Source organism: Clarias gariepinus, chromosome 21 (genome assembly GCF_024256425.1).
Source record: "Clarias gariepinus isolate MV-2021 ecotype Netherlands chromosome 21, CGAR_prim_01v2, whole genome shotgun sequence".
Classification (NCBI taxonomy): Eukaryota; Metazoa; Chordata; class Actinopteri; order Siluriformes; family Clariidae; genus Clarias; species Clarias gariepinus.
The window spans coordinates 107,646-179,734 of record NC_071120.1 but is presented as its reverse complement, the minus strand read 5'-3'; the positions used below and the strand labels follow the sequence as shown (position 1 = coordinate 179,734).

General features: G+C 40.5%; 1 protein-coding gene across 1 annotated transcript; it reads left to right on the top strand.

The window, feature by feature from the left end:
• Positions 1-28,623: 28,623 nt before the first annotated feature.
• stpg2 (sperm-tail PG-rich repeat containing 2) lies at positions 28,624-62,248 on the top strand. Its single transcript, XM_053481347.1, has 13 exons — positions 28,624-28,732; positions 30,846-30,955; positions 31,192-31,341; positions 31,871-32,020; positions 32,128-32,231; positions 32,325-32,436; positions 37,543-37,638; positions 37,956-38,115; positions 38,243-38,400; positions 61,374-61,466; positions 61,542-61,707; positions 61,842-61,957; positions 62,108-62,248. Exons 1-13 carry the CDS (start codon positions 28,624-28,626, stop codon positions 62,240-62,242), a joined length of 1,659 nt encoding a protein of 552 aa, XP_053337322.1. The 3' UTR covers positions 62,243-62,248.
• Positions 62,249-72,089: the final 9,841 nt, after the last annotated feature.

The window sequence follows — 72,089 nt, the reverse complement described above, 5'->3', positions numbered from 1 at the left end:
CCTTAGATAATGTAGCTCCAGCTAAAAGAAAAATATAGAGAAACAAAAAAGCTCCCTAGTATAGGAATCACAGACACACCTTAAAACTAACCACTTGAAAACTAGAATGGGACAAATCTAAATTGTTAATATTTCAAACAGCATGGAAGGAGAGTGTCCTGAACTATAAAAATGCTCTTGGTTCTGCTAGATCAGCGTATCTCTCCACTTTTATAAAAGATTCTTATTTAAAAACTGTAGTAAAATTAACTAGGAATAAGTCTAACACAGAAACATATATAATATATTATACAGATTAATCCTGGTGCCCCTCTTCTCATCACATTCTGAGGATGGCCCCATGTGGCCTGCTTAGCCCCAGTGAAAAAAAATACACTTTAGTGTAGTACAAATATATTGAAATCCTCGATAGTACACTGCAAATATACTAACAAAAATTTTTACCATCAGTTAATATATAAAAAGTATACTAACATCATGCTTTTACCAAATTTGGAATTAAATTTTTAATATACTTAAAAATAATTGTATTATAGTACACTTTTCAAAAATATATTATTGGAAAATATACTTTAAGTGAAAGGTTGGTCTAATTTCCAAAGTATACTTATTTAAACTTGTTTTTCAATGTATTTTTGGTATATATTTAAAAAAATATGCTCGAAATAATCATTGTACAAATGTACAAAAAGTATACATTAGAAAACAATTTTTAATATTCGGTAGTCTCAGTTAAATTTAAATGTACTTATATTTAGTGCACTACTCTCTCGTGCTTTTAGACTCGTTTCTGCACGCTAAATCTCTATCTCGCGCGCGCGCGCGATGTTAAACTCGTTTTTGTGCGCTAAAAATCATTTTTTCCTGTTCAAGATAATTTATGTTTGCACTCTCTCACTCTTCTGTGCGCTCACAGAATAAAGTGACACACTGCAGCGGTGTGATATCTTTGTATCTATTCCACCAACCCATAGACTAGTATTCGGCGCCCCACCAGTCAATCAGAGATTGTAGGCGGGCAGATTCGGAAAGTCCGCTCTCTGATTGGCTCCCCAGTCCTCCACTTCTAGTTTGAATTAACGGCTGGAAGCTGCATCATCGCGTGCGTTAGTTCGTATAGTTATTATTTTATTTTCATCGGCATACGGTAATTTGTAATTAAGTACATACTTTAAACTATAGAATGTATTGTCTAATGTGTTGTTGCTAAATCTCATGTACTTTGCTTGTGGTTTAGTGGCTCCGTAGCTCTCGGCCTGTTTTCAGTCTCCGTGTAACAGAATCAACACACCAGGTTTAAACTCATACTGTACCTGTATACTCTAATACTGATGTCTGTCTGTGTCCACACACCAGGTTTAAACTTATACTGTACCTGTATACTCTAATACTGATGTCTGTCTGTGTCCACACACCAGGTTTAAACTTATACTGTACCTGTATACTCTAATACTGATGTCTGTCTGTGTCACACACCAGGTTTAAACTTATACTGTACCTGTATACTCTAATACTAATGTCTGTCTGTGTTTATATTTTAGTTTGTGTGTTTGTTAAATACAAATAAACTATAGGACAGTTTTTTGTAACCTTGTGCAAATTAAATCTGTTGAACTCATGAATAAAATCTCCCTCATAATTACTGTAATGTAATGTGTTTCAAAAACATGTTATAGTGTAGAAAATACATTTAGCATTTGTAAATTATCCTAAGCACCTTTCGTGTACTGGTAAAACATTTGCAATACTGTAATATAGAAGGTTTTATGTACTGTATGATACAATAAAGTATATTTGTATTAACCGCAAAGTGTACTTTTTTTAGTATTTGTAATTGATAAGAAGTATAACAGCTACTGCTGTAATAAAAATATATACTCATAGTATATTAATCATGTATTTGTAACACAGTAAAAATAGCTGTAATGTAATTGTATTAATTACTGTCAGGTATGTACGTTAGTACACACACAGGCATATACTTTAAGTGTACTAAGTATACTTAAAGTTGTTCCACTTTAGCACACAAAAGTATACTTAATACACTTAAAATTGTACTTTTGTACAATTTAATAACAACTTAAATACACTTAGTACAAAATTAGTTGTTCCAAAATAGCAAACTTCAAGTATACTAGTCATTAGTCTGGCTGCAGGTACATTTAAGTATGCTTTGGCATGCTAGGATTTAATATACTTAGTATACTTTTTTTTTTACTAGGGAGGATGTGTCATTTTTTCTGATATGTTTTGTGAGTGCATTAGCTCAATAATTTCAGTTCTAAAACTATCATAAACAGTTTTATAGAGTTTCCAACAACAAGAGAGGACTTTATATTAAATTAAACAACCTTACAGTTACATTGAACTTTTAGCCTCACAGCACACAGATATAGCAAACAAAATATATAATATATCAGAATCAGAATATTGTTCAGACATTGCCTGTTTCCTTAAAGTTTCACAGAATTATTTCTTTTGATATAATTAAAATCACAATTAAAAACCACAACAAAACCACCTCAAATGCTGCCAATAATATGCATTTATTTTGTACAATAAATTAATAAAAAATAATAATCACATGTTTGCAGTCATGGAAAAGAATGGCTGCCTCAGTTTAAACCAAAGCATAGAATACACACCCTGGACAAAAAAAAAATCTTTGATTTCCACCTGCATTTGCTGTGGCATTGTTTTGCGCACTGTTACAACATTTATTTTCAATACTTCCAAAACCATTGCTGCATTAATGTTTGGCTGAAATCTTGTACAGGGGAGACTAACCAGTTTGTTAAATCTTTTCCAGCCCAATTTGCATCGTCATTGTGGAACTACATTAATCACTAAAGTCATTATACAATAAAAAGCTCTTTTTTTGCAAGCAAATACAAGGAAAATGTATTTATTTATTTCAAACATAGTTAGCCTGTCAGAATAACATGATTTCTTTTTAGTTGAGGATGTCTGGCATTACATTAAAATGAATAACTGATTATTTAATTAAAATATATGATTATTTTTTTTTCTAAAAATATAAATATTGCAAGCAACATTTATTTATTCCTTAACTTCATTGTTCTGGGATAATTAAAGTAGATTTATGGTATAGAGCCTTAAACCTTACAGTGTATTAGATTTGCCTCAGCACTGACATTGTTGTTGTAAATAAAACTCTAAGCATTGTTGCAGATTCCCAAACCTGTCTTGATAAGGTTGGATCCCAGTTCAGTATGGTGAACCTTTTATTTCTGTTGTTTAAGTTTTTAAAAAACTGAACTGACTCACGCCCTATCTCGGAATTTCGTCCAATCTGTTTTCAGAACAAGAAGTAAAAAAGAGAGGCGGAGGTGATTTGAATTTAGTCAAGAAGTCAACAAGTCTAAAACTTGAGCTACAACACAAAGTTTACCTTCTACAAATTTAAGGCATGTTGTTGTTTCAGGTAAGTTATTTTCTAATACTTCATATGGAATATACTGTATATTGTTATTGTTCTTATAAAGCAGGACAAAGATCTTAAGACTGTCAGATGATAGTTATAAAGTGACTCATTGACTTAAGTTTTACAAGCACAATCTGCAGCACAGGAAATTAAAATAAAATTAAAAGGTCTAATCTTGTGTGATTATCTTTATTTATATAGCACATTTTAATTTGAGTTTAAAAGGTAAACACATTAAATCACCATTGAAGTGTAGTGATGTGGAGGGACAGCGCATTGTGTTATAGGGCTGGGTGGTTTTATACCCGGCCCCGATGCAGAGCATCGGAGAGGAGGCTGTGTGTGGATGTGAGCTGCAGCAGTGATTGTGCACACTATTAGGAAGCTTTCTCGTTCGGAGATAACGTGGGCTTATTAATCAAACACAAAACTTCCTTGTCTCCGTCGAGACAGACTCATAATTTGCTCCCTCATTTTCTTTGTCTTTTTACTTTTATTTATTTTCAGATTTCTGTTTTCTTCTTCATTTACCATTTCTTTTTTCAGTTTTCTCTTTTCTTTTTGTCTTTTTACTTTTCTTTTATATTACTTTCTGTCCTTCTCTCTTATGCTGGAGCAACACACTGTTATAAATTATCAGCTGTGAACAATTACATTAGATTAGATTTAACTTTGTCATTGTGCAAAGTACATGTAGAGATCAGAGGAGATGAAATGCAGCATAATTGGTTTCGGAAATTTGCTAGTATATCAAAACACCCATAAGAAATAATGAAAACTCAGATTATTTGTTCCACAACGCACGCATTTTGTGTGTGTGTGTGTGTGTGTGTGTTTGTATGTGCATGCGCTGTGTATGTGTGCGTGTGTGTGAAGCAAAAGTAAGACGAGAGGCGGAATGAATTCCTCTCCCCTCCCCTCCTGTCTTACATTGTGTGGGACGACTTTCACGCACACACAATGGAAACACTGTTTTATCGAAAAACTTCTTTAACAAGGAACACCTCTAATGACATTCGAGTGCGCACAAACACTAACGGAATCACTGCTGTAAAGTAAAAATGAAACAAATTAACCCGCAGTTTACCTTTTGAAAAGAATCATGACAGAGCAGTGTTTCCGTTTGTGTGTGTGTGTGTGTGTGAAGGCAAGCGGAGGAGGGAGGAGGCACACGCTCTCAAATCAAACAGAATCAGTGCTTTCAATCTGAGAAACAGGATCTTTAACATGGAAGATATCTACAAAACACACACACACACAAAATAAAAGATGCTTTAAGCGCACATATGGTCAGTGTTATAGTAAAAACTATACAGTAAACACTATAGTAAGCGCGCACACACACACACACACACATATATATATATATATATGAAGTGGAACCTTGGATTACGAGCATAATTCGTTCTGGAAGTGGGCTCATATTCAAAAACACTCGTAAAACAAATTTAGTTTTCCCATAAAAAATAATGGAAACTCATTAAAAATAATTAATATAAAATATTAACAAAAAATAAAACAAATTAACCTGCACTTTACCTTTAAAAAAAGTAGAAATAAATCCCGACAGATAGGTGTTTCCGTTTATGCGCACAGGCGCTGTGTGTGTGTGTGTGTGTGTGTGTGTTTGTCTATGTGTATGAAGCTAAAGTAAAAAAAAAACGTTGGCTTAGTTGTGATCATGGCGTCAAAACAAGAAGCACATGCGTGATATATATATATATATATATATATATATACACACACACACATTTTATATATATATATATATATATATATATATATACACATTATATATATATATATATATATATATATATATATATATATATATATAAAATGATGGCGCCGGTGAGGTCGGCTGCCGTCACGACTGCTCCGACCATCTTTTCTTTGTTTTTGTCTTTTAAGTTAGTTTACAGCATTTTAAAACCGGCAAAATTACCACCATGGAGTACATTAGTTATGATAGAGACACTCTTGTTTCTATTGGTATACAATGTACTCACAATTTGACGTTTTTAACTCCGGATCCGAGCTGGCCGAGTGAGATCCTGAGAGAAAACAAAGAACGCGACGCGAAGCGGCGGCCCCGAGGGAAACGAGTCGGCGTCAGGAACAGGCTGAGAGCCCGTGCACACCGCACACCTCTGCCTAGCATCCTGCTCGCCAACGTCCAGTCACTGGAAAACAAGCTCGATGACCTCAGGGCCAGGATAAAGTTCCAGAGAGACATTCGGGACTGCAATCTCCTCTGCTTCACCGAGACATGGCTGAACCCAGCGGTGCCGGACCACGCCATCCAGCCGGCCGAGTTCTTCTTGGTTCACCGCATGGACAGGACACGGGACTCGGGGAAGTCAAGTTCTTGACTTTTTAAAGTTCAACTTTAATACTGCCAACCTCAAACGCGCAGCGCCAAACTTTTATCAGCATATCACCTGCCCCACCAGGGGCGAAAGGACACTGGACCACTGTTACACTACAGTCAAAGATGGCTACAAGGCACAATATCGCCCTCCGTTTGGTAAATCCGACCACGCCGCCATCTTCCTCATGCCAAAATACAAACAAAGGCTGAAACAGGAAGTTCCGGTTCAGAGGGAGGTCGCGTGCTGGACGGACCAATCGGTGCCCGCGTTACAGGAAGCACTCGATGGCGCAGACTGGGACATGTTCAGGAACAGCTCCGATGATGACGTCAGCGTGTTTACGGAAGCGGTTGTGAGATTTATCGGGAAACTAGCAGATGATACCGTGGAGAAAAAGACTTTTAATATGTTTCCCAATCAGAAGCCGTGGGTGGATAAAACCATCCGCGACGCTCTGAGAACTCGCACCGCTGCCTACAACACGGGACTGGCGTTGGGGGACATGGAACCATACAAAGCTGCGTCATACAACGTCCAGAAGGCGGTAAAAGAGGCGAAGCAGCGCTACGGGAGGAAACTAGAGTCACAACTCCAACAGGGTGACTCTAGGAGCCTGTGGCAGGGACTAAGGACAATAACGGATTATAAAACACCAACAACCGGTATGACGAACGCGAACGTGACTCTGGCAGACGAGCTGAACACTTTCTATGCTCGCTTCGAGGCTGCAGCTAAAGACACTAGCGATGCTAATGCTAGCGGCGCTAACGGCTGCAGACAGGAAGACACTGCCAGCACCGGAAACGCGTTTATCATCACGAGCATGATGTAAGGAGAGCCTTCAAAAGAGTGAACACCAGGAAAGCAGCAGGACCAGACGGCATCTCGGGTCGTATCCTCAGATCCTGCGCAGACCAGCTAGCACCTGTGTTCACTGAGATATTCAACATCTCTTTATCTCAGTCGGTGACCCCCACATGCTTCAAAGAGTCCATCATTGTTCCTGTTCCAAAGAAACCTCATCCTGCTTCCCTCAATGACTATCGCCCTGTAGCCCTCACCTCAGTAGTGATGAAATGCTTTGAACGCCTGGTCAGAGACTTTATCATTTCATCACTACCCGACACACTGGACCCACTACAGTTTGCATACCGCCAGAACCGTTCCACAGACGATGCAATCTCACATCTCCTCCACACATCACTTACTCACTTGGACACCAGAAAGGGGAATTATGTAAAAATGCTTTTCATCAACTACAGTTCTGCATTTAATACCATAATTCCCTCCACACTCACCACCAAGCTGGAGCACCTGGGACTCAGCTCATCTATGTGTCAGTGGATCTCCAACTTCCTTACTGGCAGACCACAGGCAGTAAGGATGGGCGGACACGTCTCAGCCTCCATCACTCTCAGCACTGGAGCCCTCCAGGGTTGTGTTCTGAGGCCCCTGCTGTACTCTTTGTACACATATGACTGTGTGGCCACTACCAGCTCCACCACCATCATTAAGTTTGCTGACGACACCGTTGTTGTGGGCCTCATCTCTGATAACAACGAGACGGCCTACCTGAAGGAGATTAGGAATCTGGAGAACTGGTGCCAGAGGAACAACCTCCTTCTAAATGTCAGTAAAACAAAGGAGTTGGTAGTGGACTTCAGCACCAAGCGGGAGAGGAACTACCAGACCCCCGTCATCAACGAGAGCCCAGTGGAGAGAGTGGACAGCTTCAAATACCTCGGTGTTCACATCACACAGGACCTGTCATGGTCCTGTCACATCAACTCCGTGGTGAAAAAGGCCAGACAGCGTCTTTACCACCTTAGACGCTTGAGAGACTTCCGACTGCCCTCTACGGTGCTCAGGAATTTCTACTCCTGTACCATAGAGAGCATCCTGACGGAAAACATTACGACCTGGTTTGGAAACAGCACCATGCAGGACAGACGAGCTCTACAGAGGGTGGTGCGATCAGCTGAGCGCATCATCCGCAGCGAGCTCCCTGACCTGCACTTGATCTACAGCAAGCGGTGCTGGATCAAGGCCAGGAAGATTGTGAAGGACCTCAGCCATCCCAACAATGGACTGTTCTCTCTGTTGAGGTCAGGAAAGCGATTTCGCTCCCTGAAGGCCAACACAGAGAGACTGAGGAGGAGCTTCTTCCCGCAGGCAATACAGTCTCTCAATCACAATCACACCACCACACAGTACTGACCCACACATATGGTTTTTACACACACACTGGACATTCTGGACATTTGTTTACACTATTGGCCACTGCACAACTACACTTCGTGGTCATCAAATCAAATCACATCAAATTACCCTCAGCACAAATCACTTTAAGCATATTTGCACTGCACAAGTCACTTTTAATATGTGGATTGCATAACCATGGACCTAACCATTCTTTTATTACCATTTATTCGGCTGCTCTTATTGTTTTACATTTTTTCATATATTTTCCATATATTTTCTATATTGTGTATTTTGTGTACAGATATTTTATTTTTAATTTTTATTTGTATATTTTTATTTTATTCTTCTCTCGGTAAACTTACCCTTTATTTTAATTTTCATATTTATTTCCTATTCATATTCTTAGGTCACGAGCAGTTGTCTAAGCATTTCACTGCATATCGTACTGTGTATGACTGTGTATGTGACAAATAAAATTTGAATTTGATTTATATATATATATATATATATATATATATATATATATATATATATATAAAATGTGTGTGTGTGTGTGTGTGTGTGTGTGTATTGACAATATGTAAACAATTGACTACGAAACACAGGATACAGTGTAGTGTTAAGTGTTAACATTTTTATTAATTTTTATTAAGTTTTTACTTGTTGCTCTGCCTTTCTTTTGGTCTGTCCAACCCCTGTGTACATGGAGCCCCCATCCCACATCTATCTATACAAAAAATTTTATTTTACTGATCATCAGTGTAAGCTAAATTGTTTCTAGTGAATCATTTATTCTTTTTCCTGAGTCTCTATTCTATCTCAGTTAATAATGTCATGCTGCTGCTGTTGCCTGCTACTGCCCCTGACAGTAAATTCTGTCCACAGGGCACTTCTTTGGAATAATAATCTTTTATCATTTTCAATGTTTCTTTACATTTCTCATTTCTTAGTAAATGTCAACAAATCAGTAGTGATGGAGCAGCATCTTCAGCAGTTTATACTCCTGTTTTTCACAGGTGAGAAAAGTGTGTGTTTGCATATGTTTGTTACTTGTTTGGTAGCTCGCATTCTCCATGGTAGCCCTAATGTCTGATATAGGATGCCTCTACCAACAGGAATTTAAATATTGTTAAGAGATACAGCAGGAGAGTACTTTAGATAGTTGGAGATATTTAAGTTTATGATTTTATAAATTTAAAATCCGTTTCTTGTTTTACACTCAAAAAAAGAAAATTATTGTCTTGAAAAATGTTAAATACTTTTTATGTTGAAACTTTTTGACACAAAGCTAACAAACCATAATATGTTTAAAACTTTCCATCTTAGGAATTCCCGTCGTCCACTCTGTCTATTTTAAGTACCACCTGGTCCTGCCGGGAAAAAATTGGAGTGATGCCCAGGCTTACTGCCAAGCCAGATACACTGACCTGGCTATCGTCAAAAGCAATGACGAGTTGGCCCGACTTCAGAATGAAGCACAGATACAAAACTTCAGTTCCAGTGCTTGGATTGGACTGTACAATGACATCAACAGCTGGCGCTGGTCTATGGGAAATGTGTCTTTGGGTTTCACATCATGGTATCCAGGAGAGCCTAACAATGGTGGTGGAGGTAGACAGTGTGTTGTGGTTCTGAATCCATATGGCTGGTATGACAACCAATGTACAAAATTAGGCCCCTTTGTTTGCTTTGGTAAGGAACAGCATTTTTATTATTAGAGAAGGTTGTGCTTATACAAACACTGCTGACATCTCAAAGAAATAAACTTTTACATTTAAAACATTTAGAAGAGAGCGCTTCATAATTTTAGAGCTGCTAATCGGTATAATTTCTGGTTCTGTTGTTGCACAGGAATTTGTGGGGAGAAAAGAAAAATAAATCTCTCTGTAATTTAGAAATTGTACATGCTTAAATATTTATTTGTTTTTTTATTTATTAATTTTGTGAGTGTGTGTATATATATATATATATATATATATATATATATATATATAATTTTTTCTTTTTTTGGTGAAACAAGTATCTTTCATTCATCTTAATTTCAGTAAGATCTTTTTTCTTAATGAAATTAAGATTTATTGTAAAGTCCAGATCAGTTGGTGAAAAAATAGCTGGCTGTCTATGACTAATTGTTTTACCTCTCATAATTTTTTTTCTCTCTGAATATTTGCCCCTCTTAATCAGTAGAATACTTCTGCTGCAATCTCTCTATTCCTGATTTATTCTGTCATGCTCTTATCTCTAGACCTTTCTGGCATCCCTGCCATACTATCTGTTAATGTTGCCTGGTGTGCCAGAATATTTGTAAGAGCAATCTTGTAAAACTGGTTCAAGCTCAGGTTAAGCAAAAACTCACTCACTCAAACTCTGCTGTTGGGTCAAGTTTGGAGCGTTTGCACAAGAGTATTGTTAATATGCTTAGCTTGATTACAAGCCACCTCACACCTTCTTTTTAAATTATAGTTAAACAAGTGGTAATTATCTTTTTCATAGACAATACAACTGGAAACCCTGGATATGTTCGTGGACCTTCTAGCGTTACATGGCTTGCAGCTCAGGCATACTGCAGAAAATATTATACGGACCTGGTGAGTATTAATGATGCAAAAGAAAACTCAGTCGTTATCGGGATGACTTCTGGCTGGACCTGGATTGGTCTGTTCAGAGATGGCTGGAAGTGGATAGACAAAACCACCATATCTACCATCAGTTGGGCGTCTGGAAAACCTGATAATGCCCTGTGGCATGAAAATTGTGGTTATTTAAATAATGGTCAGGCTGTTGATGCATTGTGCTCAGACATAATGCCTTTCTTCTGTTATTCAGGTAAGTTAACGTTTTAGTCAATCTCATTCATGTAAATATTATCAGCTTTTAAATAACAATTGGTGTGTTCACATTTCTATTTATTTGTGGATTTGTCATTTCAACATTCAGGAGTCACAGGACAACAACAAATCCTCAGGATGAAAGTTCAGTCCAATCAAGATGTAAACGATCCTGCAATATTGACGGCCATCTTGGCAAAGGTGAGGCTCATCTTCCACTTATAATGTACTTTATCCTGCTCATTACTGCAGCCAGTATCTGGGATTTCAGCAAATGTTGGAACTTACTTTCTGCATTTTTACATCTTTTACATAGTGTCTCTATCATTTATTACCATTGAGTAATGAAAATCATGTTTTACAGATCAAGGAACTCAGTGATAATAGGATGGCACAGAACATTACAGTGTCATGGAGAGCGCATTCAGATGAAAAGGTGTTTCACAAGGAGAAAAAAAACTCTTAGAACAAAGAACGCTTATTCTATGCCTCAAATGGAAAATAAGTATTTTATTAGTTTTAAATGTGTAACTTAAGTCAAATTTATTTCTCTGGGAAAACTAATAAGATATACTTCACCATTTCAGAATAGTCAAAGGAAAAAAACTAATTCATGTAGTTTTTATGTTAGTTCATCACTAAGGAAATTTTGGTGTTTTCATTTATCTGGCTACATTGTTACATACTACATATTCGCAATAATCTTGGATAATTCACATGTAGACATCTTGCTTTTTAATAAGCATTAACTAACATTGTATGTCTAATGAAGTAGAGTTAATAGTGTGGGAATTAAAATGTAAGTGCAAAATGTTAAGGATTTTTCCCGCTACAGAGTCTCTCCAGCTTCCTCCTCAGCTCCATCTGCTGGAGTTCCAATGTTTTTCATTTCATTCACTTGGTTCTAAAGCTGATGAGGACTTTAAAGCTGCACTAAAACAATGCTGTATAAGTTCTATAATTATATTAATGATTTAAAATCTTTCGTGTGCACCAAGGCGCACCCTGTCCTTACAATAATGTAACACCTTATTACCACCTTAATAACATTTGTAACACCTTAATGTTTCCCTGTTAAATTTACTGTTTTCAAGATTGGAGAGATCTTCAATATATAAAGAAAATATTAACTTCAATAACTGATCGTATAATGTATTTATATGAAATCAATTTAGGACTTGTGACTGCAGTTGCTTGATAGTTCAGGACTGGAGTTTCCTACAGTCTACCTGAGCCTCCGATAACAAACTGGACTCCATATTAACATAAACATATCTCCTGTTATACTGAACTTCCAGCCTCCTAACACAGTGTGCCTGCAGATCAATCCCTGCTATCCGTTTTCACCCAAATCAGGGTGGGTTACCTGTTGAGTCTGGTTCCTCTCAAGGTTTCTTCCTACTGCCAATCTAATCTCGTTTTTCCTTGCCACTGTCGCCATCATCCTTGGCTTGCTCATCAGGGACAATTTTATCATTTTGATTCATACACATTCACATTCCATACAAACTTAAATAATTCTTTTGATTGTGTAAATCTGCTTTGCAACAATGACAATTGTTAAAAGCGCAATATAAATAAAATGTAATTGAATTGAATTGAATTAAATGGTAAACATTAGAACAATATTGACTACATTTATTTAAAAAAATTACATTTTTTGTGTAGCGTGAAAATAATTTCTTTTAGCATATAGTATTTTAAGTGATGATAGTATGGTGCCACATCTAATATTAATTTGCAGTTCAAATGAAAAAAAAGAAAAAGAAAAAGCTACAGCCATTTACAGATGACTCTGACTGCACTTAAAGCCCTGAATAAATCTGAAATTGTGCAACATTCCGCTGCTACTTCTTGAAGTGCTTTCTTACTGTGTGCACTTTTCCTTTCTGTTCCAACTTGCCACTTTCTCTCCATCCTAAAATATCTGTATAAACGCTTTGCCATTCTGGGGAGACGCGGAGTGAACATAATGTAACGGAGCCACTGAAGCCTAACAGAATCAGATTAATGAACAGTTAATATTCTTATTGTAATTTAAATAATTAATTGAATGCCAATTTCAAATTACTTTAGTACACAGGATGGTTATACAGTGGTTACCTAATCGGAATGTAGGTTCTACTGTCGCCGCGCTCGGCGGTACCGTTTGGCTTTGTGCGTTTGCTGGCTTTTACCGCTGAGTGGCGCTATATAACTACAGACTGACGCCGCATGCCTTAGTTCATTCTCTGCTGGATTAATGAGACACGGAGTTTTAGAACTGCACATAGTAGCGGATAAAATCAAGTAAAACATTGTAGTTAAACAAATTTATAATCACAGAACTAAAATGACAGTACAAATGTAGAATTTAAATTAAATTAAATCTTATTAGGATCAAATTTAAACAAAATAAATGTTAACACAGTGAGCCTTTAGATTTTATCACATGTAATTAGAAAAGACGCATGTAGGGTTTTGTGTCGTCTTATATCTTGTGTTCTTTAAATTTATAGTAGATTTATTAACTAAAATAAATGACCATAAAACTATAACAATATCAGGACGCTACAACAAGATGGCGCCGAGTATGGCTGCCTCGTCGCGAGCTCCCTTAAGCAATAGTGGTTTTTGGTATCTAATTCTATTTTTATTTTATTTTATTACTGGTAACACGTTATGTCTTTTTGTTTACGATCGCCAAACATTACTGGATATAAGAGCAGGACTTTCTTACCGTTTTCCAGAGTTCAAGTTTTGGAACACAGATCCTCCATTCACAAATCCCCCATTCATCTCGTCCGAGACGCCTTTGTCCTGGATCCCTGGAAGCTGCAAACGCCGGCGTAGAGGTAGAAGATCCAGCGTTTTGGTTCGACTGAGACGGCGCAGTAACAGACCACCGCTCCCCAGCTTACTACTAGCAAACAAGCTGTGTGAACTTCGGGCACGAATCTCCTTCCAGCGGGAGACGCGGGACTGCTGCGTGATCTGCCTTACAGAAACCTGGTTGTCGGACAAGATACCGGACTCCGCGATTCAACTACCAGGATTCTCCGTGCACCGCGCAGACAGGTCGCGGGAGCTAACTGGGAAAAGCAAAGGCGGCGGCGTGTGCTTCATGATCAACAACTCCTGGTGTGATTACGCAAACGTGCACCCGATAAAGTTCTTTTGCTCACCGAACCTGGAGTTTCTGATGCTTATGTGCCGTCCATTCTGGCTACCGAGGGAATTTTCAGCAGTCATTACTACGGCTGTTAGATTTCCCCACAAGCCGACACTAACCAAACACACGGGGAACTGTACAGCGCGATCAGCAGTCAGGAAACCGCGCACCCAGAGGCAGTGTTTATTATGACTGGAGACTTTAACAAAGCCAACTTAAGGAAAGTTTTACCAAAACTCCATCAACACATTTAGTTCAACACACGAGGAGAGCAGCTGCTCGACCACTGTTACACTTTCTTCCGGAATGCGTACAAAGCCCTCCCCCGCGCCCCTTTCGGCCAATCAGATCAGCGCTCCATTCTGCTTCTGCCTGCCTATAGGCAGAAGCTGAAACAGGAAGCTCCAACCCTAAGGGCGGTGCACTGTTGGTCAGACCAATCAGATTCCATGTTACAGGACTGTTTTGATCACGTGGACTGGGAAATGTTTCGAATGGCTGCAGACAGCATTGATGAATACGCAGACTCAGGCTGTGGATTTAGCAGGAAATGTGTAGATGACGTTGTTCCATCCAAAACAGTAAAAATGTATCCAAACCAGAAACCATGGATAAACAGTGATGTTCGCATGGCACTGGCAGCACGGAACTCTGCCTTTGCCTCTGCTAACACATTGGAATATAAACACGCCACCTATCAACTTCGGAAGACTATTAAGTCTGCGAAACGTGAGTACAGGGACAAAGTGGAACAACATTTTAATGATCCTAGAAGAATGTGGCAGGGACTGAATACAATTATGGACTTCAGAGAGAAAACCAGCACACAGCAGACCACGGCCTCTATGTGTGAGGATCTAAACGTATTTTACGCTAGATTCGACACAGGAAACAACACGAGACTGCAAAGCGAACGCATCATGGATGACGTCAGTGCGCACACGGTGTCTGAAGAGGATGTAAGGAAGTGCTTCAGACAGGTGAACGCACGCAAAGCCGCTGGTCCTGACGAAATCCCCAGCCGTGTCCTTAAATCATGCGCGGCTCAGCTGGCTGGAGTGTTCATGAACATCTTCAACCTCACCCTCTCTCTGTCTGTAGTCCCAGCCTGCTTCAAGATGGCCACCATCGTCCCTGTACCCAAATCCTCCACCATCACATCCCTGAACGACTGGCGACCAGTAGCCCTGACCCCCATCGTGAGCAAATGCTTTGAAAGGCTGGTCAGGAACTTCATCTGCTCTGCGCTGCCGGACTCACTGGACCCTCTACAATTTGCATACCGCCACAACAGGTCCACTGATGACGCCATAGCCCTGACTCTACATACTGCCCTCACCCACCTGGAGAAGAAAGATACGTATGTGAGAATGCTGCTAGTAGATTATAGCTCTGCATTCAACACCATCGTTCCCTCAAAGCTGGACAGGAAACTACAAGATCTAGGATTGAGCAGCTCTCTCTGCAGCTGGATTCTCAACTTTCTGTCCGACAGACGCCAGATGGTCAGACTGGGCAGTATCACCTCATCCCCCTTCACAATGAACACGGGTGCTCCACAAGGGTGTGTACTGAGCCCTCTACTGTACTCACTCTACACATACGACTGCACGGCCACTAGCAGCTCCAACATCGTTGTGAAGTTTGCGGATGACACAACAGTGGTGGGTCTTATCACCAACGGTGATGAGACAGCATACAGGGATAAGGTCAGTGCCCTGATACATTGGTGCCAGGAGAATCATCTCTCCCTCAATGTCGGAAAGACCAAAGAGTTGATAGTGGACTTCCGGAGGTGTAGGGGTGCACATTCCCCCATCATCATCAACGGCGCTGCTGTGGAGAGAGTGAGCAGCTTCCGCTTCCTGGGTGTCCAAATAGCAGAGGATCTCACATGGTCAGTTCATACTGACAAAACAGTGAAGAAGGCGCAGCAGCGACTCTTCTTTCTCAGGAGACTAAAGGGATTTGGCATGAGCCCCTGCATACTTAGGTCCTTCTACCGCTGTGCCATCGAGAGCATCCTCACTGGATCCATCACAACCTGGTACGGCAACAGCACCGCCTACAACCGCAAAGCTCTGCAGAGAGTGGTGCGGTGTTCCGAAAGGATAATTGGAGGTGAGCTTCTCTCCCTCCAGGACATCTACAGGAAGCGGTGCCTGAGGAAAGTGAGGAGGATCATCAAAGACTCCAGTCACCCTAGTAACCACCTATTTAAACTGCTCCCGTCAGGCAGGAGGTATGGAAGCATCCGGTCCCGAACCAGCAGACTGAGGGACAGCTTCTATTATCAGGCCATCAGACTACTGAACACTGACCAATAGGTCTCCACTGACACTACACTGTCACTTTCACAATGTCACTTTATAGTCACTAAGCCACTTTATGCACTCCATACTGCACATGATTGCCTTTTTGCACAACATTCATTGCGGACATTCCTTATACATTATACACAAACAGACACACTCCCACAATCGTGTGTGTATGGGTATATACATGTATGCATATGTGTGTATGTGCATATGTAGACATATGTATATATATGTATGTATGTGTATATATATATATAGATGTGTATATGTGTGTATATTTTGTATGTGTATATGTGTATACTTATGCTCACTTTTTTTTATTATAATTTTTTTTTAATAACACTTGCACAATACTTTACCACTGTATTATCAATATGTATATTTATTCTTATAATTGTACACCACCAGTACACTACCAGTGTACCAGTAACGTGATGTGACAATAAAAGCGACTTGACTCGACTTGACGTTCTACTGCGTCAGCTGATGTTAGTCATTCAGCCGCGCTTGTGTTTGTGCGTTAGTATAAGAATAAAATGCAGTAGACTGTTATGATCTGTAAACGGGTTCGACCCATGTTGCACGGGTGGCACCATAAGGCACGGACACAAGGCGAGGTCTTACGGGGAAAAGGCTTACCTATTTAGGTAAAATGGGGAAGGAAAGTGTTGAAGGAGGGAGAATGGAAAGAAAGGGATAAAGGTTGTGCATGTGTAGTTCCGGGGGCTGTGCCACACTGGCATGCGGGCACACAGCTGACGCCAAGTGTTGGTGCGTGGAGTGGCAGAACTGAGCATGCGGAAGCAGCGCTCCTGCACACTCCCTCGTGACGGCGCTTCCCTCGATGGCCGGCGCGAGTTCTCGCTGACGCAAAAACCTAACCAAATTTTTTTCTCTTCGGCAGCGGGGCTGTGAAGGCGGGCACGGTGCGGGAGTGAAGATGCCGCGGGACCTCAGACAAAACTCCGCGCCTTGCTTTTATAATGCGGAGCAAGCCCGAAATCATATTAACGTTAATTATCGCCAGCCGGCACGAATAGGCGGCTCCGTCCCTTTGCCGACTATTCAGGGAGCCTACGGAGTGAGGGAGTAGTTATAGTAGATTTGGGCGCACACCCATCACACGCGCACGCCGTGGCAGATCATCATAATTGTCCTAAACTTGTTTTCCCAGCGGAGGTACAGCGCAACGGGGGTCATTATTTACTATTAAACATTAGACGAATTTACAAAACTTTATGCGTGCGATTAAGCGCTGATTCTACGTAGGAAAGTAAAGAAGAGGATCATGATGCTCAACATTCCGGAGACCAAACCCCATTTAAATTAAATTAACAAATTTTGCAAGTAAATAACAATAGCCCACATTTAAAAAAGCATTTTTATTTAGATTATAAAAAAATAATCCTGCATCTGTTTTAGGTGTTCCAGCTGCCACTGTTCTAAAATTCAAATGAAATCAAATCTTATTAGGATCAAATTTAAGCACAATAAATGTTAACACAATGAGCCTTTTGATTTTATCATTTGTAATTAGAAAAAAAGCGTGTAGGGATTTGTGTCATCTTATTTTCTGTGTTCTTTAAATTTATAGTAGATTTATTAACTGAAATAAATTACCATAAAATTAAAACAGTGTTAGGACGTTCTACTGCGTCAGCAGATGTCGGTCTTTCAGCCCCGCTTGTGTTTTTGCGTTATTATAAGAATGAAATGCAGTATGCTGTTATGATTCGTAACAGGTTTGACCCATGTTACTCAAACAACTCAGTTCAGGTGTAAGTAAATGGGTAGAAAGTAAATGTCTGTGCTGTTTGGGGGAGGGACGTGCTAATGATTTGGTCCGCTCTGTGTGTGTGTGTGTGTGTGTGTGTGAGAGAGAGGGGTGTCGCGGTCGTTTTCAGTTAAACAAAGACTCAGCTGAAAAATGTTAAGCTCATAAGGCATTTGAGTGTTATGATAGTTGTAATATAACAGATGCGCACTGAATACTAAACCTAAACCAGGCACGGAGATTAATAAACCAAGATAGCCCCCATACCCGTTTAAAAAAAAAAAAATATATATATATATATATATATATATATATATATATATATATATTTGTGCATAGACTGATTAAAAACAATGCAATTTACGCTATCATAAGGAAAATCTCAAGTTCTTCCATTCCAAGGATTAAAAAAAGGTAACAATGTCAACTTTAGAATCTAGAATCCAGGAGATTAAATTACACAATTTAAAATCACTGAAAGTCTCCAGAAGAGCCTCAGATTCAAGAGGTTTTGAAAGTGGGGAGAAGTGCATTTCAGTTCCCCTGAATGTATAGGTGAGAACAGCCGATTCACACCTGGGGAGGGTGAATAATTTGTATTTGAATGTTGTCTGGCATTGTAAAGCACTATAGTGACACTAAAAGAACAACCCAGGATTAATAGGAATTATTATACTGCATAAACATTATTTAGCACAAAAAAAAATCCTCGCGCTCAGGGAAAACTATGCGTGCGGTTGAGCGCTGATTAGACTATAGGAAATTAAATCAGAGGGTTTTTATTTAGACTATTAAAAAATTAACCTGTGTCTATTTTTAGGCGTGGCAGCTGCCACTTTTTAGTTAGAAGTTTTCAATAAAAATCTTATAATGCCCACATGACATGACGGAATAAGGCACGGCTGGTGATGATTGGGGTTTGTAGGGTTACAGTGAATTTTACTACGTGGTGTGAGTGCAATGGCCATCTGTCAGCTCGCGCTGACTCTGCTCTCCGCGGATGGCCAGACCGGCCCCTCCCACCTCTTGCTCCTTTGAAGTCCCTGGGGCTTCTGGAAATGCTGTAGGTGACGTCAGACGCCGGAGACTTGGTGGAAAAAACTGAATGAACAGCGAGGACAACGAGGAAGATTTAGAAACTCTCCAGGGTTACATCGACTGGTGCTACGATAGCATAGTCATGAAGAAAGCACAGATTGTAGGTTCCCCAGTTAAAAGCGAGACGCCGTCTTCCAAAAGAATTCGGCCGGCAGACTCTCCTGAAACGGCATCGCCGACAGGGAAAAGTTTTACTGACATCTTGGATTCAATTGACAAGCGGTTGTCCAGCTTCGACGCGAGGTTGTCCCTGGTCGAGATCCTGCACCGTGAATTCCAGTCCCTGAAAGAATCACTGGAATTCAGCCAGCAGCAGGTTTCCACACTTGCTGCTGAAAACGCACTGCTGCGAGACTCGGTCAAGTCTCTAACTGATAACGTAACCCATCTGAACGAAGAAAATAAAAAAATAAAAGAGACAGACATAAATCTTCAGTCTCGCAGCATGAGAGAAAACTTGGTGTTTTCTGGTATCCCGGAATCTACCGAAGAAAATGCATAAGCTACGATTAAAACCTTCATGAAAGCGTATCTGAAGCTTCCGGAAGACACCGTGGAAAACATCACCCTCAAAGGGGCCATCGGCTGGGTGCGAAGAGACCTGGAGCTCCGAGGCCGCGTCCTATCGTGGCCAAATTTGGATTCTTCAAACAGAAAGAGCAGGTGAAAAGTCGCGACAGGGAGCTAAAAGAAACAGACTTTAGCGTAAACGACCAGTTTCCCAAAGAGATCCTGGAACGGCGCAAAATTCTGTTTCCAATTCGACGCTCTCTAATCCAGAAGGGCTCCCGAGCGGTCATCGCCGTGGACCTCATCTACGTGAACGGCCAGCTCTACCGCGACTCCAGTACAACTCCCTGGCTTTACTAACACCATTCCAGATAAGAATCCGCTATATTTTTTATATTTCTTCTTTTCGCTTTTCTTCCAGTAATCTCTACCAACTCGCTAATTTAATATGATACCACGATACTGTCAGTCTCTACAGCGTTCAAATGTGGTTATCTAAATGTTTTCCTTTCTGTCAAGTTTCTTATTCTTTTATTTTTTTGTTTTTTTATTATTTATTTTCATGCATCCCCTCCTGTTTACTTCTTTCCCTCTTCTGCTGTCTTTCTCAATACTAACCTCTCTCACTGCACTGATCACCCGCCTTATTCACACACACACACAGCACTTTATATCTTTACACATCTGCACGGCACGACCATATATATATTCACTCAGCGTCAATACTACCACATCGTACTCTCAGCGCACACAGATATACAGGACATATTCACAAACAAACACATACACGCTCGCTCATATTTCATTCATCTGAGCTTCACACACAGAAGGCAATACTAGCTACATACACACATCCATGGGTGCACTAAGGCTTGTCACATGGAATGTGAATGGAGCTGGCTCCAGAGAGAAGAGATTAAAAATATTCTACCAGCTTAAAAGACTACAAGCAGACGTTGTTTTATTACAAGAGACTCATAGACCTGCCACAGCTATAGATGAACTTAAAACAACTGAGTTCCCTAATGTGTTCGCAGCCTGCTATAACTCTAGGCAAAGGGGGGTAGCAATTTTATTACATAAAAATGTTACATTTACAGTACTCAACACAGTTATAGACCCAGAGGGTAGATATCTAATCATTAAATTATCTATATTTAATAAAAAGTTATGTATTGCCAGTATATATGGTCCAAATGTTGATGACCCCTCCTTTTTTCACACTTTTTTTACTGCACTTTCTGAACATCTAGACTGTGCATTGATTCTTGGTGGAGACCTCAACTTTGGACTAAATAAAGAAAGGGACAGGCTCAGCACAGCTGGAACTCAGCGTAATTGGGAATCCACTAATACAGTTAAACAGTACATGAGCGACTACGGACTTTGCGATGCATGGCGTTCTCTTTATCCCAACTGTAGAGAATATACTTTTTTTTTCAAAAGTTCATCACAGTTACTCTCGTCTGGATTATTTCTTAGTCAGCAGCTCACTGCTGAGTGACATCTCAGACACAGAAATACACACCATAGCTGTCAGCGACCATGCTCCTGTATCTTTAACTTTAAAAAACAAGAAGGACAAGTAAAAACTGGAGATTTAATACATCATTGCTTAAAGATGAAAATTTTATTAATTATTTTAAGAAAGAATGGACTTTATATCTAGACTATAATGACCAGCCTGGAACTTCAGCATCTGTTCTCTGGGAAGCAGGCAAAGCTGTGATGAGAGGTAGAATAATCTCATTCTCATCACATAAAAAGAAAAGAGAAAATAAATATATTCAGGAATTAGAAGAAACAATCAAATCTCTAGAAGAAGCTTATGTATCCTCTCAGGAAAAGGAAATATTGAAGAAAATATGTAGAGCAAAACTAGAATTAAATGAAATTATTAATAAAAATACTCAGTTCTTAGCACAAAGACTCCGCTGGCAAAACTTTGAATATGGTAACAAATCTGGTAAATTCCTAGCTAACCAGTTAAAAATAAATAAAGAAAAAACAACTATATATGCTGTTAAAGACTCAACTGGGGACACAGTATATGACCCTGAAAGAATAAAGAACACTTTCAGGGACTTTTATGAATCTCTTTATTCACCACAGATGAACCCGTCCAAAGAAGAAGTTTACCAGTTTCTTGATAATATAACTCTTCCGAATTTATCGGACAACCAAGCGATGGCATTGGATTCTCCACTGACATCAGATGAACTCCAGGAAGCCTTGAACAGTATGCCCAATAAAAAGGCTTAAGGTCCAGACGGCTTCCCAGCAGAATTCTATAAAGAATTCTGGACAATTCTGGCACCAACATTCTACAGAATGTTGCAGGAAACTAAGGAAAATGGTAGACTCCCGCCAAATATGAATTCTGCTAACATTAGTCTCTTACTAAAACCAGGTAAAGACCCGGTACTGCCTAACAGCTACCGTCCAATATCCCTTATTAATGTTGACATTAAAATAATCTGCAAAGCTCTCTCGAAAAGAATAGAAAAGGTAACCCCTCTCATAATCCATCCCGACCAAACTGGTTTCATAAAAGGAAGGCACTCCTCAACAAATATGCGCAGATTACTTAACCTGATAGACTATTCATGTAATAAAAACCTTCAAATTACAATATTGTCTCTAGATGCAGAAAAGGCTTTTGATAGGGTTAATTGGAATTTTTTATTTGCAACTTTACACAAATTTGGTTTTGGAAACTCCTTCATAAACTGGTTAAAAATATTATATAATTCCCCAACAGCATGTGTCAGGACAAATGACCAAACATCCTCCAGCTTCCGTCTTTAGAGGGGCACCAGGCAGGGATGCCCTCTCTCCCCTTCACTTTTTGCAATTTTTATTGAACCACTAGCAGCAGCTATTAAACAGACTATAGCGATTAAAGGCATTAAATGCAAGAATATAGAACATAAAGTCAGTCTTTACGCAGATGATGTGTTACTTTTTCTCCAGCATTCACAAACCACTCTCTCTGAGGTAATTACATTAATAAACTCTTTCTCAAGAATCTCCGATTATTCAATAAATCGCGTGGTTATCCTGCCTACTCGCTTTCATCCGCGTTTGGGTTCACCATTCACGCTACATTGGGCTAATCGCTAAAGCTAAGTCATCTGGTCGCCCAGGTTAGTTCACCCTGACATAATTGGTATAATAACTGTTAATTTAAATATAATTTTGGGAAGCGATTCCGCTCCCTGAGGACCAACACAGAGAGACTGAGGAGGAGCTTCTTCCCGCAGGCGATAAGGTCTCTCATCCACACTACTATGCACTCACAATCAATCAATTAATCTTTATACATCCATGGACACTATGGACAATTTCACGCACATCACATCTACACTACATGTTTACGTTTACATTCTGGACCATTGCACAAAGACACTTTAATAGTCTTTTAAAGTCACTTTTTCTATGCATATTTGCACACCATTATATTTCTATTTGTACAGTATATTTCTATTTTCAGTTTCTATTTTTAATTGATAAAAGATTTTGAAACATACCCAATGCTGAGTGAGGAATTAACTATTCTCAACGGGGGTTCTGTTATTGCTGGTACAATCTGTTTAAGAAAATGTGTCGGTACAGGATCTAATATACAGGTTAATGAATTTGCAGAAGAGATGAGTGAAATTAGTTCATTCTCTTTGAGGGGAGTAAAGTATTCTAGGTTGCTATCTGACATAGTTAATTCAACATCTGCATCAATTGCATTGTCCAGTTTCATAACCTCGATTTTATGCCTGATATTTACAATTTTATTATTAAAAAAGTTTCTCTGGATGTTGTTCTGGAGATTTCTGAAGTGGTCTTATTTCTAGTTAAATAAAAATCTAGGGTTATTTTTGTTATTTTCTATAAGAGTGGAGAAATACGTTGATCTAGCTACACTAAGAGCTTTTTCATAGTTCAGGATGCTCTCCTTCCATGCTATTTGAAATACTAACAATTTAGTTTCAAGCCATTTACGTTCTAATTTCCGAGCGGTCTGTTTTAAAGTGTGTGTGTGGTCGTTATACCAGGGAGCGAGTTTCTTATCTCTAATAATTTTTCTTTTAACTGGAGCTACATTATCTAAGGTATAACAGAACATCGACTCTAAATATTCAGTCGCCTGATCGAGTTCTGTGGGGTCAGACGGTGATCTAATCGAAGTTGGGAACTCTGGGAGATTACTGATAAAACTCTGTTTGGTAGTTGATGTGAATGTACGTTTCATACGGTAGCGCAGTGCTGTGCGTACATTATTACTATGACACACTTTAGTTGAGACAAGGTAGTGGTCTGAAATAACTTCAGACAGTGGAATTTTAAATAAATTTCTTATCCTTAGTCCGAAGAATATTATTAAATTTAAAGTGTGACCTGCTTTATGAGTGGGTCCTACTACAAGCTAATTTACCCCTACTGAGTCCAGTATGGACATAAATGCTGTTCTCAGAGAGTTTTCTGGATTCTCAAAATGAATATTAAAAACTCCAGCAATTAACGCTTTGTCTACAGAAACGACTAGGTTTGAGAGGAAACCTGCAAATTCATTAAGAAATTTAGAGTACAGCCCTGGAGGTCTGTAAATGACAATTACATTGTGTAAAGCTGCTCTGCGACAATGACAATTGTTAAAAGCGCTATATAAATAAAATTGAATTGAATTAGTGGAATTGACTGAGCTGACTTCATATTGTAGCTACACTTATGTTACTATAGAGAATTTCAAATTAATTAAATTTGTGTCCGTGTTTTTGATAGTCAGATTATCATTGTGAATAACTGCGACGCCTCCTCATCTACCAGTTATCCGAGGCTGGTGTATGTAGCTGTATCCAGGAGGACTAGCTTCATTTAGAGCTACATACTCGTCCTGTTTAATCCAGGTTTCTGTTAAACAGACTATATCAAACTCCTGATCTGTGATAGTTTCATTAACAATAACTGCTTTAGATGCTAGAGATCTAATATTTAACAATCCTAGCTTTAGATCAGAGGTGCAGGCTGTGTATTCAGTGTGATCCGAGTTTGTTATATCTATGTTAATTAAATTACTAAAACATACATAAACACAACATAAAGGAGTCTTTTTACATTTTTGCTTAACTCGGGATACAGACAGTCTCAATACAGTGAACCCTGAGTGACGACTCTATGCAGCTAGCAGACGGTTGGTTTAGCCTGTCTATCTGCTCCCTGGCCTGGGCTCTGGATTGGCACAGATTAACTAGGCCTATTCTGAGATACTACAGGAAATGAGAGCAGCACCTTCCCGAGTGGGATGGACACCGTCCTGCCCTAACAGGCCAGCTTTGCCCTCAAAGGTCTTCCTATTGTCTATAAAGCCCACATTATTTTTGGAGCACCACCTGGACATCCAGCGGTTCAGCGACCATAACCAGCCGTTGACTAAATCCTGCATTAATGTGAATGTAATTCTTATTGGTTCCTATTGTTTCCAATGTGTTTAACCAGTCTACAGTCTAAGCTATGGAGAACTGCTGTGGGTAAGTTGCATCTGTTGAGGCTCCACAATAAAAGTTAAAAATATCATTTCACAAGAAATATCAGGCACTGTTTGAACAGCATACGTATTGATTCGTCTGTCAAGTGTGTTTTCTTTAGATATATGTGGTATTTCGATGCTTTTATTTCCGTTTTAATGTACCTGGTTTTGCCATGTGCTAATGTGCTAATAAGGTAAAACGTGTTCTGAATAGGTGGAGTTGTAACATTTTTTAGCTTGCTGTTTTGTCTACTACTGCTCTGTGAGCAGGTAATTATTTCTTTATCATATAATGTGCATAAAGTTACTTTGCAGTATTCTGTGCATTTTCTTTGGTTAAGTAAATGCTTGGTGCTAAAAGTTTTTTTGTGAAAGCACTCAAGAAATGTCATGTTAATTCACATGCATACAGAGTTTTACAAAATAGATGATGTAAGCTGTGTAATTTATGTAGCATGCTTTACTTTATATTCAGCCTTTCTATTATTTTATTCCTGCATGCTTTAAAATGTCCTAAACAATTACAAAGCAATATTGAAAAAAGAGACTATATTGAATTGATTAAACAAGACTGTTTGGTTGTCATGAAGAAATTCACGTTTTATTTTTGTTCATTTTGTTTATATCATCATACTTTATACGGTCTGCAGCAGAGCTATGGAGAACTGCTGTGGGTGGAGTTGTAACATTTTCGAGCTTGCCGTTTTGTCTCCTACTGCTCTGTGTGCAGGAACCAAATAAATTGCAACATCAAGTCCTGAGCTGATGAAGGGTCGGACAAACCCAAGAGAGAAAATTCAAGAAGGTCACAATTAGCTCCAGCATGTACCACTATCTTGGAGAACCTGTGCAGTCCTAGAGCCCTAAGATTACCTGCTATGTCCGGTGCTCTGGCTCCCAGAAAACACCTAACCACTGCCGCTGGCGTCCCTAAAGGCCTAATTTCATGGCCTCAGTATAGAGTCTCCTATAACCAGAGCTCTTTCAGGTTTCTCAGCGGGTGCATCACTGAGGAGAACAAACCTGTTGGACGCGTGAAGCGCAGAAGAGGTGTGCTCCGGTGGACTAGCCTTAGCGTTAGCTTTGGCTAAACGAATATGCCGCCGAGTCGTCACCGAGTCGTCACCCACTCGCCCCGCTGTGAGGGCTCTAATGCCGGAGTCAGGGGCTGGTTATCTCCGCCTGCGGCACCCAGACTGTCAGCGATGGGAATGACGTTGCTCTCACACCCTTTAACCCTCTCTAAAGTCTGGATGCGCTCCTCTAATGCTGATATCTTCTCCGTCAGAGTGCTCACTAACACACACCTATCACAAGTAAAATTACCACTAACGACGGAGGAAGAATGTCTAAACATCCTGCACTCCACACACTGGACAAGCTGAAAAGTATCCATTATATCGTACCTGAGTCGGAGTTTAGTTGTTCTGAGCTGAACTCCGTTTGTTGTTCTTAGAAGAAGAAACTTGCGCGTTCTCCAAAATGCGCAAAAAATAGAAAAAAGACCAATAGTATGAAAACGTAAAAAAGACCTAGTTGCTATTAATATTATTATTGTATAAACGGAAAAGCTATATAATTTAAACGATAATACAAATGCAAAACTTTCACGGCAACAATACAAAAACAGGAAGCTACGTCACCAAAAGGAAATGAGGTGGCTAGCATGACTCCAGAATTTATTGTGGAAATATGAACTAAAAGTAAAAAGTAAAAGCTAAATATTTAAGAATTTGCTGTAAATTTCCCTTTAATGAAACAATTAAGCACAAGCCATTAAGTACATGTTAGGAGGCAGAGACAGTTGCATTTGTAAGTGTCTTTTATTATGAGGTACGTTCAAGTCATACTACACCTTTTCTAGTGAATGAAGATGACTCCTAGCTGGAGTAAAACATTTGCATGGTTTAAATGTTTTAAAGCAGCCGTATATCCATGAATGACAATCTGGCAGAGGTGACTAAGAGCCCATTGCAGTCATTTCCATAAGATTCCATTAGATTATTAAAAATCAATGGACAACTTGTCATCAACTTGGGGAAGAGACACTTTGGTCTTTGGGAACTGTAGAGAAAATCATTCACCAACACCATTTGCACACTATAGGAACTCAGCTGGGAGGTACTGAGTAAAACTTCAAGCTCTGGTGAAACACTGGGATAAATGAATTAGTGTGTCAGGGGATTATATAAAGAAATAAAGGGATTTTTTACTCTCAGAACTGTGTTCTGTAAATCTGTGTTCTATAAAAAGTCCCACTTTGACCCGAACACTCCTTGTATATTAGCTATCAGCGATTTACATATTTTGGTGAGACCCAACCCATGATATTTGCATTAACCCTTGACTTTGCACATTATTATTATTTTTTATTATATGTAAATAACATAAATTTTTTTACAGCCAAAAGTATTTTTATACTTTAGATTCTTATTTAAAAACTATTATTTTCTTTTTTTTTTTATGTGACTGGCTGATTAGTTAAATGCATGAATGTACTTAATAAAGTGGACAGTGTGTGTGTGCAAACAGCAATCAAGAAGAAAGGTTGTTGTTGGTCTTTCGGCTGCTCCCGGCAAGGGGTCGCCACAGCGGAATATCCAGTCCACACTACAACTTGGCACAGCTTTTACGCCGGATGCTCTTCCTGACGGAACCCTCCCATTTTATCCAGGCTTGGGACCGGCACTGCATCCAGTGGCTGGGGTTTGGGCACTGGCTGGGAATCGAACCTGGGCATTCCACATGGCAGACGAAACACCTACCACTGAGCCTCCAGTGCCCAATCAAGAAGAAAGGTAAGGGGAAAAAATGTTGCTTTCTCTGATATCTACAGTAACCGAATTAAACAAATTTAATGGAGTGAATGCACAGTGCCTGACTAACCCTGCCAGCCTGCTGAGAGTCAGTGATGAGCTCTTGCAGGGGGATAATTATACAGCTATTATTAGGTAGAACTACACTTTACACCACACACACACATTCTTTTTCTGGTTAAAATATTTAAATATATTATCAATAAACTTACAGTGAATAAAAGTAAAAAACAGACAGTTATACAGATAAATATAGCTCTGTTCACTCTGACGAGTGCGTTTGTATTTAAAGCTGACTTGCGGTGTGTGGATCGAGTGACAGCATAAGACCAGCGGATTAACAACAGTCACATTCATCGCTAACGCCGCGTGCATGACTAGTGATCTCCATGGTTACTGAGTACACACAGTCTGAAAGACATGGTCTCTCTCTTGCACTTCCCCTTCCCCTCCTCTGTCTCTCTCTCTCTCTCTCTCTCTGAACAAGTGTCTTGTATCCAGGCAACGCTGAGACGCGTGCATGGGTTCACTTCACCTTTCTGAGCAGAAATTAACTTTCATTTATTACCAGCACTAATTTTCCTGAGGATGTACAGTCGCGCGCGTAGGGTGACAGATCTGTGCACTGGAAGTGTGAGCACCACCACTGTGGGTCCGGGTTCCTACAACATCCATACACCTGCTCCAGAGAAAACCAGTGAGAACCCACCACTTACATTCCAAACATCTGTATGTAAAGACAAACTGCCGTTGTGACCTTCCGTCTGTCCCTTTTCTGTCCTCAGGCTGTTCTCCCATACTTCTCTTGTTCTCTTTTTGTTTCTCCACAGCCTTTTTCTGTTCTCCTATTATTCTTCTGTTGTTCTTTTCCCATCCTCCTACTCTTTTCTTATTGTTTTTTATTGTTCTATTGTTTCTTTTGCTGTTCTTATATTGTTTACCTGTTCTCTTTCTGGTTTACTCTTGTATTGCTCCGTATACTGCTCATTTATTGTCTGCTTTCTGTTTTTACTTCTGGTCTACTCTTATCTTCTGAACTACTGTTCTGCTTTTATTCTCTAACCGTTCTCTTATTGATTTCCTAGTTTTGACTGCTCTCCCTGCTGTTCTCCTACTATGCTTATTTTACTATACTTGCTTCTGTTCTCATTTGGGTTCCTGTTGATCTCATGGTCTTCTCATACTGTAAATATTATCTACAAAGTGGGAAGCTGTTGGAATAATGATTTTCAACCTTCATGTGTTTGTGTAAAATGTGAAGAAAAAACAACAACAATGTCATCATGTTCATTTTTTGTAAGCAAACAGCTAGCCTTCTAACTGTGATGAGTGACAGTACCCAAGTATGAACCATGGAGTCAGGTTTCAACATGTGCAGATATCTGTATTTTGACTGATTTAAAGCTCATAGATGTATATACTGTGTAACAGTATTAAATTTAGTCTGCTGTGTTTCTGCTGATGCTTTGAGTGCCATTCTTGAGTGTTATAGATGTGCTGCACCTGGCGGCATGTCTATTTTAAGGCCCTGATACCTGTGGACTTCATGAGATCATTAGGTAGCACCGGTAAGGGGTAAGGTATCGGGGCCAATGATAAAGGCAAAGACCCAGCCATTGTCTTCTAATGTTATTAAAAGAGAGAGAGAGAGCAGTACCATTCTACCTTAGTTTAATTGTACAAGTGTAAAAACACATGAAATCACATGTAAGCCCTTGGAAGGGTTGAATTATCCAGTGAGATTGAGAGAGCTTTATTTTTAGTTTCTAAAACCCTGCCTGGTCTCGAGAAGAGGTCTGTTAGTTTTTTGTTTTTAAATTTCTTTAGTTTTCTTTACAGTTCCCCAATTAATAATCACATGCTATCTCCAAATGGGAAGGTCTTCCAGTGTGTGTCAAACGACTCTCTAAACTCCTATTTCAGAAGCCCTGTGTAAGGGCCCTTATAAATATTATTACACCCCGTGGTAACAAAACAAATGTATAAAAATATTGTGAGGTGTTTGAGTGTTATTCACTTTTGGTCTCTTTATTTAAAAAAAAAAAAGCACAACTCTGTTTTGCTAAGAGCAAAGTGCAGATAAGACCTTATAAATTCAAAGCAACAACTTAGCAGCTATCCATACAGGAATAGTGATACACAAAATGGATGGAAATGGCAGTAAATCAAGGAGACAGCAAGATCCATGAAGTCTTTTCCCTCTGAGTAGAGCATTCTTGAGTGAAAGAAATATGGACTGATAGCAAAAACATCTCAGCCTTCAGTTCACCCACCCTAATTATTTTGAAAACAGCAGCATGCACAGTAACACACTTGATGCAGACGCTGATATGTTAAGCAACCCACACCTCTTCTATGTCTTGAACACCACAAATGTCTTGAAAACAAACACCAATACAAACTCCTCACTGTTTCTCTTCATTAGCACCTGATAACTATGAACTAAATCAATATCTTTAAACAGGAAGATTAGCTAAAATATTATGTGTAACAGTCCTCATATGAGGACATTTGGACTCAAGAGTTTAAAGAAATATTTCATTTTAATAAATGTCATTGACTTCCTTCTAATAGTGTCACTGAGAAGCGTGCAACAGAGAAAAAAAAAATAAAAGATTGATACGTGAGTAGGGCCTGAGCCCTAAGGTCATTTTATGTAAAATTGTTCATCATACATGTCAGATTCTCTTCACCAAACTGCATTGAATAACAAGAATAGTTTTCTGATGGTGCTTTAATTGTGACATGAACCAATATGTGGGATAAGTGATGTAAAGTCTCTCTCTCTCTCTCTCGCTCTGCCATTGTAGATTCTTTTGCTCCATTCCTGTCCATGGCTTCCAGGCCATCTGTGTTTGACAAGTTAGACAGTGCAGTGTCTTCTCCTGGGCCAGCTGATTATAATGGAGTCCATACCTGGGTATTGCACCATATGTAACAGCACCCACACTGTAGCACCACCCACCCTTTAACACCACTCATACTGCATTTCCCCCCCGCCCTGTCACACTTTTTTAGCTTGAACAATTCTATTGCTTGTGTAGCTTGCACACAAGAATTTTACTTACATGTACTGTACCAGTTTACCAGTAACGTGATGTGACAATAAAAGTGATTTGATTTGATTTGATCTCTTGTGTGTCATCGGTTCTGCAGGCTCCTGTTCCTGGTGGCCATTCCGTGCAGAACCACTCCCGGCGTTTTCAGGAGGTGGAGTCAAACATTCCAGGTCCAGGAACCTATGACATCAATCAGCCCTGGGGAAAGAAGCTCCATCCACCCACCACCAGAGATAGGGAGATTAAGGTGCAGCTGGCTGTGTGTTATACAGTAAATTTTGCACACAATTGTGGATTTATTTTTCACATTCTAAAACAATACTGGATTCAAAACTATGAAATACCACATATGGCATTAGTTAACTTAATATCAACAAAAACAACAATAACAGTCAGTTGTTATTTTAAGACCTGAAGATCAGCTGTTCTGGAACAGTTCTTGCAAGAACAGTATTGTGTCAAGTGAAGACCTTCCCAGGAAAGTAAGACCAAAACTAACCTTTGCTGCAGAGAAGAAGTTCATTTAGAGTCACCAGTCTCAGAAATCACCAATTAACAAACAGCAGTTATGAAGTTATGAAGCTTTACATCTCATTATCAATTGTTTAAAGGAGATTATTGTGTATTTTGGATAAACGCCTTTAGTATTGTTTTACAAAGTAGAAAAAAATAAACATTCATGAAAGAAGGAGAGTGGGGATGTCCAAACTATTAACTGGTAGTGTAGCTGTTTAGTGACACAATTCCAACACTAATCTGTGTGTTTGTGTGTCTAGCATGCGAGGTCATTGGTCCACTCAGCTCCCTCCATCCCGTCTTCCAGTCAGGCGTTTGGGTATGAGGAGAATGAGCAAGGGGAACTGTGCAAACAGAAACCTCCCACAACTGACCAGAGCCTTGGCCCTGCCTACTACAATCCCACCCAGGTAAGTGTGTGTGTGTGTGTGTGTGTGTGTGTGTGTGTGTGTGTGTGTGTGTGTGTGCATGCTTATGCTTCAGATTGTTTTGTGTTATAACTCTGTGTGTATATCAGGTAGAATCCATGTATAAAGGAGTTCACTTTGGCCAAATGACAGGGAAAAGGACAAAGATGAAGGTGGTGGAAGGACCTGGACCAGGACACTACTATCCAGAACAGTAAGACACACACACACACACACACACACACAAACATATACAAAAAAAGTTTAGTTAAGCTTGGTGTGTGTGTGTGTGTGTGTGTGTGTACAGAGATCACTCTGTGCGCTATGAGAATATTAATTTGAAACAAGAAATGAAAATTCAAGCTGAGTTGCAGATTCCTCGGTATCATGAGCTCCTTGTACTGCAGGCAAACAAAAAGGTAAACTTACACGTAAACACATACTTACACACGCACAAACGTGCACACACAAACATACATGTGGCATTGGGAGCTGGACATTGATAATGTGTGTGTAGTGCTTTCCCAGAACCATGTATGTGTCTGGATCTCAGTGTGTACAGCACACACTCATTTTAATGTACATTATTGATTAATCTGATTTTTACTATAATAAAAATATTGTAGTGAGAGTGGCCACACTTGCTCATGAGTGGGTCACATGACCCAGACAGTTTCTGCAATAGGAGCTCAAACGCAGCTCACACTGGGAGAACGAAACAAGGCATCTCAAGTAAAACAAGTATACTAAGTATATTAAATCCTAGCATGCCTAAGTATACTAAAGTTTACTTGCTCCTGACCAATGATTAGTATACTTGAAGTTTGCTATTTTAGAACAACTAATTTTGTACTAAGTGCATTCAAGTTGTAATTAAATAAAAGGCACATTTTTAAGTGTATTAAGTATATTTTTGTGTGCTAAAGTGGAGTAACTTTAAGTATACTTAGTACACTTAAAGTGTATGGTTGTGTGTGTACTAACATACATACCTGACAGTAATTAATACAATTAAAGTATATATTTAATGTATTATGTTATTTAGTACATTGAGTACATTACCACAATTTTTACTGTGTACAAAGTATGTGAATATATTCTTATTGCAGCAGTAGCATGCTTCTTGCCAAATCCAGAAAAGTACACTTTGTGGCCAAGGCCTCATCACAGCAGACTATCCAATCCACACACAACTTCACACAGGTTTTTCACCCGATGCCCTTCCTGAAACAACCCTCCAATTATTTTTACCCAGGCTTGGCACATGCAACCACTGACATACAGTCAGACTACAAGATTATCAGTAATGACGAGGCAGATTTTATTCATGAGTTTTACACAAGGTTACAAAATAATATTAATAATAATTATAATTATAATAATAATAAAACAGTACTATAGTTTCTATATTAATCAACAAAACTTTAGGTTGTCTCACAAACACAAAAAAAATATAAACTGTTGTCTGAACAAAGACAGACATTAGTATTGGAAAATACTGTATTTCTTTAAACCTGGTGTGTCGATTCTTGCTGTTACACAGAGCTACGGAGCATTATATCAGAAGTGAAGTACATAAGATTTAGCAACATTGTTGGGGGCCGTTACTTTTTAAAGTAACTATTTACATTACAAAATTACTGTCATTTAAAAGTAATCAGTTAAATGATGAAAGTAACTAGTTAGAGTACTTTTTTATTGCAGACAATGAAAACTCCTAATGCATGTTGTTTTAGTCAAGACTAAATTATTATTAATTATTCTACCATCATCTCTTGAATCTGTTAACTACTAACAGCAGGAATATCAGAGGGGGCGGGGATTTGTGACTTTCTCACACACACACACACACACACACACACACACACACACACACACACACTAACGGAATCGCTGCTGTCTGGCTCACGGATTACATAAATTGTCTGAATAACGGATTACATTTTTGAAAATATAACTAAATAACTGTGTACTTAAATGGCATACTCAGGACAATAAATTGCAGAGAGAGAAAAGGAAAGGGAAGAGTTTAGGAGTCACAGTAGGGACTTTGAATGTTGGGCCATGACAGGGAAGGGAAGAGAGTTGGTTGATATGATGCAGAGAAGGAAAGTGGATATACTGTGTGTCCAGGAGACCAGGTGGAAAGGTAGCAAGGCCAGAAGCTTAGGATCAGGGTTTAAATTGTTTTACCATGGTGTGGATAGGAAAATAAATGGAGTAGGAGTTATTCCAAAAGAGGAGTCTGTAAGGAATGTTCTAGAGGTGAATGATAGGGTGATGAGTCTGAAGCTGGAAATTGATGGTGTGATGTTCAATGTTGTTAGTGGTTATGCTCCACAGGTAGAATGGGAGGTAGAAGAGAAGGAGAAATTGTGGAGGGAGTTAGATGAATTGGTGCACAGCACCCCCAGAGGTAAGAGAGTGGTGATTGGTGCAGACTTCAATGGACATGTTGGGGAAGGGAACAGAGGTGATGAAAATGTGATGGGCAGTTTTGGTCTTCTGGACAGGAATGTAGAAGGACAGATGGTGGTGGACTTTGCAAAGAGGATGGAAATGGCAGTAGTAAATACTTTTTTCCAGAAGAGGCAGGAACATAGGGTGACATATAAGAGTGGAGGCAGAAGCACTCAGGTGGACTACATCTTGTGTCGACATTGTAATCTGAAAGAGATCAGTGACTGCAAAGTGTTGGTAGGGGAGAGTGTAGCCAGACAACACAGAATGGTGGTGTGTAAAATAACCCTGGCGGTGAGAAAGGTGAAGAGGACAAAGGCAGAGCAGAGGACAAAGTGGTGGAAGTTGAAAAGGAAGAATGTTGTGTAGTCTTCAGGAAGGAGTTGAGACAGGCTATGGGTGGTCAGGAGGTGCTTGCAGTTGACTAGACAACAACAGCCAATGTAATCAGGGAGACAGGAAGGAGGGTACTTGGTGTATCATCAGGTAAGGAAAAAGTGGACAAGGAGACTTGGTGGTGGAATGAGGAAGTCCAGGAGTGTTTACAGGGAAAGAGGCTAGCTAAGAAGAAGTGGGACACTGAGAGGACTGAAGAGAGTAGACAGGAGTACAGGGACATGCAGCGTAAGGTAAAGGTAGAGGTGGCAAAGGCCAAACATAGAGCATATGAGGACTCGTATGCTAGGCTGGACAGTAAGGAGGGAGAGGTGGATCTGTACAGGTTGGCGAGGCAGAGAGATAAAGATGGGAAGGATGTGCAGCAGGTTAGAGTGATGCAGCCTGATAGATAGAATGATAGAGATGGAAATGTACTGACAGATGCCAGGAGGGTAATGGGAAGATGGAAGGAGTACTTTGAGGGGTTGATGAATGAGGAAAATGAAAGAAAACAAAGAGTAGAAGAGGTGACTCTTGTGGAACAGGAAGTAGCAAATATTAGTAAAATTGAGGTGAGAAGGGCGTTGAAGACGATGAAGAGTGGAAAGGCTGTTGGTCCTGATGACATACCTGTGGAGGGATGGACGTGCTTAGGAGAGGTGATAGTAGATTTTCTGACTAGTTTGTTTAACAAGATCTTGGACAGCGAGAGAATCCCAGAGGAATGGAGGAGAAGTGTATTGGTGCTGATTTTTAAGACCAAGGGAGATGTGCAAAGCTGTGGTAATTACAGAGGTATAAAGTTAATGAGCCATACAATGAAGCTGTGGGAAAGAGTAGTGGAAGCTAGGTTAAGGACAGAGGTGAGCATTTGTGAGCAGCAATACGGTTTTATGCCTAGAAAGAGTACATCAGATGCAGTATTTGCTTTGAGGATGCTGGTGGAGAAGTACAGAGAAGGTAATAAAGAGTTGCATTGTGTCTTTGTAGATTTAGAGAAAGCGTATGACAGGGTGCTGAGAGAGGAGCTGTGGTGTTGTATAAGGAAGTCTGGAGTGACAGAGAAGTATGTTAGAGTGGTACAGGACATGTATGAGAGTGCTAAGACAGTGGTAAGATGTGCTATAGGTGTGACAGAAGAGTTCAAGGTGAAAGTGGGTCTACATCAAGGATCGGCTCTCAGCCCCTTTTTGTTTGCTCTGGTGATGGACAGGATGACAGATGAGATAAGACAGGAGTCTCCATGGACTATGATGTTTGCAGATGACATTGTGCTTTGTAGCGGGAGCAGGGAACAGGTGGAGGAAATTTTGGAGAGGTGTTATGCTCTGGAAAGCAAAGGAATGAAGGTAAGCCGCAACAAGATGGAATATGTGTGTGTAAATGAGAGGAACCCAAGTGGAATGATGAGGTTACAGGGGGCAGAGGTAACGAAGGTGCAGGATTTTAAGAACTTAGGGTCAACGGTCCAGAGCAACGGAGAGTGTGAAAAGGAGGTGAAGAGGCGGGTACAGGCAGGTTGGAATGGGTGGAGAAAAGTGTTAGGTGTGTTGTGCGATAAAAGAGTACCAGCGAGAATGAAAGGAAAGATGTACAGGACAGTGGTGAGACCAGCGATGCTCTATGGCTTAGAGACAGTGGCACCGAAGAAAAGAGGCAGAGCTAAAGGTAGAAGAGCTGAAGATGTTGAGGTTCTCTTTGAGAGTGACAACGATGGATAGAATCAAGAATGAGTTCATCAGAGGGACAACCCATGTTAGATGTTTTGGAAGTCAGAGAGGCCAGATTAAGGTGGTTTGGACATTTTCAGAGGAGAGATGGTGAATATATCGGTAGAAGGATGCTGAGGTTGGAACTGCCAGGAAGGAGGTCTAGAGGAAGACCAAAGAGGAGATTTATGGATGCAGTGAGACATGAAGTTAGTTGGTGTGAGAGAAGAGGATGCAGGTGATAGGGTTAGATGGAGGCAGATAAAAATATAATAATAACAATAAGAACTAATGCACGCAAGGATGCAGTTTTCAACAGTAAATTCAAATTAGAAGTGGAAAACAGCAGAGCCCGCCTCCAGTTTCTGATTTGCTTGTTTTGCCCCTACTCTAGTCTCTGGTTGGCTGGAATAGTGGAAGAGTTGTAACTATGCTGCAGTTAGAACAAGTGTAGCTTTATGATATTGAGCGTATAGAAGAGACACATATTTAAACACACATAAATGAGCTTGAACATGCAAAAGTAAGTTTCAGCACGCAAAAATTTGTTTGAGTACGCGCGAGAGACAGTAGTGCACTAAATATAGGCAGGAATAAGTATACTTAAATTTTCAAACTTGAAATATACTGAGACTACCGTATATTAAAATTTGTATTCTAATGTATACTTTCTGTACATTGTTACAATGATTATTTCAAGTGTATTTTTTAAAAAATATGCCAAAAACAAAATTGAAAAACAAAGTTTAAATAAGTGTGCTTTGGAAATTACACTGACCTTTAACTTAAAGTATAATTTCCTATAACATTTTTTTGGAAAGTGTACTATAATACAATTATTTTTAAATATGTTTAAAGTTTATATTGTCTGATGTTACATTTTTTAGTAGTATATTTGTAATACACGAAAGTGTATTTTTTCCACTAGGGATGTCTATTTGCTACAAGACTACTGCGTGTGTGTGTGTGTGTGTGTAGTGTGTTCCTGGCCCTGGTCAGTATGATGTTAAGGGACAGTTTGAGAAGATAAATGGACTGACTGTGTCCAGAGCAGCATTTATGTCACATATACCGGTATGTGAAATTTTGCTGTATTTGTTTCTGTATTCAGATTTTCTGTGGAAGTGGCCGTGGTCTATACAGGAAATTGTGTTTGTGTTTAACTCTATCACTATGTTCTGTAAACACTGGGCTGCTCAAAGATAAATTTTAACAATTAATAGTAGCTTGAATTATGCAACTTTATTTAACTTCTAAACCATCTGCCCTCTGTCTTTACTGTCTTTAGTGTTTCAATGTTTAATTTTTTTACCAAAAAATATTTGTTTTCGGAAAATCAACAGACATATGCAGCTGTGTTTGTGTTTGTGTGTGTGTGTGTTTGCACATAGCGGTTCTCCTCAGTGAAAGATGTGGCACCCCCTGTTGGTTCCTATAATGATCCTCGCTGTGCTCTGGAGAGTCTGAAGAAACCTAGTGGAGTGAAGAAAAGTCCTTTCAACCTTACTGCAGCTCGATTCATTTCTGAAAACAGAAAAAACAACACACCAGGTATGTGCGTGTGTGTGTGTGTGTGTGTGTGTTTGCAAATTTAATAACTGTGTATCCTGGAACTATAAATATGATTGCCATTTATCAGCACATATGTAAATCAAACGTGTGTGTGTGTGTGTTTTAGGGCCGGGAGCATACAACATGATTAATTATGGTCTGGCAAGTGAAAGTCTTAAGAAAGCTCATTTAGAGGGCAAGAGGACAGGCGGCTTTGGCTCAACAGCCAAGAGAACCACCATCTTCATCAATAGAAACACTGAACCAGGACCATCACACTACATGGTACACACTGCACACTATGATAAACACACTATATGGGTCACTCTATCTATCTATCTATCTATCTATATATCTATCTATCTCTAGCATTTTATACATATGATCTATGATATCAAATGGTGCATTAAGGTAAAGCAACAAAAGTGAAGAGATTTGAACCTGAGTTAAAGTCAGTAGTCTGTCATTTATTACTTTAACCAGTGCTATGAGTAGGGCCCTAATCATGATTTCAAAGATATGAAGAATGCATACTGAGGATAATTATTAAATTGTACATGAAGTACATAAAACTTTGCATGGGTGGGGCCCTATAAACTATTAAAGTCATAATATTGTTTTTTTTATTATTCATTACAGTTTGGGCCTAGCATTACATATTTAAAGGACCCAAGCATCACACCATAAAAGCACGATGTACAGATCTGGCCATTAAAAACGCACGTTTCGAGAAAAGGGATCCCGCGACAAGCTGTAAAAATGCCCTTCATTACCTGTAGTGTGTGTCTACTGAAGCCGAAAACGTGTTCTCTCTCTTAGGCGCCCATTGACAGCAAGCGACGGAGCTTATAAACGTCTCAAGCTTAAACTGTAAATACTGATATGTATTTATTCTTCATTTTCTTCTCGCCTTCTATGATGATACTTCGTTACAACGCACCCATGCAATATTGTTTTATTGTGTTTATGTGCTTTAAATATCATTGGGTTGTGCTTTAAATTCTGTTATTTCAGGTACTTTAATCACACTGTTGGGTTGCTTTTGCTATGAATACTAAAAGTGCAGCATGATTAAACTCAATGCAAAAAACGGTGTTTATGCAGTAAACCCATGGGTGAACACGATGCTTTAAGAATTTAATTAAACACAAATATATATAAGTGCCATTTTAATTTAAATCCAACATTTTAATGGTTAGTGATTGGTGCATGGGCGTCAACTCGCACGTTCTGTAATATTTCATTGTCATTCGTATTACTGTTGTTTTAGAGCTCTTTCCTAAAGCCTTCTCTAATAAGTAAGTAAGTAAGTTCAGTAAGCAAATAAAAGAGAAATGAATAAATAGCTTTAAATGGTACTCCAGCATAGTAAAAGTACCCTAGCATGAGTTTATATATAATGAAAATATTATGTATAAAGAAAATCTAATTTATATATTTGTGTTTAATTAAATTCTTAACATTTTAATGGTTAGTGTAAATGGTTCTCTTACACAATTTTGGGGGAAGAGCTTGGCTTTTACTGGCTACTATACGCTGATCAGCAGTCGGCGCCCCGCGGTAACCAGCAGATCAAAGGAGCAGTTATCGTCTTTGACACTTAGCTTCTGAGTTTGAAGGCCAGGGTTGGTTGGTTGGTTGGTTGGTCGGAAGCATGTTTGAAGGAGAAGATAACATCACAAACACACACACAAACTCTCCGTGCACACACACACAAACTCTCTGTGGACACACACACAATCTCTCCGTGCAGATACACCGTGCAGAGAACAACTTCGTAATACACCTGGCCATTAATTAAAACGAATATTTAGGCCTAAAAAATATGCTTTAAAATCCATCTTAAATTTATTTATCGGCGTGTATAAACCCGAGGCTCGCACTTATATAGGCTTCTCGATAGATACAGTAAACGTTGGCTTTTTCAACACGCCAGCACGCTCCGATGTGAGCCGATTGATTTAAGTCATAATTAGAGAATATATAGAGGGATAAATAACATAGAGAAAGCATAATGTGACTGTCCATACAGTAAATAAAAAGAAAAGTATAAAATCCAACTATTAAGTCTGATTTAATTGCTATCAATGATCTATCTATTTAAACCTATTTTCTATATTATATCTATTTAAATCTATCTACAGTATTTATCTATTTTAGGCATAGACATCCGCTCTGTCTTGTTAATTCATCTAAACCCCCTAAAGTATTTGGCAACAGCGCACACAGTTTGATAAATTCACATCTACAGAAAGGTGAAAAGCGATATAGAGTATATAGAGGATAAGAATCATATTTATAATAAGATGCTTAATTAAATAATAGAATTATATCAAATAAGAACTTTATCTAAAAGCCAGACCGACCAAACTTCTCATTTACTGCTGAAGTAGTTAAATATTCTTATTCTGTAGATACGTAGGTTACATTTTAAAAGTACAATCGCAAGTGCATGAGGCACTCACACAGCACCAAACAAAAAAACGGGACGCCGAACTTTTATCAGCACATCACCTGCCCCACCAGGGGCGAAAGGACACTGGACCACTGCTATACAACGGTCAAGGACGGCTACAAGGCACAATCTTGTTCACCGTTTGGTAAATCCGACCACGCCGCCATCTTCCTCATGCCAAAATACAAACAAAGGCTGAAACAGGAAGTTCTGGTTCAGAGGGAGGTCGCGCGCTGGACGGACCAATCGGTGGCCGCATTACAGGACGCACTTGATGACACAGACTGGGACATGTTCAGAAACAGCTCCGATGACGTCAGCGTGTTTACGGAAGCGGTTGTGGGATTCATCGGGAAACTAGCGGATGATACCGTGGAAAAAAAGACTATCAGAACGTTTCCCAACCAGAAGCCGTGGGTGGATAAAACCATCCGCGACGCTCTGAAATCTCGCACCGCTGCCTACAACATGGGACTCGCGTCGGGGGACATGAAACCGTACAAGGCTGCGTCATACAACGTCCGGAAGGCGGTGAAAGAGGCGAAGCAGCGCTACGGGAGGAAACTAGAGTCACAGTTCCAACAGAGTGACTCTAGGAGCTTGTGGCAGGGATTAAGGACAATTACGGATTATAAAGCAACAACATCCGGTATGACGAACGCAGACGTGACTCTGGCAGATGAGCTGAACACTTTCTATGCTCGCTTCGAGGCTGCAGCTAAAGACGCTAGCGATGCTAATGCTAGCGGTGCTAATGGCTGCAGACAGAAAGTCACTGCCAGCACCGGAAGCGCATTCATCATCACCGAGCATGACGTAAGGAGAGCCTTCACCAGAGTGAACACCAGGAAAGCAGCAGGACCAGACGGCATCTCAGGCCGTATTCTCAGAGCCTGCGCAGACCAGCTAGCACCTGTGTTCACTGAGATATTCAACATCTCTTTATCTCAGTCGGTGATCCCCACATGCTTCAAAGAGTCCATTATTGTTCCTATCCCAAAGAAACCACATCCTGCTTCTCTCAACGACTATCGCCCTGTAGCCCTCACTTCAGTAGTAATGAAGTGCTTTGAACGCCTGGTCAGAGACTTCATCATTTCTTTACTACCAGACACACTGGACCCACTACAGTTTGCATGCCGTCCAAACTGTTCAACGGACGATGCAATCTCACATCTCCTTCATACATCTCTCACTCACCTGGACATTTAGAGGGGGAATTATGTAAAAATGCTCTTCATCGACTACAGCTCTGCATTTAATACCATAATTCCCTCCACACTCACCACCAAGCTGGAGCACCTGGGACTCAGCTCATCCATGTGTCAGTGGATCTCCAATTTTCTGACTGGCAGACTACAGGCAGTGAGGATGGGCGGGCATTTCTCAGCCTCCATCACTCTCAGTACTGGAGCCCCCCAGGGTTGTGTTCTGAGCCCCCTGCTGTACTCTCTGTACACCTCTGACTGCGTGGCCACTACCAACCTCACCACCGTCATCAAGTTTGCTGACGACACTGTCGTGGTGGCCTGATCACCAACAACGATGAGACGGCCTACCTGGAGGAGGTTGGAAATCTGGAGAACTGTTTCCAGAGAAACAATCTCCTCCTGAACGTCAGCAAGACAAAGGAGCTGACAGTGGACTTCAGTACAAAGCAGGTGAGGAACTACCAGACCCCCATCATCAACAGGAGCCCAGTGGAGAGAGTGGACAGCTTTAGATACCTCGGTGTTCACATCACGCAGGACCTGGCATGGTCCTGTCACATCAACACCGTGGTAAAAAAGGCCCGGCAGCGTCTGTACCACCTCAGACGCTTGAGAGACTTTAGACTGCCCTCCAAGGTGCTCAGGAATTTCTACTCCTGCACCATAGAGAGCATCCTGACGGGAAACATCACAACCTGGTTCGGGAAAAGCACCATGCAGGACAGACGAGCTCTACAGAGGGTGGTGCGATCAGCTGAGCGCATCATCCGCACGAGCTCCCTGACCTGCACTCAATCTACACCAAGCGGTGCTGGACCAAGGCCAGGAAGGTCGTGAAGGACCTCAGCCACCCCAACAATGGACTGTTCACTCTGTTGCGGTCTGGGAAGCGATTCCGCTCCCTGAGGGCCAACACAGAGAGACTGAGGAGGAGCTTCTTACCGCAGGCGATAAGGTCTCTCAACCACACCACTATGCAAAACTAACACAATATTTTTTACAATTTTCACAATCAATTAATCAATCAATCTTTATACATCCATGGACACTATGGACAACTCCACGCACATCACATCTACACTACATGTTTACGTTTACATTCTGGACCATTGCACAAAGACACTTTAATAACCATTGCACAAAGTCACTTTTTTCATGCATATTTGCACACCATTATAGTTCTATTTGTACAGTATATTTCTATTTTCAGTTTCTATTTTTAGTTCTATTTTTTTCTAGTTAAATTTTATTTTAATTTTTTTTATTTAAATTTTCTATCATATTTCTTCTATTGATATTTATTACTTATTACTTATTATAAGCTTTAATTCTCTTTTTAAGGTCACTGGCGGTCGTGTAAGCATTTCACTACATTTCTGTACATTTCACTACATGACTGTGTATGTGACAAATAAAATTTGAATTTGAATTTGTTTTCCAAACGTTGTATGTACAGTATATGGAAAACAGTGAAACCTAGGCACAAACAGAAAGGACGAATAAAGGAATGTACAAAACATATTTAAATAAATAGAGTTACTGCATTATGTTTCAAGACATCCTTAATTTACATTTTTCTCCCAATTATATGTCCACAAATACTTTGACAACATACACTTATTAATTTATCCACATACGCTTATCAACAAGTATCAAGAATGTGCATTTCATATGAATGTCCATGAATGTCAGATATGAGACGCGCGCACATAAGAACAATAATATTAGAATATTGACTACCATAATAATTACTAGCATAAGTTAATGCTGCTACTGATTTTATTCCATTCTGGAAACTAAAACAAAAAACTAAAAACTAAAGATGCTCTCAGGGCTTATGCCCTTCCTAAGGATTTATAGTAGGAAGAGAGAGAGTAGAGTTTGTGCTTTGTGCAATTTAACCCGAGAGCGTGCGCTAAACTGATGCGTGTCTCTCTCCCTCACTTTCTCGCCGGTGTCTTAGACAGACAGAGGTTGCGCTTTGTCTTTGGTCCTGACACCTTTTACTAGTGCGACCGAATGATTACACGGAGTGTCGCGGTAACACGACCCGGCCAGTTCTGAACAGTTTATGCGCGGCTCTGCCCCTTGCGCGAGCCGCATCGTTACATACATATCCACGAATACTTTAACAACATACACAGTATGAATTGCAATTTAAAGTGTATGTTACATATGAGACGCGTGCACAAACACATACTTATATAATATATTCTTATACAAACACATACTGTATATACATAAAAACATAATATATTCAGTAAATTTGTGAATTACACTCAAAGTACTTATCAATTCTGATCTACATCAACGGTGAGAAAAGGGATGACAATAACTAAGCGCACTGTCGCGTTGTATATACTGTACTTCTGTAATTCAATGCTGGACACAAACAGCTAAAAACATGCTTATTATTATTCTAAAAAGCCCGAAGCACTTTGTGAATATTTACTTAATATGATCAAAGTATATATACATATAGTGGTTACCTAATCGGAATGTAGGTTCTACCGTCGCCGCGCTCGGCGGTACTGTTTGCCTTTGTGCGTTTGCTGGCTTTTACCGCTGAGTGGCGCTATATAACTACAGACTGACGCCTCATGCCTTAGTTCATTCTCTGCTGGATTAATGAGACACGGAGTTTTAGAACTGCACGTAGTAGCGGATAAAATCAAGTAAAACATTGTAGTTAAACAAATTTATAATCACAGAACTAAAATGACAGTACAAATGTAGAATTCAAATTAAATTAAATCTTATTAGGATCAAATTTAAACAAAATAAATGTTAACACAGTGAGCCTTTAGATTTTATCATGTGTAATTAGAAAAGACGCGTGCAGGGTTTGGTGTCATCTTATATCTTGTGTTCTTTAAATTTATAGTAGATTTATTAACTAAAATAAATGACCATAAAATTATAACATTGTCAGGACGTTCTACTGCGTCATATGATGTCGGTCATTCAGCCCCGCTTGTGTTTGTGCATTATTATAAGAATGAAATGCAGTAGACTGTTATGATCTGTAACGGGTTTGACCCATGTTGCACGGGCGGCACCATAAAGCACAGACACGAGGCGAGGTCTTACAGGGAAAAGGCTAATTTATTTAGGTAAAATGGGGAAGGAAAGTGTTGAAGGAGGGAGAATGGAAAGAAAGGGATAAAGGTTGTGCATGTGCAGTTCCGAGGGCTGTGCCACACTGGCATGCGGGCACACAGCTGACGCTAAGTGTTGGTGCGCGGAGTGGCAGAACTGAGCACGCGGAGGCAGCGCTCCTGCACGCTCCCTCGTGACGGCGCTTCTCCCGCTGTTGATGGCCGGTGCGAGTTCTCGCTGACGCAAAAACCTAATCACACTTTTCCTCTTCGGCAGCGGGGCTGCGAAGGCGGGCACGGTGCGGGAGCGAAGATGCTGCGGGAGCTCACGCAGCTCTTTCTCGCGCTGTCCTCAGCGAGGAGATCATAGGGCGGAATTCTAGTGTCCTTGTTTAAAGTCCCTGGGGCGCGTCACATCGCCCCACTGACATGTTTCTTTCATATTCAACATTACATCACGTACTTCCCAGACCTCAGACAAAACTCCGCGCCTTGCTTTTATAATGTGGAGCAAGCCCGAGATCATATTAACGTTAATTATCGCCAGCTGGCACGAATAGGCGGCTCCGTCCCTTTGCCGCCTATTCAGGGAGCCTACGGAGTGAGGGAGTAGTTATAGTAGATTTGGGCGCACACCCATCACACGCGCACGCCGTGGCAGATCATCATATTTGTCCTAAACTTGTATTTCATAAGGTTTTCCCAGCGGAGGTACAGCGCAACGGGGGGTCATGAGGTGATTGGTTGCTTTACATCTCTGGAAGCCCTCATGTTTGTGTTTCCTTCTGGCTCTCCCTTTTTTAGTTATGCTGTCATAGTTAGTCCTGCCGGAGTCTCTGCTTGCACTCTGCACTAAATATACATTCACTTTTTACATTGTTCGACTGTGACCGTACCTAACTGTTATTTCTCCATCTCTTTGCTCTCTCCTTTTCTGCCCTCTCCTCTCTCTCTCTCTCCTTTTTCCTCTACCTATCTCTCTGTCGAGCTATACATGTCGGTCCTAAACTGCCAGTGATCCAGACCCCCTCTGCCCGCTGGACCTCCCTAACTCATCCTGGAGTCCTGCTTCTGGTTGAAGATCTCATCACATGGATGCCCCCGAGTGGTCTGCCTGGAATGTGTGTGGTGACTGGGGTTGGTTCCACTTTTCCATGAAGGTGGTCCTGTCCTCGACTGATGCAGACAGCTGTTCTCTGAGGACCTGTGACTTTAGTCGCTCAATAGTTCAGGACTGGAATTTTTCACAGTCTACCTGAGCCTCCAGGAACAAACTGGACTTTAATCTTACACATCTCCTCTTATACTGAACTTCCAGTCTCGCATATTATTATGCACATCAATCCCTGCTATCTGTTTTCACCCAGATTAGGAATGGGAAGCTGCTGCTGACACACAATGATCGCTAGATGGCGCTTTCACCCAAAGCAAATAGTTTAGCTCCAAGATCAACTTGCACTTGGACAATGCGCCATTCATTCCCGCGTTGATAATAAGCGGTATTTTTTTTTCATATTCAACTGAGAAAACCTACTACAGAGTCTCTAAGGGGACAAAGGAAGAGGGAAAAAACAAGTCAGAGGGAAAAAACAAGTCATGTTTGGAATTATAACCCAAAGTTTTTGACTTTTTTCTGCCGTTTTTTCTCCTCCTTTGTCCATCTAGGGGCTTCGTACTATAACAAAAAGGAAAGCTCTACTTAATTTTATATCGTATGGAGAAAATGTTATTAGTTTGTTCATTCTATTTGAAGCTTCTGAACGTCTCGGAGCAGCGATTTAGTTCTGAACTCGCTTCCGTGAAATTATTGCTAAAACAATATTAAATTTGAATAAATCAGATCTACTACAGCAGATAATAAAACTATGCTATGTCATAACCGAAGCAAACACAACGAATATGTCTCGTTTCGTTCAGTGTTGCTAGGCAACGGACCACACGCCTAATCGGTTCACTTGGCCGCGGTGTATTATAAACCTGCGGGATGTTTCACTGCTTTTGTTCATGTAATAAAAGCGAGGGAAATGTGGAAGTGATGTGTGGCCACTGAATGAGAACTAAATCAAAGATTTCGGTTACTACACTGAGTGTAACATCTGCATAGTGACACTAAAAAGCTGAACACCTTCACTTTTCCGTTTACCTCTGAGAAAAAAAAGCTGTATTTTGTTTGTTTATATGTTTATAAAAGTACACGAAGTAGGCGCGCGCACACACACACACACACACACCTCCCCTGAGCCCTCGGTCAACATCTAATGACCGTCGATATGCAAATGAGTCAAGACGTAGCCTAACGTGGTGTCGTGTCGGATTTCAGCGTCACGGAGGAAAGACTTTGAAGCAGTTTCAGTGTTTTATTCAGTTACAACAAGCACAGCGATGAGTCCACGTTGTTTCACTGTTTATGACATAGTGACACTAAACAGCTGAACAACAAAAAAAAAGCTGTATTTAGTTTGTTTATATTCAGAGTAGCACTTTCCAACCACCTCTCATAGTCTATTGTTAGTTTTAATGATTTGGCTGAAACTAATTATCACTACATAAGTACCCCAACACCCCTGATCATGAGTTTCAGCTGAAACTAATTCTATACATGCAACAGAAAATGTAGATGCAGATTCCAAATGTATAAAGATACATGCTATATATATGTGTGTGTGTGTGTGTGTGTGTGTATTCAATGCATGCTATATATATATATGTGTGTATGTGTGTGTAATCGAGGCTGGCTCTATTCAGGGGCAAGAGGGGCAGCGCCCCATCAACTAAATGTCTGCACATGTTAATATATTCCTAAAATTAATATATTACAAGTTGATAAACTGATCTGCGGTAGCAGAGAAATCCGCTGAAAAAGGGACACTACACAATAAGGTATTAGATGTCCCTCATGTCTCTGTCCCTCTGCTGTGCGTATTCATTCACAGGCTGCAGCGCGCGCGCGCTCACACACACACACCTCCCCTGAAGCAGTTGCGGCGTTTTTCAGTTACAACAAGCACAGCGATGAGTATAAGAATAAAATAAGGTAACAGTTTGATCTGTGTAGTTAGTGCCCTTGTATAGAATAAATGAATGAATAACACATTCCAACCACCTCTCAAAAGAGTGCCATAGTTTTGCAAAAATACTTGCAAAACATCAGCATACATTGGAGGGAACTTCTGAGGTGGTCAGTGATTGATGGCACGGTCGTTCGGAGGGGGTTGTGATCACACCTACAGTTCTTTTGTTCTAAGCTGTTGGTCAAATATCTCTCCACTTGAAATGGAAGCACAAAATTGAGGGGCAACATGCAAGGGATTTCAGCATCTCGACGGACAGTAGAAGCTGTTTATAAAGAAGACACTGTTTGTTTTTTTTATTTTGTAATCTTTCTCGTGTTTACCTTTTACTGTACAATGTATATTCATTTTATTAATAAATTGCTGTGAATAAACTACATATGCAGTTGATTTACCAGAAAGGACTTTTCAGTTTTTGTGTGCTAAACTAAACTTCAGGGTCAAGTAATAGCGATTTTATTTGAAAAGTATATATATATATATATATATATATATATATATAGGGAAAGATTAAGAAACACGCTGAAGCGGAATATATGTATATAGCATGTATCTTTATACATTTGGAATCTGCATCTACATTTTCTGTTGCATGTATAGAATTAGTTTCAGCTGAAACTCATGATCAATGGTGTTGGGGTACTTATGTAGTGATAATTAGTTTCAGCCAAATCATTAAAACTAACAATAGAGGTGGTTGGAAGGTGTTACTCTGAATATAAACAAACTAAATACAGCTTTTTTTCTCAGAGGTAAACAGAAAAGTGAAGTTGTTCAGCTGTTTAGTGTCACTATGTCATACCCAGTGAAACAACGTGGACTCATCGCTGTGCTTGTTGTAACTGAAAAAAACACTGAAACTGCTTTAAAGTCTTTCCTCTCCGTGACCGCTAAAATCCGACACGACACCACGTTAAGCTACGTCTTGACTCATTTGCATATCGACGGTCATTAGATGTTGACCGAGGGCTCAGGGGAGGTGTGTGTGTGTGTTTGTGCGCGCGTGCGCGTGCCTACTTCGTGTACTATAAACATTCTACATATAAACAAACAACACACAGCTTTTTTTCTTTCTCAGAGGTAAACGGGAAAGTGAAGGTGTTCAGCTGTTTAGTGTCACTATGCAGATGTTACACTCAGTGTAGTTACCGAAATCTTTGATTTAGTTCTCATTCAGTGGCCACACATCACTTTCACATTTCCCTCGCTTTTATGCATAAGCAGTGAAACAATTTGCAGGTTTATAATACACCGCAGCCAAGTGAACCACGTTCCCGCCGAATAGGCACGTGGTCCGTTGCCTAGCAACACTGAACGAAACGAGGCATAATCGTGGTGTTTGCTTTGGTTATGACATAGCATAGTTTATTATCTGCTGTGGTAGATCTGATTTATTTACATTCAATAATGAGGCTTTATATCCTCAGGAGGGGCCATTACATATGTAATATGTAAAACAATATTGTTTTAGAGATAATTTCACGGAAGCTTCTAACAGAACGAACAAACTAATTAATTTTCTCAAAACCTTATAAAATTAAGTAAAGCGAAATTCCCTAAATGTCCTTATAAAATATCGCTGATTATCAACGCCAGAACGAATAGTCGATATTTTACGGAAGCATACATATATAAAAACTGCATATATGGAATGAAACCTGAGATAGTTACATATACGCACTGAATGACGCATAAATAGTATGCGCGATTCCTAGCGCCATCTGCTGAGAGAAATGAGAATCGCAGGTTGGAAAAGACAGGAAACGTCATGCCGCTGCGCAGCTGTCAGCGATTTCACGTAAATAAGAGCAAAATAGCTTTATACTGGCTTTTACTGGTGCGATTTTAAAAATTTAAGCATACAGGGTGATTAAGCTCACAGAACTAGGAAAAGTCATGAAAGGAGGGTCCTGGAAATTGATCGAGTGTGAAGTATTTTTTTTTTTTTACCCCCTTGCGGTCAAATGACCGCTGCTCGGCGCTTCTAGTGTTAAAAAAGCATTTTAGATTATAAAAAAATAATCCTGCATCTGTTTTAGGTGTTCCAGCTGCCACTGTTCTAAAATTCAAATTAAATCAAATCTTATTAGGATCAAATTTAAACACAATAAATGTTAACACGGTGAGCCTTTTGATTTTATCATTTGTAATTAGAAAAAATTTATCATCTTATTTCTTGTGTTCTTTAAATTTATAGTAGATTTATTAACTGAAATAAATGACCATAAAATTAAAACAGTGTTAGGATGTTCTACTGCGTCAGCAGATGTCGGTCATTCAGCCCCGCTTGTGTTTTTGCGTTATTATAAGAATGAAATGCTTTTATGCAGTATGCTGTTATGATTTGTAACAGATTCGACCCATGTTACTCAAACAACTCAGTTCAAGTGTAAGTAAATGGATAGAAAGTAAATGTCTGTGCTGTTTGGGGGAGAGACGTGCTAATGATTTGGTCGGCTCTGTGTGTGTGTGTGTGTGAGAGAGAGAGGGGGGTGTCGCGGTCGTTTTCAGTGAAACAAAGGCTCAGCTGAAAAATGTTAAGCACATTAGTCACTTAACCCCCAATAAAAGGTATTTGAGTGTTATAATAGTTGTAATATAACAGATGCGCACTGAATACTAAACCGGCACGGAGATTAATAAACCAAGATAGCCCCCATACCCGTTAAAAAAAAAAAAAAAAAAAGAATATTATTGTGTATAGACTGATTAAAAACAATGCAATTTACGCTATCATAAGGAAAATCTCAAGTTCTTCCATTCCAAGGATTAAAAAAGGTAACAATGTCAACTTTAGAATCTAGAATCCAGGAGATTAAAATTACACAAGTTGAAATCACTGAAAGTCTCCAGAAGAGCCTCAGATTCAAGAGGTTTTTAAAGTGGGGAGAAGTGCATTTCAGTTCCTCTGAATGTATAGGTGAGAACAGCCAATTCACACCTGGGGAGGGTGAATAATTTGTATTTGAATGTTGTCTGACATTGTAAAGGACTATAGTGACACTAAAAGAACAACCCAGGATTAATAGGAATTATTATACTGCATCAACATTATTTAGCACAAAAAAATTATGCGTGCGGTTGAGCGCTGATTAGACTATAGGAAATTAAATCGGAGAGTTTTTTATTTAGACTATAAAAAAATTAACCTGCGTCTATTTTTAGGCGTGCCAGCTGCCACTTTTTAGTTAGAAGTTTTCAATACAAATCTTATAATGCCCACATGACATGACGGAATAAGGCACTGCTGGTGATGATTGGGGTTTGTTGGGTTAAAGTGGATTTTACTACGCGGTGTGAGTGCACTGGCCATCCGTCCGCTCGCGCTGACTCTGCTCTCCGCGGATGGCCGGACCGGCCACTCCCACCTCTCGCTCCTTTGAAGTCCCTGGGGCGCGTTCCATTTGCCCTGCTTGCATGCCGCACTTCCGCGTTGTTGCACGCGCGCTGCATACACAGCGCGTAGTAAAATTCACTGTAGCCCAACAAACCCCAAGTATTTTATAGCGCGGGGTGCCAGCCCGGGCAACAATAGCAACGATAGCTCACCAGTCATGTGTAATTCTGCGGTCCCGCTGCTTCGCATGTCTGAAGGGGAGGCCCCCTAACTAGTGAGGAGCGATATTGATTTGGGCGCACGCCGTGACAGGCTGAAAAAACTGTTGTCAGATTAATGTGCAAAAACTATATAATAAAACTATATAAGACTACATGCCTTTAACTTTTATTTAAGCGTAGTAGTAAATTAAAGAGGAGAATCACGATGCCAGTCGAAGTCCTGAGCCCAAACCTCATTTAAATTAAATTAACAAATATTATAAGTAAAAAACAATAGCCCACATTTAAAAAACTTTAATAAATTCTTTCCGACATGAGTTGGTCCGGTGTTATGCACAGAGCGTCGGGAGATTTCCTGAAGCTCCGAAATCACTGGGGCATTTTTTAGACGCTATCTATAATAACTGATGGAGGTTTTGAGCTGTATACACACGCATTCCTGCCTATACGAACTACACCTGTGACACAATAACAGTAATATTTCAAACATTCTGCAGGCTGATATTTGGAGAAAGGAAAGAATAATGAATAAACCAGTTGTTGGGTCAAAATAACCCAACCAGGTGTTCATTTGTAAACTACATCTCATATGAGCCAACATGAGCAACCCAACAATGTGTTTAAAGTACCTAAAATAATCCAGAACTTAAATAACAATAAACCGATACAGAGATACACTATATAACAGCCACTATTGTATTTACTGCAACGAGCGAAAATGTCAGTTTGCGCCACCTGGCGGCCATTTTACGAATGACTTTGAAATGCAACTGATTTATTTTGGCCACTGACGTTTTTACATGGCAGTGAGCGCGACGGTAATAACCATTCCAATTGATTAACTACTGTACACACACACACACACACAGACACACACATATATATATATATATATATATATATATATATATTATATTTTGTTCATTCCTGATGGCGACACATTTTTACGTTTTAAATAAGATATTCACGAATCAGGACATTCGCATAGTTTACACTATCAGATCGCCTACTATCGGGAAATTAAATTAATTTTAAGACCATTTAAACCGAGGCATTGCCATGTCTTTCATTGTTTTGTCCTTGAGACATTACAAAAACTACTGTATGTAAGAAACTTTTAAAGCACGAATTTGGGCATCTCATTTCATCATTGTAAAAATACTATGAAGCACATATACACACATTCATCATAAAAGAGCTATTGTAAAACAAAAGTAAATTTATGTTTGCTTCAGCATTGGAGACAATATTGTTTTAGGCTAACTAATTACACACAATTTTCCATCGTACTTGGTCTGGCTTTTAAATAAAGTCCTTCCATGCGCCATCTGGTGGATATTCAGCGAAGGACAACACATTTGTTTAAATTCCCAAATGTTGCTTACAGCAAGTCGTGGCACGCCGCGCGCTAAATTGCGGCATCTCGCGGGAAAACACGTGCAGTCTTAATGGCCACATCTGTATGTGACCTGGTACAATACACAACCCTCCAACAGGCAGTACTCTTACCACCTTTATCAAATTAATTACATTTTATTCGTATAGCGCTTTTAACAATGATTATTGACGCAAAGCATTATGGAATTATGTATGAATCAAAATGATCAGATTGTGCCTGATAAGCAAGCCAAGGGGGACAGTGGCAAGGAAAAACTCCCTGATACGGCAATAGAAAGAAACCTTGAGAGGAACCAGACTCAACAGGGAACCCATAAAATTTCATCACATACACAGTCATACACAGTACGATATGCAGTAAAATGCTTAGACAACTGCTTGTGACCTTAAAATAAAAGACTGTGTAATAAATATGAAACTGAAAACTTAACTAAGGAAGAATAAAATTAAATATATCATTAAAATTAAATAACATAACTGTACAGTATAAAATATACAATATAAAAAATATTTGAAAAATATAGAAAATATGAGACAGCTGTACTGTACAGTACAGAATATACAATATAAGAAAAATATATGAAAAATATATGAAGAAAATATAGAAAAATAAGAAACAGCTGTACAATATAGAGATTTTTTATATAGAGAATTTTACGGACTTTAGTGAGAATAAAGTTGGATATAAATGGAATAAAAATGGAAACATCACATATTTAAAGTGTTTAAAGTGTCTTGTGCATCCGGGTCTTGTGCAACAGAACGTCCAGTTTATAGGTGATAGGGTAATTGGGTAATTTAACTAATGTCCACGAATGTGTAGTTGTGCAGTGGCCACTAGTGTAAGTGAATGTCCAGAATGTCCACAGTGAGTGCAAAAACCATATGTGCGTATGTGCAAAATGGATCAGTACTTTGCCTCGTATTGCCTGCGGGAAGAAGCTCCTCCTCAGTCTCTCTGTGTTGGTCTTCAGGGAGCGGAATCGCTTTCCTGACCTCAACAGAGAGAACAGTCCATTGTTGGGATGGCTGAGGTCCTTCACAATGTTTCTGGCCTTGGTCCAGCACCGCTTGCTGTAAATTGAGTGCAAGTCAGAGAGCTCGGTGCGGATGATGCGCTCGGCTGATCGCACCACCCTCTGTAGAGCTCATCTGTCCTGCATGGTTCTGTTCCCGAACCAGGTTAAGATGTTTCCAGTCAGGATGCTCTCTATGGTGCAGGAGTAAAAGTTCCTGAGCACCTTGGAGGGCAGTCTGAAGTCTCTCAAGCGTCTGAGGTGGTAGAGACGCTGCCAGGCCTTTTTTACCACAGTGTTGATGTGACAGGACCATGACAGGTCCTGCGTGATGTGAACACTGAGGTATTTGAAGCTGTCCACCCATTCCACTGGGCTCTCGTTGATGACGGTGGTCTGGTAGTTCTACTCTTGCCTAGTGCTGAAGTCCACTATCAACTCCTTTGTCTTACTGACGTTTAGAAGGAGGTTGTTTCTCTGGCACCAGTTTTCCAGATTCCCAATTTCCTTCAGGTAGGCCAACTCGTTGCTGTCAGAGATCAGGCCCACCATGACGGTGTTGTCAGCAAACTTAATAATGGTGGTGGAACTGGTGTACAAAGAGTACAGCAAGGGACTCGAGTGCTGAGAGTGAGGGAGGCTGAGACATGTCCACCCATCCTTACTGCCTGTGGTCTGCCAGTTAGAAAATTAGAGATCCACTGGGACAGAGATGAGTCCCAGGTGCTCCAGCTTGGTGGTGAGTGTGGAGGGAATTATGGTATTAAATGCAGAGCTGTAGTTGATCAGGAGCATTTTAACATAATTCCCTTTCCGAGTGTCCAGGTGAGTAAGTGATGTGTGGAGCAGATGTGAGATTGCATCGCCTGTTGAACGGTTTGGACGGTAAGCGAACTGTAATGGGTCCAGTGTGTCGGGTAGTGAAGAAATGATGATGTCTCTAACCAGGCGTTTAAAGCACTTCGTCACTACTGAGGTGAGGGCTACAGGGCGATAGTCATTGATAGTCACTGACTGAGATAAAGAGATGTTGAATATCTCTGTGAACACAGATGCTAGCTGTTCTGCGCAGGCTCTGAGAATACGACCTGAGATGCCGCCTGGTCCTGCTGCTTTCCTGGTGTTCACTCTCTTGAAGGCTCTCCTCACGTCGTGCTCGGTGATGATGAGCGTGCTTCCGGTGCTGGCAGTGTCTTTCTGTCTGTAGCCGTTAGCGCCGCTATTATTAGCATTGCTAGCGTCTTTAGCTGCAGCCTCGAAGCGAGCATAGAAAGTGTTCATCTCATCTGCCAGAGTCGCGGCCGCGTTCGCCATACCAGTTGTTGGTGTTTTATAGTCCGTTATTGTTCTTAGTCCCTGCCACAGGCTCTCTCTAGAGTCCCTCTGTTGGAGCTGTGACTCTAGTTTCCTCCCATAGCTCTGCTTCGCCTCTTTCACCACCCTCCGGACGTTACAAGACGCAGCCTTGTATGGGTACATGTCCCCTGACGCAAGTCCCGTGTTGTAGGCCGCGGTGCGAGATCTCAGAGCGTTACGAATGGTTTTATCTACCCACGGCTTCTGGTTGAGAAACGTTCTGATAGTCTTTTTTTCCACGGTATCATCCGCTAGTTTCCCAATGAATCCCACAACCGCTTCCATAAACACACTGACGTCATCATCGGAGCTGTTTCGGAACATGTCCCAGTCTGCGTCATCGAGTGGGTCCTGTAACGTGGCCACCGATTGGTCCGTCCAGCCCGCGACCTCCCTCTGAACCGGAACTTCCTGTTTCAGCCTTTGTTTGTATTTTGGCATGAGGAAAATGGCGGCGATTTACCAAACGGTGGACGAGATTGTGTCTTGTAGCCGTCCTTGACTGTAGTGTAACAGTGGTCCAGTGTTCTTTCGCCCCTGGTGGGGCAGGTGATGTGCTGGTAAAAGTTTGGCGCTGTGCGTCTGAGGTTGGCACTATTAAAGTCCCCCGCCACAATAAGCACAGTGTCCTGGTGCTGTGTCTGGTGCAGTGTGAGTGCTTCACGCAGCTCGCATAAGGCAGTGTCCGTGTCCGCTTGAAACGGGATATGAACGGCGCTGATTATGACCGATGTAAACTTCTGAGGTAGATAAAAAGGACCACACATGATGGACAGTAGTTCCTGGTTTGGTGTGCAAGAGCGTGTAAGAGGAACAACACTCGCGTTGTTGCACCAGCTATTGTTCTCCATTAAACACACGCTGCCGCTCCTTGACTTTCCCGAGTCCCGCATCCTGTCCATGCAAAGAACCAAGAAGAACTCGGCCGGCTGGATGGCGTAGTCCGGCACCGCTGGGTTTAGCCATGTCTCGGTGAAGCAGAGTAGATTGCAGTCCCGAATGTCTCTCTGGAACTTTACCCTGGCCCTGAGGTCATCGAGCTTGTTCTTCAGTGACTGGACATTGGCGAGCAGGATGCTAGGCAGAGGTCTGCGGTGTGCATGGGCTCTCAGCCTGTTCCTGAAGCCGGCTCGTTTCCCTCTGGGCCGCCGTTTTTTGCGTCGCGTCCATTGTTCTCCCTCAGGATCTTACTCGGCCAGCTTGGACCCGGAGTTAAAAGCAGCGAATTGTGAGTACATTGTAAACCAATAGAAACCAGTGTGTCTCTATCATACCTAATGTACTCAATGATGATGAGTTAGCTGGTTTAAAGTTACTGAAAGATAACTTAAAAGGCAAAAAACAAGGTAAAATAGGTCGGAGCAGTTGTGATGGCAGCCAACCTCACCGCAGTCATGCTGTCATGCAGGCGGCTGGAAGTTCAACATAAAATATGTTGTCTTTAAGTTAATAAAGAGTCCAGTTTATTATTGGAGGCTCGGGTGGACTGAGGGAAATTCTTATTGACTGACCGCAGTCAGAAGTCCTAAGAAGAACAATTATCTGCACAAAAAGATACCAGTTCTGTCTTCATGGTAAAGTGGAACAATTCTCAGTCACCACACACATTCCAAGCAGACTCCATGCAATGAAATCTCCAACCAGGAGCGGGGCACCAGGATGGGTCAGATGGGTCCGGATGGCAGAGGGGGTCTGGGTCATTGGGAGCTCAGGAGCGGCATGTGTACCTCGACAGAGAGAGAGAGAGAGAGAGAGAGAGAGAAGAAGAGAAGGAGAGATACCAGTTAGGTATGGTCATAGATTGTATAAAGTGAATGTATATTTAGTGCAGAGTGCAAGCAGGGACTCTGGTAGGGCCAACAATGACAGCATAACTAAAAGGGAGAGCTGGACAGAATCACAGACATGAGGGGGAACTGGGATGTAACGCAACTAGTCAATCCACCGTCAACAAACCTGAGTGATCTTTGAGAGTGGGGAAGACAGCATACCAGTTCACCATCATACTTGATGTTTATAAGTCCCCCAGATCTTCTCCTTTTACTAAGGCAAATCTATTCACAAAAATACTTGACTAAATAAATAGGTTTTTAGCCTAGACTTAAACACTGAGACTGTGTCTGCACTCTAAAAAATAAAACTGTGCTGTACTCAATTTTTTTGGTGAAACATTTTTATAATTAAAAATATTGAGTAAATATAAAAAATATATAAATATCATGTAAAATATACTTCATGAATTGAGTACAGGTCAGTAAAAAACTCGATAATGATTGAAATACCTTTTGATGATGCGACAAATGTGCAGAGCTTACACCGCCATCCCATAAGCTGGCACCTAAAAAAGGAATTATAGTATACAAGTACGTACAAGTGTGACTGTTACTATAAACATCATCACACCGATCTATGAGTGGTGTTCAAGTCAAAGCGGAACTTGTGATAAATTCTCTAAAACGAAGACATAAAACTGATTTGATTTTACGTAGCCCATTCCGGTAAACATTCCAGTGGAATGCTTTTACAAAAAACGGAATGCTTTGATCACCAAAGGCGTTTTGCTCTTGCAGAACAATGCACAACCTCTTATATAGAGAAATAAAGGGAGCTTTTACTCTAATAAGTGTGATCTGTTATTTTGCAGAATCAAAGGTCCGGCTTTGACTTGAATGTCCCTTGTACATGTCTTTGTCCCTTGTATAAAAATGATACTCAACTTTATTTACGTATTACTATCAATTATATATATATTTTACTTTAGGTAATGGAAAATCTAGTATATTCTAATGGAAAACTTGTATATTCTAGATTCATTATAGGTAAAGTGAAATATTTCAAGCCTTGTTTTAACCTGTAATGGTTACACATTTAATACTTCTGTAACATTTAAAAAAGTTGACATTTAGCACCAGTTTTATCTTCATTCTAACTTCTCTTCTTTCGTGGTGTTGGTGCTGTGAAAGAGATATTAAAAATGTATAACATGTTTCTCACACACACGCACACACAAAATGAAAATCTATTTTAGTTTCTTTTACTTACATATCACAATATACATAAAATTTCGCCTCAATATTTTAATTTCATATTACTTTTTCTTAATTATAATTCTGAGAGAAATGTTGTACTTTTACTAAATCTTTATATTTAATAGCTTTAGTTACTAGTACATTACTTAGGACATTTATTTTATCAACAGCAAATTTAATAATGTTTAAGTACACTGTTATGTCTGTGAAGTACTTGTAGTACTTTAGTACTTCAAATACATTTGTAGTTTAGAACGTCATGTACTTATGACTTTAACTTAAATAAAAAGTTTAAAGTTCTATTGTTTTAAACAAGGCTGTACAGCATTATACTGCTAATTAAACTGCCTGCCTGTAGTGCTGTAAAACATGACTGGAGCTGTACTGGACTCAGGGCTGTACTAGACTCGGAGCTGTACGGGACTCAGGGCTGTACGGGACTCGGAGCTGTACGGGACTCAGGGCTGTACTGGACTCTGAGCTGTACTGGATTCGAAGCTGTACTGGATTCGGAGCTGTACTGGACTCGGAGCTGTACTGGACTCAGAGTAGTGATGGGAAGTTCGAATCATTTTAGTGACTCGGTTCTTTGAATCTCGTTCATCAAAATGAAAAAATCTTTTTTTTGAGTCATTTCGTTCTTTTCGTTCTTTTGATCAGAAATAAATTTAAATGTTGCGTTTTCAATAAAAATACCCCCAATTTGTCTACATACACAAATTTTGGCTATATTTCCAGTTATGAAAATATTACAATGTAACTTAGGACATATTATAATAAACAAAATAAGCAGCTCACCTCTTATACCTTCCAATCTGAGTCGTTCATTCTTTTGAATCCACGACTGTATTGCACTGCATAGCGTCTATGGGAGTCACGTGTTAAAATAACGAACGACTCGGGACTCAAAGACCCACTAGCACAATCGTTCAATACTGTTTCCTGTGTACTGCACCGCATAGCATCTATGGGAGTCACGTGTCAAAAGAACGAACGACTCGGGACTTAAAGACCCACTAGCACAATCGTTCACTACTGTTTCCTGTGTACTGCACTGCATAGCGTCTATGGGAGTCACGTGTTAAAAGAACGAACGACTCGAGACTTGAAGTCTTATTGCTGAGAATTGTCATGTATAAAACATAAGGAGGTTTTGCAATGCTTCGCGCATGCGCGCCCAATAGAAAATGAATGAATCACTCTCCGAGACAACTCGTTTATCTGAGTCATGTTAAAGATTCGTTTAAAAAGAACGAATCGTTTATGAACGACCCTTCACTAACTCAGAGCTGTACTGGACTCAGAGCTGTTGCTCTCTGCAGTGTTACTGCTGCTGGACGCACAGCTGATAGATTTATGTTTTTAAACAGTTTCCTGCTGCTGCGGTGTTTAATCATGTTAAAAATACTCACTTACAGTAACGGATAAAACACTACCAGAGGCAGGTGTCTAAACATTGCCAGAGCCCGGACACTACACCTCATTTCTGTTGTTTAAACCTGCTTTGTTCTGCATTTCCTCCTTAAAGAGTGACCGAGCAGACTCACGGTTCAGTGTGTGAGGTGGACCGTTACAAATGTGGTAATTATTTGAGCATGTTAGTTTTACATCCTCGCCACAGTGGCGGTTGGCTGCGCAAAATTATCTTATTCGGCGGGAAAAATTCGAATATTGCGGCACAACCGCGGCCAGTTACACCGAGAAACCCGGAGGAAACGCGGACATGCACGCGCTGCTGCTCTGTGTTAAATCTCTCCTTTTACACCAGATTTTATGTGTCTGTATTAACCGCACTTTAGCTGAGCAGTTTGGTGGTTGGAACAAACAAGCAAAATCACAATAAACACCAGGACTGGCCTCTTGCTCTTGGCATTCTCTCGATGAGCTTCAAGAGGTAGTCACCTGAAATAGTTTCCAACAGTCTTGAAGGAGTTCCCAGAGGTGTTTAGCACTTGTTGGCCCCTTTGCCTTCACTGTGCGGTCCAGCTCACCCCAAACCATCTCGATTGGGTTCAGGTCCGGTGACTGTGGAGACCTTTTTTTTGTTAAGTACATAACTTCACATGTGTTCATTCATAGTTTTGAGTGAGAATCTACCAATGTAAATAGTCATGAAAATAAAGAAAACACATTGGTAGATTGGTAGATTGGTAGAATCTACCAATGTAAATAGTCATGAAAATAAAGAAAACACATTGACAGATAGATGAGAAAGTGTGTCCAAACTTTTGGCCTGTACTGTATGTGATTTTTAGAGATTTTATTAAGGTAACATAACCTTTTTATTACTGTGAAATTTACAAGGCCACAGAATCATTTTTTAGAGTGTGAGTCCCCAACAATAATTGGAAGGCTATTCCATAACTTTGTATGGGTTATGTTTTTGGGCTTCGTAAGAAAAAGCTCTGCCCCCTGCTATAGTTTTTATAATACACGGTACTGACAAGCAGCCTGTATCCTTTCATACAGGTCGAAGTGAGCCCGTGGCTGTCTATGCTGCAGACATCAAGGGCGTACTTGCCTCTTTGAAGACCCTGGGGCTTGTTCCATTGCCCCATGTGCATGCTGCTCTTTCGCGTTGTACGTGTGCATCACACTCTCCACTCCAGAAGGTCCAGTAACCCAACAGACCCGAGCTACACTCCTCGCTGTGTTTTATAGTGTGGGGAAAAACCTGGGATCAATTAACGGAGATTGCTCACCAGCCGTGACACTCCTTTGTACACCTGCAGAAGAGTAGGCCGCCTAGCTAGTGAGTGAGGAGTGAGCAAGGAGCGATATTAGATTTTGGTGCACGCCGTGACACACCCTTTTTATATTTTTCCTTACAAAGTTGCAAGGCCATATAAGATGACATCAGTAACAAAGGATTTGGCCCCTTTAGAAAACTAAAGTCATAATCACTCACTTGCAAGGCTTGGTTTCTGTTATGCAAAATAATTGTCCCACGGGTGCCTGTTCAGTAATGTAGCCTTTATAGCAGTGATGAGGTAAAGTACTGACCCCACTCACGCCGAGTGCTGGTTACAGTACTGAATCATTGGTGCATTACTGTGCTGTGTACAGGTGGAGAAGAAAAGTGAGGAGTTCTACAAGCAACAGCCTACAGCAGTCTTTAAATCAGCAATTGAGCGACTTCCTGCAACTCTGGTGGCTAAGGTAAACCTGATCTGGTATAATGTGCTATCATGTATCAGTACAATTACTTTTCTTCCGTTATCATTATGCTTTTAGGACACACCTTCTCCAAGTTCTTACAATGTGCAGGAAGCATTTGATAAAATATACAGACAAGGACGACATGGTGAACCTCGCACAAAAGCAGCACAAAAACGCCAGAGCTGCTTTTTAAGCACTGCCCCACGAAGCTCTTCCTTCTCCTATGATCGGCACATCCCAGGTGAGAGGTCAGAGGTTAAACATCACATGGCATCACATGGCTTGGCACAGCTAGCTTTGTCATGTTATTCACAAAGACTGCTGGTTTAAACATGCTATGGGAGGCTGCTTATGTGTGTGTGTGTCTGTCTACAGGTCCAGGTCACTACAGTCCAGACATTAAGTCTAGCCAATGCTTTTCTCTCATTGGCTCTAATGAAGATCGATTTAAAGAACCTAAACACACAACACCTGGACCAGGAGCATATATGGTATATATATACACACACACACACACACACACACACAAAACTAAACAAGTTTGTGTGTTTGATTTTGTGTTTATCCATGTATGAGCTTGGTGTGTATGTATGATGATAGTGTGTATGTGTGTGTGTGTGTGTGCGTGCGTGCGCATGCAGCTGAGCCCTTTATTTTCAGACACTTTACTCAAGCGTTCCTTCAATGTGACCCTCCAAATCCCTATGATGTTACATGCACTAGCTCCACCTCCTCAGCATGACAAGAAAGCTGCACTTACCTTCACCAGTGCTTAAATACCCATAGTCAAGGTCAAAGGTGCGTCTTTTGGAGTAAATGTAGTAAAGAAGACTAAAGAGCTTACTAATGAAGTTACAGATAAGGTTATAGAATTTCATAACTTAGGAGTAAGGTGTAAAACATGTTTGTATATACTGGTCCAGGATTATGCAGATTCACATAAATAAAAAATAAAGGATGTTTGAATGATGTGAGTTGCTGTATTTAGCCACATAGTGTATAAGCAAGTCTCCCACAGATAGTAACAAATCAGACAACAAAAACAGATTTTTTAATGATACTTCATGAGTATTATTGTATTGTATGTCAAATAAGAATCAGCATTTCTTCTTGATTCCAGGGCATCTGTGACCATTTGGAAGCCATGCCGTGAATAGAGCGTGATCCAAGTGACATACACTAAATATCTGAGCTCCTTCAATGCACCTTTATTAACAAGTCATATTATCAATTATATTATACATCTAAATTTATAAGGTCAGGCATTTGTTTAAACGTATTAAATTAAAGCACTGGTTAAAATCATTAATTTGTTAGTTCATTGTTTATTCAGTTAATTGGTTAATTTACATGTCCGCTGGATCATATTGAAATACATCTGACTAGATGAGGGTTAATGCCCCTGCTCATTAGGCTAATAGTGGCAGCTTGGTGTTTTTGGGATTTGAATTGCTTATCTTCTCATTTTTTTTTTTTTTTTTTTGTCAAATATCTTTATTGAACATTTTTCAACTTTAACAAAACAAAAATACACCTAACAGGCCACAAAAAAAGGAAACCATTTTTAAGATATTCAGAATACATAAATTAGTAAAAAAAAATGAATATCTAAACAAAAAATAATGGTAGCACAATACCAATTCAAAATCCTATGCACTCACTTGAGGTACTCGGGGAGGAAAACCTTTTCCACAGAATAGTTGACAAATCAGTCTCCAAATTGCTAATATAAGGCTTCCAAATATTATAGAACTGATCTGGTCGGCCATTAACTAAACATAGTTCCATTAAAATCTTGTGCCATCCCGAAATAGTCAGAGTCTTATCGCTTATTCAATTCAATTCAATTCAATTTTATTTGTATAGCGCTTTTAGCAATTTTCATTGCCGCAAAGCAGCTTTACACAGTCAAAAGAATTATTTAAGTTTGTATGAAATGTGAATTTGTATGAATCAAAATGGTCAGTTTGTCCCTGGTAAGCAAGCCGAGGGCGACAGTGGCAAGGAAAAACTCCCTGAGATGGTAATAGGAAGAAACCTTGAGAGGAACCAGACTCAACAGGGAACCCATCCTCATTTGGGTGAAACAGAAAGCAGTAAATGATCTGCATTTATACAGTGTGTAGGGTGGGAGGCAGTTCAGCTATAATAGCTGATGTTAATTGATGTTAATATGGAGTCCAGGTAGTTATTGAAGACCCAGGTAGACTTGTAAGAAGTTCCAGTCATGAACTATCGAACTGTCAGGTCCCCAGAGAAACAGTTGCCAACACCAGTCAAGGCCAGAACCATTTTCTAGGTAGAGAGAATCATTCCCAGACACCAGACGCATCCCAGAGAGACACACGGGGCATCCATGTGACGAGATCTTCAGCCAGAAGCGGGGCACCAGGATGGGTCAGACAGGTCCGGAGGGCAGAGGGAGTCTGGATCACTGGCAGCTCACCAGCTTATCCATCTCAATAATATATTTTTCCTGGCTGCAAAGGTAAGAAGATTGTAAAGTCTCTTTTCATTGGATAAGATCAAAGATTGATCCGGTAGAACAAGGATCAAACATACAGGATCCATAGCCAACTCCTTGTCACAAAGAATGCACATTTCAGATACAATCTTGGCCCAGTATATTTGTAACTGATTACATGACCAGAGACAATGAGTGAGAGTGCCAATTTGTGTTTTGCACCTAAGGCATAGAGGTGAAAGGGCATTGTTAAATGTATGTCTACGGTTTGGTGAGATATGCAACCTGTGCACAATTTTGAATTGTATTGCTTTGGCACGGTTACATACTGAAATAGATTTAGCATATTTCCAGATATCATCCCATTCTTTCTCACTTATAGCGACTGAAAGTTCCCTTTCCCAAGCAGATCTAGTATTTAAAACCACTTGTTTCTCAAATGTACTACTAAGTACCTTATATAACAAACTCTCAGACTTCTTTCCGGGTGTTTGAAAAATAAACTTTTCTGTAGGAGACAGACTTCTATTAGTACATAACAAGGTGTCCTTCAAAATATAGCTCCTAACTTGTAAAAAATGAAAGAAGTCCTCTTGTGATAATTGATATTTTTGTCTTAAATCCTCAAAGGACATTAGGCCTTCTCCATCAAACAAATCCTGAAGCTGAGAAATACCTTGGTTTTTCCAAAATCAAAACCTCCCATCAGATCTGCCTGGAGGGAAGTTCGGATTATTCACAATTGGCGTGAGGGCAGAAGTTATTTTCATTCTTCCCTCAAAACGATTAATGGCCCTCCATGCCTTAAGTGCAATTACAGTTACAGGGTTTTCACAGTTTTCCGATAAAAACTTATTTTTATAAAAAAAAAAAGATCTTTTAGGGGAATTTTTGACAGCAATTGCTCAAGGTCCAACCAGGTAGAAGAATTATCAAGATCAACCCAGTCATAAATATATCTTAAATGCGCGGCCCATTGATATAGGTTAATATTGGGTAAATCCAGTCTTCCGATTGGACCTGGTAATTGCAGTGCAGAAAACTTTAATCTTGGTCTGCGCTTGCTCCAAATAAAAGAGGAAAGCCAGCCATTTACATCTTTTAAAACCTTTTTAGAAAACAGAACAGGTATCATTTGAATTGGATACAAAAGCTTGGGAAGGACAGTCATTTTTATTTAAGCCACTCTACCCAACCACGAAATAGGTAGTGTGTGCCATCGGTTTAAATCCTCTCTAATTTTACAAAACAATGGGGAGAAATTATCTTTAAATAAATTTTTACACATAGGACTAACGAAAATACCCAAATATATAAATTCTCCAGGGGACCATTTAAATGGAAATGAGGGACTAATATTTGGCATTGCCTTCATGGAACTAACAGGCATAGCCTCTGACTTACTAAGATTAATTTTGTATCCTGAGAACGTGCTGAAGGTATTAATGATATTGAGAAGAGATGGTACTGAAGAGTCCGGTTTTGAAAGGAAAATGACCACATCATCTGCATAAAGTGCCAACTTATGGTGCCTTTCTTTAGTCTGCAAGCCTTCAATTAAGGGCTCGGTTCTGATTGCTTCAGCTAGGGGCTCAATAGCCAGCGCAAAAAGCAGGGGTGAAAGTGGGCACCCTTGTCTAGTTCCTCTATATAATGAAAAACTTGCTGATCTGGAACCATTTGTAAGGACGAAAGCTTTAGTCTCATCATATAATACTCTAACCCATCTAATGAAAGCATTACCAAAATTAAATTTCTCCAGACCAAAAAATAAATATGACCACTCAATACGGTCAAATGCTCTCTCTGCTTTAAGAGAAAGTATTAGCCCATCAATCTTACGCTGTTTATAGACTTGTATAACATTAAGGAGACGTCTCATGTTATTGCATGAAGAGCGGCCTTTTAAAAAACCTACTTGATCATTTTTAATAACATCTGTTATTACGTTCTCCAAACGCGAAGCTAAGATTTTGGCTAACACCTTCCTATCTACATTTAATAGAGATATAGGACTATATGAGGAGCAGGCTTCTGGAGGTTTACCTTTTTTTAGTATAAGGGAAATATTAGCTTCTCTTAGATATTCAGGGAGCTGCCCACTTCTATATGAATGATTAAACATATTAAGCATAGGTTCAAGTAACAAAGTTTGCCATTCTTTATAGAATTCACAACCGATGCCATCTGGACCTGGCACCTTTCCATTCTGCATTCGTGAAATCGCCTCAATTAACTCCTCTTTAGAAATAGGAGCATTTAACTTTGCTTTCTGATCTAATGAGATAATTGGTAAACTAATTTTTGAAAAAAAAGCTTCTAATAGTATAGTACTGCTACTAGACACTTCAGTGTTATATAGGTTCTTATAGTAATCTCAAAATATGTTGTTAATTGATTTGCTATCATTGTAGTTCATCATTTGTGTCTAGTATTGATATAATTGAGCGTGAATCACTTTTCTTCTTAGTGAGGTAAGCCAGAAATTTACCCGGCTTATCTCCATGCTCGTAAAATTTCTGTTTCACAAACCTCAGTTTGTATTCTGCATCTTGGGTTAGCAGTGAGTCTATTGCGTTCTCAGTGCTAATATTTCTTTGAGTAACGCCTTATCTGCAGTCTTAATATATTTTTCCTCTATACTCTTCAAATCCTCCTCTAGTAATCTTTGGGTCTTGTTTTTTTTTACGTTTCTTAGAAACAGAAAAGGACCAAATTAACCCTCTTACTACATTAAGAACAACCATCGCATGATCTGAAATGACAATATTGTTAATATAACATGATAAGGCTAAATGCATTAAACTCTTGGGAATAAAAAAATAATCAATTCTCGTATAACACTGATGTGGTGGGGAGAAAAAACTGTATTCTTTACCAGATGGGTGAAGCGCTCTCCAAACATCTATAACAACCATCGCATGATCTGAAATGACAATATTGTTAATATAACATGATAAGGCTAAATGCATTAAACTCTTGGGAATAAAAAAATAATCAATTCTCGTATAACACTGATGTGGTGGGGAGAAAAAACTGTATTCTTTACCAGATGGGTGAAGCGCTCTCCAAACATCTATAAGTTCTAAGTCTTCACAAATGCCATTAATTTGTTTAGCTATGTTAGATGGCACCATTATTTTATGGGGAAATCGATCAATAAGAGGATTTAACATGCAGTTAAAGTCACCAGCAGCAACCATATAATCCGATCTCAAATCAAAAAAGTCAGCAAAAGCCTTAATAAAAAAATTAGAGGGGTGCCCTGGAGGATAATATACATTAAACAAGGTAGTATAAAGTCCCGTATATAATGACAAAACGGCCTCTGTCATCTTCTGTCGATTTAACAACATTTAATGGTATATCTTTTCTGATCAGTACTGCTACTCCTCTACTATTTGATAAAAAGGATGAGTATACTTGATTATACCCCCCCTGCTTTAACTTCAAATGTTCCTGTTTGTCTAAGTGTGTTTCTTGTAACAGAGCTATGCCAATTTTCTCCTTTCTAATGTAAGTCAGGATTTTCTTTCTCTTTTTAGGATTATGAATTCCCCTAACGTTCCAAGTACATATACGAAGTGTGCTATCCATTGCCGTAAACCTCAGTCATGAAACAGTTGTACCTGAACATCTTTAAGTAACACTGTGACCTTAAACAAACTAACTTAAACAAAAGCCTAAAACATTTACCCAACGTATAATGTAAATAAGCAACAAATAACAGAACACCTCTGTAACAAGAAATCACCTCCTCTGGAGAAACAAACCTCTTGCGCTCACGGCCAACTTTAATACTTAATGTGGCCGGGTAGAGCAACGCATATTCCATCTGCAGCTCTCGAAGACGGGTTTTGACCTCGTTAAACGCTCTTCTCTTTTGCACCACCGCCGCAGAGCAATCATTAAAAAAAAGAGATTTTCAGGGCATTTGCATCCCGCGACGACGATGTTTGCTTACTGTTGAGCGTGAAGAGCTTCGTGGCAGCTGTCATCACTCTTTGTTTGTCCTGGAAGTTATGGAATCGAACGATGACAGGACGAGGGCGGCCGCCCTGAGCCGGCTTTGGAGCGATGGGCTCTTACCAGCTTCAATTTACCCGCCTTCGTGTCCACCTGAAGGTAATCCGGTATCCATTTCTCAAAGAACCTGACAGGGTTTGATCCTCCGGTAAACCGATTATGCGCACATTACATCTCCTTCCGCGATTTTCCAAGTCGTCCACCTGCTCGGTCAGATTGTAGCGCAGCCACATAAAGGGGCATTTGAATCACAGGAAAGGGGTTACGGAGCTAATGCGGCTCACCTGTGCACAGAAAGATGCCTTATCTGGTTTTACTTGTCCCCATAGACTGTGTTGGTCACAGGGTTAAGCTCTCATGAGCATGCGCGATCGCAGCGCGAGAGGACCCGGAAGCGGCGTCGAGTCACGTGCGCCGGTATAAAGCCGGAACCGGCAAGCGTGCCGACACGGAGAGATGAGACAGCGCGCTGCATTTTGGATTAGAGAAAGAGAGCTTGGTTGTTGTTACGGTGGATTATATTCCATGAATGGAGTAATCTTCATTGGACACATTCAGTACCCTTCTCGTTCCGTTTTCTCGTGCTCCCGGATGATACATCTTTTACCGGTGAGGCCGAGCCATCACACACACACCATTTCACACTTACAATAACAAGGACTGGGACTTTCATACATCCGCACTCACAGACACGCATACACTCCACACACTGTTTATAGTTGTATATATTTTGTATATATTGTTTTGTTGGTGCACCTTATTTGTTTATTTGTCTTTTTCATTTAATACACTTTGGGTTTGTTTAGTAGTTGTTGTTGTCACGTGTCTTGTCTTGCTCCGCGAAGATTGCGCAACACCGGAAGTGAATAATATTAGCCCGTTTTTAGATTCTAGACCCCGTATTAGTGTAATTAGCTCTAAAATAAAACCTGAGCGTTACATAGTGGTGGCCCGTACTGGGAGTCTGTTTGTTTGGGTATTTTTCCGGTGTTGTGTGACTTTGGGGAGCAAAATGGACGCTTCTAACAATGCTAACGCTAGTAGGGCCGGGAGGGCCAACTTTGTTGTTGCGAGGAATAGTTGGCATGATGTAGATGATGATGATGTAGATACTGGTGGGACACGACGTGGCCCCACAGCTGAAACATCTTCTATGCTTAGTTCATTGTATATATCGGCTAGATATGATGATGATGATGATAGAGTCGCTCATATATCCGGTGTTACTAATGTTGTAAAAACGATGCAGAATGAACTTGAGCAATGTAAACTGGATGTGGAGGCTATGTCTGAACAAGTGGGTATGTTAAAGAGGGGTTTTAAAGAATCCATAAACAGCAGTTGCAATCGGGAAATCAGTTTCCGGCAGGCAGTGGATGCCAGAATCGACGAGTTGGAACGCTACTGCCACGAGTCGCTGGAGAAACTGGAAAGAGCCATAGCTGACTGTTTTCTGCGCCGTGATGTCATCTGGGAGAAACAGATGAAGAAACTGCGCCTCTCTAACACACTCACTAACCACAAGTTGCTAAACTACACTCCTGCATCTACACAAACTCCATCCCTACATTCCTCGGGATGGCCAAACACTGCATCCACAAAGAAGGCCGGCAAAGGGGCGAAAGATTTTCGGCAGAAGGAGGGTGCCCAACACAGCCAGGAGAAGGCGGAGGAGGGAGCCCCAGAGCCCAGTTCTGCCCGGTCCCAGGCCGGACCCTCCAACGCCCAGCCCCTCTCTGCACCCTCTCAGCTCTACTATGCCGTGCCAAGGAAAGCGGAACCTCCAAACTTCACATCAGGGCTGTCCTCGGCTCTCCCCAGAGACCTGGCGGAGGTGGAACGTCCAAAGCAGGAAGGTCTCCAGGTGGCTCTTCTGGCCACTGTGGTGGATGCCGGAGAGACCCAGAACCAGGGGGTCTCCTTCGAACATCACCAAGGGGCGTCACATCGTAAAGTGCCGAGGAAGAAGAAAGGAGCTCTCCAGCTGGTAATCCCGCCATCACAGACCCAGACGTTCCTGCAAGACAACGGGTGGCCACCGGGGGGGGCTAAAGACACTACTGAGCCTCCTAGACGTCGCCTGGTGGCCCTCCATCCGCAAGGACGTCTGGCGGTACGTGGAAACCTGCGAGGTCTGCCAGAGCACCCGGAGCCAGGCCAAGGGAACCAGGGGCCATCGGAGATCGGCCACGCCCCTAGCCCAACATCACGGTAAACCTGGGGGAAGAGCCAAGAGCTACCACCTGCCAGACCGCCCCAGGGACAGCTGCAGCAGCCTACCACCCAACAACACTCCACAGACCCAGCCACACGTACAGAATCAATCTACCCAAGGACCCCAGTGGAGGACGAGACTCAACTACCACCAGAAAGTCAGCCAGCCAAAAATGCCAGCTACCTCAATTCCCGGCAGAACAAGGCGCCAGAGCTACCGGGCGAACTGGTTTGGCGACGGGCACCCTCTCTTTCCTCTGCCCATCAAAACTTTTCAGTTGAGCTAGCGCCCAAGTGGGAGGGACCAGCAGAAATAAAAAACAAAATAGGACCAAATAATTACACAGTGTCTTGGGGCAATCCACAAAAAACGGGTACAGTGAACGTGGTTAACCTGAAGCGCTTTTACGGACGTTCTCCTCAGACGCCAGAGGCTTGGGGGGGGGGGGGGGGTCTATGTAGCGCAGCCACATAAAGGGGCATTTGAATCACAGGGAAGGGGTTACGGAGCTAATGCGGCTCACCTGTGCACAGAAAGATGCCTTATCTGGTTTTACTTGTCCCCATAGACTGTGTTGGTCACAGGGTTAAGCTCTCGCGAGCATGCGCGATCGCAGCGCGAGAGGACCCGGAAGCGGCGTCGAGTCACGTGCGCCAGTATAAAGCCGGAACCGGCAAGCGTGCCGACACGGAAAGATGAGACAGCGCGCTGCATTTTGGATTAGAGAAAGAGAGCTTGGTTGTTGTTACGGTGGATTATATTCCATGAATGGAGTAATCTTCATTGGACACATTCAGTACCCTTCTCGTTCCGTTTTCTCGTGCTCCCGGATGATACATCTTTTACCGGTGAGGCTGAGCCATCTCTCCCGTACACCATTTCACACTTACAATAACAAGTACTGGGACTTTCATACATCCGCACTCACAGACACGCATACACTCCACACACTGTTTATAGTTGTATATATTTTGTATATATTGTTTTGTAGGTGCACCTTATTTGTTTATTTGTCTTTTTCATTTAATACACTTTGGGTTTGTTTAGTAGTTGTTGTTGTCACGTGTCTTGTCTTGCTCCGCGAAGATTGCGCAACACCGGAAGTGAATAATATTAGCCCATTTTTAGATTCTAGACCCCGTATTAGTGTAATTAGCTCTAAAATAAAACCTGAGCGTTACATGCTTATGGATTATGTTGCCCAGAGGAAGCATGTAAAGGAAAAAAAGCAGTAGACCTAAAACTAAACCCTGCGGAACGCCAAACTCCACTAGAGAACATGCAGAATAATCACCATTTAAGTCTACATACTGATAACGATGGGTCAGATAGGATCTGAGCCCGAAGAGGGCTGTACCCTTAATTCCTACTACATTTTCTAATCTGTGAAGAAGAATAGCATGATCAACGGTGTCAAAAGCTGCACTGAGGTCGAGTAATACAAGCATAGTTATACAACCCTGATCAGAGGCCGATAGGATGTCATTTACTACTTTAACGAGTGCTGTCTCTGTACTGTGATGAGACCTAAATCCTGACTGATACAGTTCATGTATGCCATTTCTATGTAGATATGAGCATAGCTGCTCCGCTACTATCTTTTCCAGAATCTTAGAGATAAAGGGGAGGTTTGATATTGGCCTGTAACTGGACAGCTGACATGGGTCGAGGTCAGGTTTTTTAATTATTGGTTTGATAACTGCTAATTTTAAAGATTTTGGAACATAACCAATGCTGAGTGAAGAATTAATTATTCTCAACAGGGGTTCTGTTATTGCTGGTACTATCTGTTTAAGAAAATGTGTCGGTACAGGATGATACAGGTTGATGAATTTGCAGAAGAGATGAGTGAAATTAGTTCATTCTCTTCAAGGGGAGTAAAGTATTCTAGGTTCTGATCTGACATGGCTAGAGTAGG

Bases quoted from the DNA above. Each gene is read 5' to 3' on its own strand.
- stpg2 (XM_053481347.1), top strand. From the start codon at position 28,624: ATGTACAGTCGCGCGCGTAGGGTGACAGATCTGTGCACTGGAAGTGTG. The intron at 32,232-32,324 runs GTAAGACACACA...GTGTGTGTACAG, and splicing joins GGACACTACTATCCAGAACA to AGATCACTCTGTGCGCTATG. The intron at 61,708-61,841 runs GTGAGAGGTCAG...GTCTGTCTACAG, and splicing joins CTATGATCGGCACATCCCAG to GTCCAGGTCACTACAGTCCA.